Source organism: Ictidomys tridecemlineatus, chromosome 9, assembly GCF_052094955.1.
Source record: "Ictidomys tridecemlineatus isolate mIctTri1 chromosome 9, mIctTri1.hap1, whole genome shotgun sequence".
Classification (NCBI taxonomy): domain Eukaryota; kingdom Metazoa; phylum Chordata; class Mammalia; order Rodentia; family Sciuridae; genus Ictidomys; species Ictidomys tridecemlineatus.
In genome coordinates this window covers 115,504,812-115,576,900 of record NC_135485.1, presented here as the reverse complement: position 1 = coordinate 115,576,900, position 72,089 = coordinate 115,504,812, and the positions used below count along the sequence as shown (strand labels likewise).

Sequence of the window (72,089 nt, the reverse complement as noted above, 5' to 3'; positions counted from 1 at the left end):
TATGAAAAAAATGCTCCTAATTTCTAATCATCAGGAAAATATAAATGGAAACTTCAATGAGATGTCAACTCACACCTCTTAGAATTTCTAAATTCAAAAAGATCAATGGTAGAAATTATTGGCTAGAATGTAAAATTGAAAAAATACTTTTTACAATGTGGAAATGTAAGTTAGGGCAGAAACTTTGGAAAATAGTATGGAGCTGTCTCAAGAAACTAAAATACAATTATCATATGATTCAATCATCACACTTATGACTATGTATCCAACAAAATTGAAATCAGCATGTGAGATGTCTTTTGTCCCATGTTCATTGCAGCAATGGCCACAATAACCAAGATATGAAAAAAAAATACTAAATGTCCATCAACAGATGAATGGATAAGGAAACATGATATGAATGCAAAATGGAATACGATATTGCATTAAAAGCAAAGGAAATTTAACTTGGATGGAACTGAAGAATAATATGCTGAGTGAAATTGAGGTACTAACTTGCAAATACTGTGTGATTTCACTTATATGTGGAAACTAAAAAGTCAATCTCATAGTAACAGAGAAACTGGTGGTTACCAGAGGCTGAGGAAGAAATGAAAAGCATTCAGAAAACATAGATGCTAATCAAGAGTGGAAAGTTTCAGTTAGAATAAATGTTAAGGATCTATTCCACTGCATGATGACCACAGTTTATAATGATGTATATTTCAAAAATCAGTAAAATGGATTTTAAACATTCTATATATATACACACACAAAGATAAATTAGTTATGTTATGGCTATGTTAATTATCTTGATTGAATATTTCTGTTATATTTCATAATTATAAGCAATTATTATCAGTTAAATAAAAGGCATTATATTGAAAAATAACTGAATGTCAAATTTAGGCTAATTTTCTAAAAATATATTTTCAAAAATATTAGAAATACTGGAATGAAAAGTAAGATATATTTGAAATAAAGAGTTCAAAGAACATAAAATGAAGGTTCAACTTCTCATTGAACAGCAGACTTTAAATTCTTTAGAGTGAAAATAATTAGGGAAAATTAAATGTTCATTATTGTTCTGACCTTAGACTTTCCTTTATTTCTATTACTCTAAGATTTTGCATTAGTGTTACTACAATGATGGGAAGAAAGTGAACCCTTCAGACTTTGATGAATCTAATGTATCAAATCAGAGGAATTTGGGAGGATTCATGTTGTCCAAGTAATGAGTGATGTTGATGGAAACATTGTGGGAAATAATGATAAAACACCCCAATTTACATTTTTACAAAGTCACAACACTTAGATGGTAGGAAGTCCTCTGGGTCACAGTAAATTGTAGTAAGATCTAATAAGATTTACAACTCAGTATTGAAGTTAGTTCAAAGTATATATTGGCAAATGACAAAGAGAGAAAGCATAATAAAAAGAAAAACAGAGATAAGGGAGAGAAAAAGAGAAAAGTGTCTCAAGGAGAACTTATCTTACTGATGTGTGTTGATGTAAAGAAAAGGAAATTATGAGTTCTTGTAAATACTAAGTTGTTAGAAACATTTCTTCAGCATTACTGCTAGTAATGCACTAATTTGTATTAACAAGAATTGTAAAGGAATTGGAGTAAATTATTTCTTTAATTCAGATAATGCAAATATTTTAAACTTGAGGTTGGTTTTGAAATAAATTATTCTAATACAACTGTATTTAAATTAGAGCATTGATTGTTATGTATCAAAGTTAATGTGACCAGCTCTTTCATTTAGATAATGTTGATGCAATTTTATAAGTTCATTGATTTCAAATTCAGCAGAATCAAAGGCAGTGTGAGCTTTGTGTTTATACTTATTTGGAAAAACATAGAACTATATATTGGAGAAGTTTCAGTTTAAATAAAACTCTGTTTTCACACATGACAAAGACAAATAATGAATATTTCTGGTTTTGGCTATATTTGTGGGAGCAGATTTCAGAAAAGGCTTAGTAACCTCATTTATTATAATAATATATTCAAATAAAACAAAATCAGAAAATTTGAAAAAATTAATAAATGAAAAAGTGCAATTGTATTGTATTAATTAAATGGATTATTTTGAAACTCTGATTTGTTCAAAAATATCCTTGCAAAATCAATATATCTATTCAGTCAAATATTTATTGTTCAACAACTATGTTAGAAATTCTGTTAGATAATGTGACTATAAAGGTTCTTCTTAAATTCTCCTCTTGAGAAGCTTTTAGACTAAAGGAATAAAAATAAAGATAATTTTAAACTAAAGTCTTAATTTTATGAAGCATTATGAATAATGCTATATAGAAATGTAAGAAAGGTGGATCTCTCAATACTTAGACTTAGGGAATTCAGTTTTTCATATATGATAAAATTATAATAAGTGAAATAATAAAATTAACATAAGTATATAGTAATAAGCATGAATTATATATTTTAGAATCTATACATAGGGCATATGTAAATAATATCTAATGGCTGTGAAAGAGATAAATTTAGAATTCAGACAAGGTAATATTTTTTCTTTGGGGACACATGTCATTTATTTACTTATTTTGAGGTGCTAGGCCTTTTGAATCTTGGGCCTTACACATTCAAGGCAAATGTCTTCCACTGAGTTACATCCTTATCCCACTAGGATGATTTTTAATCCTAGTTATTTAAGCCTAGGAAAAAAATAATCACTAATAAGAGAGAATTGGTAAAATCAAAACTGCTTGAAATAGTCATCCCATCCCCACCCGCATCACTAGCTTTCCCACTCAAGGAAACCCACAGAGGGCTCTTAGAAAAGGCATTAATCAGACATATTCACAGCAACTGCTGCTGTAATATGTGATTTTGCAAGACCAGATACAGAGCTCTCAGAATATGGAAAATAAAATTCATAGTATTGAGACCCAAAATATCTATAATGTAATGATTAGAAAAAGAGAAGATCCATAGAAGTCATAGGTTAAGAATCAAATTGTGTTCAATATAAGGGTCAATAAGCAGACTTTAGAAAAACTCACTAGGATCAATTATCTTACAGAAAAAATGATTTTTCTTATATGTCCCTAAATCAAAGATAAATCATCTTTGATTTTTTGGGTGGGGGAAGGTAGAGAGTTTGACCCTAGTCTCAAGTGCTACTAAAAATATATCTATATATAATTGCTCTGTTTTGAAACTCTGATACCCTTAAATCCATCTATAAGATTTAAGTGATGAGGTAATATATTCACATAAGTTACACTTATTGGGTTAAATTTCAATGTCTTTAATAAAAATAAATATCCAAACCACAACACTGATCATAGAATACTAATTAAAACAAATAAAAGATTATACTTTTATATGCAATACAAATGTTTCCCAAACATTTGAATAACTAGTGACAAAATGTCTATTTATGAATAAAATGCTTATTTAAAAGAAATGAGTTTTGTGAGAAGGACAGTTTTTATTCAGGAACACAATACTTCAACATAGTTTATCAAATAATGATCCAAGGATGAGAGGTGTGTCTTCCAAATTTCTTATGGAAAGAGCATTTTATATATTCACTAAGAAAATTTATTTCATACAATATTTTTATTAACACTCTTCATAATCAAAGCTAATGTCTTCTATCTGCCTGCCCAACAGTCCAAATTCTAGTTAAAACTTGAAATTGTGTAAAATGTATGGTTTTAGAATTCCTGTTAAAATTCCTGTTAAAATTCAGAACAGACATTTATTTAGTGAGTGTTGTTCAGTGGATATTCAAGTAATTATATTCATATTTCCTTGCCATGTGGTATTTCAGAACACAGCATAACCCTACCACTATGATTTTATTTGCTAAAACAGATGAATATTAACTCATTTTTTGGTCCTAGGGAAACTGTTCATGTAGAACATGTTTCATAGCCTTCCGAACACACCTGAGCTTCTGAGCTTATTTATTCAAACAGGAACAAAACCAGAAGCCAGCCAACCAAGCAACCTGACTAGGATCTATGCTAATGGCATATGGAAAAGGGAGCTCAGTGCTTAATGTGGCTGTTTAAATATGAACCCCTGAAACCTAAATGTTTGAGAAAAGAACATATCATCCCAGCATTTAGGTCTCACCACTCTTTTCTGTAGCCTCACACATTTCCATATTTAAAGTTTAGCTCTGTAAATATCCACAGCAGAAGAAAGACACTTGCTTTATAAATGGCAAATATATATTGATTCTTATTCACTGCTCTTAAGTGCCTTTATTTCCACTATCCACTAATACAGAGAATATGAATACAACATTTCCTCATATTAAAGAAGAAATAAATCACTATTAAGTATAAGAAATTTGGAAAAATTGTTATGAGATTATTCCGCAGTATGAGATCAATGAAATTCAAAACAATAAATATATGCTTTATTTTCATTTTAAATATCAGCAAACTTTTTAAAAAAATTGTTTAGTTGTAGATGGACACAATACTTTTATTTATTTTTAATTTCTATGCTGAGGATCAAACTGAGTGCCTCACATGTGCTAGACAAATGCTCTACCACTGAGCTACAACCCCAATCCCTCAGCAAGCATTCTTTTGCTCATTCACAATCTCTTGAAAGACCATATTTGTCACAACATTTGAACTGTTTCTGATTTGTTTTAAATTTCCCAAATAATTATTTTTGCCGCATAGGTATTTTAACTTTAAAAGGGAGTAAACTATTAATAGGTGTTTGCAACTTTTCTGTTTTATTTTATAACAATGATTCCTTATTGAAGTTTCTTAAATACTCATCTATTTAATCACATATTTATATTCATCTCTTTAATTCATTTGGCATTTGTTCTGCTGTCTTTTGTAAGGTTAAAGTACAGCTTAGTATTTTTTCTCAACATTCAATTGGGAGGGAGAATTTTGAAGATATTTTAGTAGAAACTGTGTACTCAGAAGTGGGTATAATTTTTTTTTTTCTAATGAACTTCAAGCATTTTGAACAAGACACACAGATAACATAAATATATATGACAGTTAATGGAATATATGAATACAATATGAATACAATTACTGGAATATTCATCCAACTGCACTCACCCAATAGCACTCACCCAGTGTGACCATTGCTGCTGTCACTATTTTTAATATGTATTACTGCATGCCTTCTATGAGGGTCATAATGAGAAGACCCATTATCATATTTCATACATTAGTTTCAAGTGAGTTATGAACTCCCATTTTTTTACCCCAAGTACAGATTGCAGAGCTTTGTAATGTTTTGAACAACCAATAAAAAGAAGAAGAAAAAAAAGAAATAGAAAAAGCAATCATGAAATTCATCTGGAAAAATAAGATACCCAGAATAGCTAAAGCAATCCTTAGCAAGAAGAGTGAAGTTGGTGGCATCACTATACCAGACCTTAAACTATACTACAGAGCAAAAATAGCAAAAAACTCAGCATGATATTGGCACCAAAATAGAGCTGTAGACCAATGGGTACAAAACAGAGGACATGGAGACTAATTCACAAAACTACAGTTATATTAGACAAAGGTGCCAAAAACGTACATTGGAGAAAAGATAGCCTCTTCAAAAAATGGTGCTGGGAAAACTGAAAATCTACATGTAACAAAATGAAATTAACCTGCTATCTCTCACCATGCACAAACTCAACTCAAAGTGGATCAAAGACCTAAGAATTAAACCAGAGACCTTGCACCTAATGGAAGAAAAACTAGGCCCAAATATCCATCATGTTGGATTAGGCCCCAACTTCATTAATAAGACTCCCATAGTGCAAGAATTAAAACCAAAAATCAATAAATGGGATGGATTAAACTAGAAAGCTTCTTCTCAGCAAAAGAAACAATAAGTGAGGTGAATAGAGAGCCTACATTTTGGGAGCAAATTTTTACCCCTCACACATCAGATAGAGTACTAATCACTAGGGTATATAAAGAACTCAAAAAGCTAGGCACCAAAAACAAAAACAAAAACAAAAATAACCCAATCAACACATGGTCTAAGGAGCTTAACAGACACTTCTCAGAAGAGGATATACAATAAATCAACAAACATACAAAAAAATGTTCAACATCTCTAACAATTAGAAAAATGCGAATCAAAACTACTCTACGATTTCATCTCACTCCAGTCAGAATGGCAGCTATCAAGAATACAAACAACAATAAGTGTTTGCGAGGATGTGGGGAAAAAGGCAAACTCATACATTGCTGGTGGGACTGCAAATTGGTACAGACAACATGGAAAGCAGTATGGAGATTCCTTAGAAAACTTGGAATGAAACCACCATTTGACCCAGCTATCCCACCCCGTGGCTTACACCCAAAGGACTTTAAAACAGCATACTACAGGGACACAGCCATATCAGTGTTTATAGCAGCATAATTCACAATAGCTAAATTGTGGAACTAACGCAGATGCCCTTCAATAGAGAAATGGATAGGGAAACTTTGGTATATATACACAATGGAACATTACTCAGCATTAAAAGAGAATAAAATCATGACATATACAGGTAAATGGATAAAGTTGGAGAATATAATGCTAAGTGAAGTAAGCCAATTCCAAAACAACCAAAAGCCAAATGTTTTCTTTGATATGGGGATACTGACTCATAATGGTGATGGGCGGCAGGGAATCATGGGAGGAATGGAAGAACTTTATACAGGGCAAAGGGGAGGGAGGAATGGGAGGGGGCAAAGGGGAGGGAGGAGAGAGAGGGGACAAAGGGGTAGGAATGATGGTGGAATGAGTTAGACATCATTATCCTAAGTACATGTATGAAGATGCAAATGATGTAAAAATACTTTGTGTACAATCAGCTACTTGAAAAAACATGCTCTATATGTTTAAGGTGAAATGAATTGTGTTCTGTCATTGTGTACAACAAATTTGAGTAGATAAATAATTTAATAAAAAAATACCAAAAAAAAAGAGAAGACACATTATAACTTTTAAAAATCAGACACGAAGGCTAGAAAAAGCAAGTATGCAACTTTTACATTTCTTTCAGTTTTCTATATTGAGAAGTTGTGTATATAATTGCATAATTAGGGGATTCTACAGATTGGAGTTGTATTGAGAGAAAGAAATCATAAGTTCTATTTTGAACAGATTGTTCAATAAACTTCTAATAATTCTAATCGATGTCTCAGAGCTGGGTGACCTTTGTAATACTGTTAGTGGCATGACTTAGTTGGAAGCCAGATTAAAATGAATTGAGGTTGAAAATAAGGAATAGAGATAATAAGCAGATACAAAAGTTCATTAAAATTAAAATTAAATTCTAAAGAAAGTAAGAGCTTAAGCATGAACTTCAGAAGAACTCAGGGTCAAGGGAATTGTTTTCTCTTAATATGGGAAATAAGTTAGCATGCCATAATTTTGCAAGGAAGAGTGCAGTGTAAAAGGATAAAGGTTTATCCAGAGGACCTGGGGGAAAACATTTAATCAGATAGCTGAAAGGAAGAAGAAGGAAGATGTGATAAAGGCAGAGTTAAAGAAATTGGCTGTATATGAAATCAAAGTCATTTCCTCTGTTTAGACAGAGAAGACCCCTAGATAAATGTGTGTTTGTTAATTTAATGGTGCCTTCTTGAGGAACTTTTGACAAGATGGCTTATGTCTTCTCCCTACAGTGGACATTAAGAAAGTTTAAAATAATGTTTGAGTAGAATTAGAGAGTAAGTAGGGAAATTGCTAATCTAAATAGAGAATCCATGTGTCTGGAGACCAGAAATTCATACTTGTGCCATCCTGGTGGGCAATGTAAACACCCCTTGGACTGACTCAGCTGCAACAGAGGTCCACTTTACACTTTGAATATAACCCTTGCTGCTCTGGCACTGCGACTTATTTTTAAAATGGACATGTTTCTTTCTCTACCTCTCTCCCTGCTCCTCCCTAATTGCTCCTCCCCCCTCATCTCAGAGGAAAAAAGGTAAAGCTTTTTTTCCCCATCTAAAACAGATTTATCTGTCCTTGAGTACACACTCACCATAGGAGCAACTAATCCAGACTTTGAGGATGGCCCCAGAAGATCTCAGAAATGACCATCTCCCAAATTAACAAGTGAATTACAATTCCAACAGAGAACACATGAAATGCAGCCTTTGAACCATCTCTTTAAAAGCCCACTGTTCCTGACGATGGACAGAATCACAGGCTTTGGGACAGGAGTCTCCTGTGTTTCTCCTTTGCTAGCAAAGCAATAAACTTTCTTTTTCCTTTTTCTCAAAACCATGTCTTCATTATTGGATTAGGCTTTCAGCAACACAACTACCATAGATAAGGAGAGAATGACACATGGTTTCAAAGTTGGAATTTATATGGCTGGCGAATTTAAATGATTAGGTTTTATATTTTATTGAAAAATATTGATAAAGATGCAATGATTGTGGGTGATAGATAAGGGAGTTTAGCTTGATGTCCCAAAGGAATTTTAACATTCATTTCTTAAATACACAAATTATAATTTATGACAAAAATTATTAAAAAAGAGACTTGGCCATTGGAATAATTAAAAACCACAGGAGAAGGAGAAAGATAACCTTGTTAAGGTTATCTATGCATGAAGGAATTTAGCCAAAAAGTCCAGAAGCCCCTCAGGAAAAATTAGGAGAGAGTTTCTCCTCTTTAAGAAGGCCTGGGGATAGTTAATATTGGTGTGATAACTTCATCTTTTATAGTACACTCTAACCTTTCCTTTGAGGAAAATCTTCAAAGAAGAAGCTGTGAATATATTGCCTTAATTAAGCCAATCTCTTCTATGCATCTCTGGTCTTGTATATTATATGGAGAATCAGCTGTACTATGAGCATGTTTAGAACCTTATTCTTTGTCTTATTTTAATGGAGTGATAATTTATAATTACATCATAGCATAAAATTGATTCTACTGCTTATAAAATTTGTATCAAACTACTTAAAAGATAGTATAGGCATGGAAAAAGTAGCAGTGAAATAATTCACATGGTGCAGTATGTGTATGAGAGAGTGAATTTATGCAACTTCACAGAAATGCCACTTGTGGCTATCCCTAGTTTATCCTTAGCTCTAGTCCCAAACTAAACTAAATATATGGTTGTAGGTTAAATAGCTGGGGCACTTAAAATTTAAAGTTTGGGACACCAATGTAGCACAATTGATATATGAAAAAAGAAATAACCAAGTACCTTAAACTTTCAAGCCTTGGAAGAATGTTACATGCTGTGATTTTTTTGTGACCCTGGCATTGCAGGAAGAAATGTTACTGTTACTTTGTTAGATATAGTGTGAATAGCTACAAAGCAAGAGTATCAATCCTGGTTAGGTGTTTTCCAATTACTGTCACTAATACTGACCACTAGCCAGGAAGTTTGCCTAAATCATGCTCATTTTATCTATCTGTCTATCTCTTTATTTTTGATATCAGGAATTGAACCCAATGATGCTTAACCGTTGAGTCACACCTTTTATATTTTGAGACATGGTCTTCACAAGTTGCTTAGGGCCTCGATAAGTTGCTGATAAGTTGGTTTTGAACTTTTGCCCCTCCTGCCTCAGCCTCCTGAGCAACTGAGATTACAGGCATATGCCACTGTGCAGAGCATCATGCTAATTTTAGCAATAAAAACATTTCTTGTGTTATGAAAATTCAACCATTTTTTTCTATGAGTGATTTTGGATAGTAATGTTGAAAATCCTACTTAAAAGTAAGAAATTTTCTGGGATACTAAAAAATTCTATAACAAAATCTCAAATGTCTAGTCCTTACCCAATATAAATAAACACAGAACAAGCTGCAAAATATCAACAAAATCAGGTTTCAGTTGAATTAGGAAATTTTATTTTATAGTGCTTCAAAAATAAATAACTTCAGATAACACAATGGTTATGGTAGGACAATTTCTTATAAATAAAAGCAGCAAAAATGATTTAGCCTGATGCCTAAGGGGAAAATTCAACTTCCCTTGTCCTAATAAACAACAAAATAATTCAAGGTAAGGTAAAAAGTATGCCAGCGCAAGTCAAAACAAGAGTGTATTGTGAAATGAGAATTCTCAGGGCTTGATGTGATATAAAATGGGCTGGATAAAACAAATGAAACACCACAAGAGCCTGGTTCACTATCTAAAGGGGAAAAAAAAAAAACTGTCAACAATAAGGGAAAATGTCACCAAATGTCAGAACTAGAACTCCTACAAAATAAAGCAGAACATTTTCCTAGAGATAAAGAGTGCAGCACAAACCTATTGGAACTCTATAAATCAAATTCATGAAAAAGGGAGACCTCAATAGGCTAGAATGTCAACATTAATAAACAGAGTCAAATAGAACTACCACATTTAGAGTAGTAATGAAAAAAGGAAGAGAAGTGAAACTATTATTTCTGGTTGTCAGTTTTTGCAGCAATGTTTGTGTGGATTCTGGAAGATGATGGTGGTGGTGGAGGGGAAAGTATGGGATGAATAAAGGAGATCTTAGGAAAGTAATTTGATGTATTGAGAAGAATAGACAAAGAATAATTGATCCGAAGGGTTGCAATCATGTTTTAGCTTGACCAAATTGTTGATAATAGCTACCATAAATCGAGCCTGGTTATATGCTAGCAACTCTACTTGCCACTTACAAGATGATTTCATCTTATCCTCATGACAGTCATTTTATAAATGTGTTGCTATTAATTTTTAGAAATGAGAAGACTAGATCAAAGGTATAAATTAATTGACCAGAATCACATAGCGATTATGTATCAAGTGTGATTTAAGCCAACACACATCATTTTGATATATAATGGGTACATTCATCCTCCTACATTGTAAGCTCTTTTGCTCACCTAGCAAAATTGTGATTTCACACTCACAGAACAGGAAATCCTTGCCAATGACATAACAATGTAAAAAATAATGAGTATATTTTTATGTATCAAGTACATTTCCACATTAGATGCTGAGCAGATAAATCTATTTTACAACTGTAAAAAATATGAATGCACTACTGAGATTTTTATCAGGTAATAAACTTTAAAAGGTTAAGAGTTACAGATCGGCCAATTTGACCCCAGTACAAACTTATTTCGGTCCCTGCAGAATGACTGATGATTTAGTCATAAATGATTTGACCTCTGGGCAAGACTGTAACATTAGCCAGTGAAACCTTAGAAAATATTTGACAAACATTAGGTTTTTGTTTTAGCTCAGCTGCTGCTAAGCTATTATCCTGACAATAATTAGTCAAAAGTTCAATCGCTTAAGGCTATTTCATAATGAAACCATGTCATCTGCACAGAGAGGGATAATTATCTTCTAATTTATGGTGTTGGGAAAGACTGCATCCAAATTATCTTAATCAGTAGATAAGTTATCCAACTTATTTTCTACCAAACATTGATCATATTCACAATATGATCTTATGGGTGACATCACACATTATATAAAGTAATTCTAAATGGTGACAAGGTAGGAAGGCATATCACCCTGAGGTAATGTTTTTCAGATCAAGCTGTTCATCACAGTCACTGGCAGAAAAATAAAAGCTCAGTTACAGTTTTACTTCCCACAGTTTTGATTTTGCAAGCTATGAGGGGACTTGGCATGTATATGTTTTTAAAACTACTTGATTTGAGGTATAGATAATGAAACTTATTGTCCAAGGAGGATATAGAAGTTTCTACATAAAATTAGGAATTACTACTTAATTAAACAAAAGGTACAACAATGACAACAAAATTCCAAAGAGAATTCTTAAATGCTACCTGAATGGAGAATTTTAGAATGAAATTGCTCAAAATAATGGCTAAGTGCATTTAGAGACTCAGTATTCCATATCTGTACTAGTATGTGCGTATCATTCCTTCCTGCCCAAAACTATTTGAAATAGCAGAAAAACATACTGTATTTAATTCCATAAGAGTCTAAAAACACAAAGTAGATATCCTAATAAGCAACCTGGAAGTCCTCTGAGGGATTTTTTCCAAAGAGTGGTGAGCAGAGCAACAATATCTGAGCAGATTGGAGCAAAATACTGATTCAGAAAGATATTTTTGTGATGAAATATGAAGCATTTGCACCTGTTGTTCTTAGAGAGAGGCTCATTGGATATTATGCTTCTCTCTGTTTTATAATGTGGAAGTTCGTCACTATTTTGGTGAAGGGGAAATTTTTATAACAGTTAAAATCAATACAATTTTTTGAGTCTAGAAAGAATGACTGGAAGGTACCCAAATATCTTCCAGCTGATACAAAGAATGAGGAACTTGAATATCTAGAATGTGAGTATTTTTTCTATCTCTAGTTGCTCAGGTCAAAAATTTGGATATAAAATTTGATCGATCTTATGGCTTACTAAGAAATGAAGCACAGATTTTCCTATGTGTAATTTAGCAAGGAAGAAAATCACAGTAAAGAACAAGGATAGAGAATATTTTTTGCCAAGGATTATGTGGGTGGGGCAAATTACTAATTTGTAAGAAATTAGACAGGTTAAGAAGTTTGTTGGGAAAATGTATGGACTACAAGTCTTTATTTTCCCACACTCAATTTATCAGATATTGTACTGTCTCTAAATGGATAGAGACATTGCAATTACATACTTCTCTCCATTTCTAAGACTCCATTGCATTCAATATAGGCATCAATTGCACTTGCCTGGCTTCAGTACCTTTCTAGCTGGCCTCAGCATTTGCACTCTTGTTCAATGGAAATCTAATCTCTGCACAACTCCCATAATGACATTTTAAAAACATAAATCAGGTCACATTCTTAACTTGCTTAAATCCATGCCACAGTTATTTACACTTAGAAGAAAAACCAAATTCCTTGCAGTGGCATAAGAGACAATGCATATTTAGTTCTTCCCCTTTCTCTTAGCTCCTGACCTCCAACAGGAGAAATTTATGATATTTATGATACTTTTACAGAACATAATTATCACATAATAAACATGAATTGGTTTTAAAGTGCATAAATTTAAAAATAATATTGTATGTAAGTCTGTTGATAGCCAACAATTGAAAGAAACAATTTTTTTTTATCATGGTTAAAATATTTTAGTATCTTAGATTTCAGAAAGTCATGTGAACATAACTTCATTTTCCCCCTGTTTTTATAGTTTGTTTTTACTTAATATTGTCTCTTTTTTAGTCAATACTAGAAGTCAGAAGTTTTCATTTTCGACTTATTTTAAAATATCCATCACTGGAGTAAATGTTAGCAAAGCAAAACAAACAAACAAACAAACAAAAACAGAAATACAGTGGTAAAATGCAGTTACTCAGGAATTTCCATATTCTCTTTCACTAAATAATATTTTTCTAAGATTATAAATTGGTTTGAGCAAATATATTCTCATATTAAAATAAACATGTATTAGGAAATAGATATTCATATATTTTATCAAGTGAAATTTATTAAACCAATGCAAAATTCCCCAATTAAGAATTCAGATGATAAACCCTTTATGTGTTTGGATGTACCTCAGAAATTGTTATGTTCATAAGTATAACTATATAAATTCCAAAACATACTATAATTACCTCAAAAATTATTTTAAAGACTGGAGGGAATACAATATTACTTTATGGACTAAATAGATAAGAATGTGACACATTAAAAAGTAAAATATATTGTGTAAATTTATTTGTAGAGTTTATTCTAGTTGAAATCTGAATAAAGAATAAAACACTAAACAAAAGAGAACTACTAACTTTTGAAATTAAATCTGAGAAAAGTCAAGTGGACAATACAATTTTATTTTTAACTCGAATTATTATATTGAAAGAAGAAAGCAAATATATTTGGTGTTATTTAAAAATCAGCTAGTGTCATATATGCTTGTGAAGCTTAGGGACTTTATTTTTCCATAGGTCACTAAATTGCTAACACACCTGAAATTTGAAAGGTCTGACTAATCTGGCTTAAATTGTAGAATAGAAAAAACATTTTTCTTTGGTCATAGTTATTGTAGAATACTTAGTTGAATACATCAGCTAAGAAGAAAGGCTTACCAAGAAATAAAGCAAAAATTAATGTCTATATCTTATTCATTAGTATGTATAATTTGGCAAGGAAAAAAATCATAGTAAAGAACAAGGATAGCAAATATTTTTAGCCAAAGATTAAATGATCTAGGAAGCTTACATGGGTGGGGCAAACTACAAGTTTGTAAGAAATTAGACAGGTTAAGAAGTTTGTTGGGAAAAATTAGGGACTACAGGTCCTGATAGAATAGGCTGTATCAAAGTCAACACTTCCTGAAAATATCTGTCAAAACTGAACAAAACACATCAACTATCTATTTACAGACTGTAGGCAGGGGAAGACCATTCAGCCAGCATTTGAAAAAATAAATTTTCTGAAAGGTGGAAGTAGGAAAAGAGTTACATATTAATCCATTTTTATTTTCTGTATGGATATTTGTCAATTCACAGAAGAGTATGGAAAGCATCCTAAGGCTCTGAAAGGAAAATTCTGGGTTAAAGATATAGCAGTTGGTCCTGAGAACTGCTGAAGCCACCGAGAGTTGATGATCAAAATCTCAGAGGTGGAGAAAATGCATGAAATTGAATCCAGCATATTAACCTTGAAACTCTGTAAGAGTAAAGAAAATCATGAACTCAAGAATCCACTTTCTTGAGAGTAATTTTGAGGCTGTGTGTGGAGGAGGAAGGTCAGCACTTGACACAGACACGGATAAGATATATCCATAATTATGGATAGAGCCTGTTTCATATACAAGCCAGCAACATCTGGCATTGAAGGACAAAGCACCTTTGGCATGAATATGGAGTTCTTAACTTTGGTCACCTTCCTCATGTCAGAAGTAAGCCTACTTCCAGCAGCTTCAAAGAGGAGCCATTGCAACATGGAACCTGGGTAGGGGTTGAGAAGGAGCTGGACAAACTCACATGCTGACCCATCTCCAGGCCTATGCACCTACAATTCTGATGATCCACAGTAATAGTTGTGGATTTATTGGAAAAATATTACTTTGTATGATGTGTTTATATACAGGTATGTACAAACAGCAAGGCTAGAATTTATTCTAGTTTTCTTCTTATTAATAATTAATAAAAGTTCATTACTCTGGTCACATGACAAAACAGACATTCTATTTAGATTACAAATATGCAAAGTTAGAAATTTCAGACTTCAGAAGTAACAAGAAAGTCATAAATAAATAGTAAAACACATGCAGGCATATCTTTTACTATTATTCTCATGTAAATCTCCACTAATTTTAGAAAAGCTAATGTAGTTAGTAAAATCAATAAAAATTGTCTATACCAAGGTAGTACATAGGATAACAAGGGGAAAGGGCCTAGTTTGATTCCTCTTGAGCAATTGCAACATAAATGGGTCTGGAAATAATGACGATAAAATCACTTTTAATCATTGCATTGTAGAGAAAAGGGAATTCAGATCTCCAAAATTATAGAAAGAAGTGAGCTTGCATATATTTCCTGGTGAAAATGTCCTTACTTTCATCACCAAATTTTTGATTGATCTCTCCTATTAAAAGACTAAGAATCATTGAAGAATTTGAAATAGCCTTGAACTGGAATTCAGGAAACAGACATTCTGGTCAGAGCAAATCAATTAACCTTTCTGGGCCTTAGTTCTCAGATAAAAATAAGGAAGCTGAACTAAATGGTCACTGTGGACTATTTCCATCCTGGACAATCTGTGATTTTCTTTTTTTCTTTTTAACAACAATCAGTTTCTTGGCAATATCTTCACTCACAATTGAAACATGACTAAATCCTTGTTCAGTAGCATATGTTTCTCTGTAGCTTCACTGATTTCTCAAAGGAATGAGAATGGATTAATAGCTAACCTTGTGGAATAGAGATTTGGCATGACTTCTGGTAGGTAGTTATTATTTAACAATCATCTTTTTCCCCTGGGGCTGTGAACTTCCAGGTAATACTTTGAACATTTTGGAAATATACTAGCTTGTTCAAAGTGTTGGGTACCACTGTACTCTTCTAGGGGACTATTAAACAGAGTAACCCCTCATTTAATTGGCATTGTTGAGAAATAGCTTGATCCACATAGGTGAAATTAGTTCTGACTGCATAATCTTTTGGCTTTAGGATATGAGTTTATGACTACAGTTCTGTCTCACTCTCTGGTCTGAGACTGCCTTTTGGATAATTATGTTTGTTTTCAAATATGCTAAACTAGCTGGTATGATTTGTTGGGAAGTTTTGCTTGCCTTAAACAAGCGTAGCAAAATTTCAAAAGTGGTTTCAATTGAAGGGAATAGACATAATTTTTCTTTATTAATTCAGCAAAGGGTTTCCTGATTGCAAGAAATATTTTTTGCTTCTCAGAGGCCTAAATATGCATCACTGTTATTTCAGGAGAAATCCTATCTACAAGAGTCTAGCTATGATGAATTCTTTTTCCCTTTGAAAAAAAATGTATAAAATGGATGGAACTTGACAGCATTATATTAAGTGCAACAAGTCAAATTCAGAAAGTGAATGATCTTATGTTTTTTTCCCTCATGTGGAAACTAGAGAGAAAAAGATGAAGAGAAGGTAGCAGAAGGGCGAGAGGATCTCATGAAAATAGAAGGAACACCAGGGAAGAACAAAGGGGCCAGTGAGAGGATGGGGAAAAGGAGAGGTACTGGACAATGAAATAGATGAAATTACATTATGTTACATGCATGTATAAATATGTCAATTATAATTCTCCAATTTAAAAAAAATTAAAAATATATATAAGAACTGTTTGGTTTAGATCCAGAAATTACTGGGAAAATTAACTTTTTATAGCTGGTAGTAGGTAGCATTGCTTTATAATCTAGTAGCTCTAGCTTTCATACATATTTGCAGCAGGAGGAGTTGAAACACAGGCTTAAGAAATAATTAAGTCACTATGGAGAGGATCAGAAGTCCAGCAAGAAGTCATAGCTACATTGCTGTTATCTGCAAAGCATTAAATAATGGCTTTGAAATCCACAGAGAACCTTAAAATGCATTTTATAAAGTTTTATGTATCTGGATGTGAAGGCATGTCATAAAATAGAGCTTTCAGTGTTATCACTGAAGAAACTTTTTTCTGTAATATGTATTTCAACTAAAACACATTTTAATCTATGAAACTACAGTCTATCTAGGATATGTACCGAAGATTGATTTTAAAATTGAACGACTAATTGTGTTAGGAAATGTGCTAGAAAAGTATTCAAATAATAAAAAGTAGCTTTATAAAAAATGAATTATATCTGTAAAAAATGTACTAAAGATCTATATATATATATATACACACACACACATATATGTACAAATATTAATTTTTATGTTATAAAAATATGAAAACCTCTCAAAAATATTACATATTTAAATTTTACTTCAAATCTTATAAAAACCTGTATATGCAAATTTGAATGTGGAAGAAACCTTGAATTTTCAGACATAACTCTGATTGATGTATGACTCCTTTAAAAAAATTTTAAACATTACTCATAAATGATGAGATTTTTATGACTTATTTTAAAATCCCCATGTCTCCTCCTATAATAATGATGTAAGTATTTTTAGTAGACAAAATTTATAAGATGTTTTAGGCAGCTTTTTTACTGCTGTGACAAAAAGACCTGACAAGAATAATTTTAGAGGAATAATAATTTGGTGATCACAATTTCAGAGGTCTCAGTCTATAGATAGTAGTTGGTGTCATCCCTCTGGGCCTAAAGTGAGATATAACATCATAGCAGAAGAAATCAGGTCAGGAGACCACATTAGGAAACAGAAAGAAAGCTGTGTTCCACCAGTACAAAATGTAAACACCAAAGGCACACCCTCAATAACCCATTCCTTCCTACAACACCCTACCTGCCCACAGTTAATGCTTATCAGTGGATTAATGCAATAATCAGGCGAGGGCTCTCATATTCCAATCACTTTACCTCTAAACTTTCTTGCATTATCTCACACCTGAGATTTTGGGGGACATATAATATCTAAACCATAACAGAAGAAAAATAAATCATAAGTAGTAATTGAAAGTGGAGTTAGATTGTCATGAATTGACATAGAGAGTTTGGTGGAGAAAAGAGGGAGTGAACACTGCATCCTGAGAAGCTGAAATAGGATGCTGTGTGGGTGGGTGGGAATTGACATGACATGTGTAGAAAGAATGGGAACTTAGACCAGGCAAAGCATGGATTTGAGTAAAAAAGCAAAGTGGTAAAAGGTAAATAAATTCCATCAGTTTATATTAAAGAGGTAAAGTTATTTAGACAATGCAAAAGAAAACAGGTAGTTAACGTGTCTCATCACTACTTTTTAATGCTGAATAGATGTTATGTTTTAGAAAGATTAATCTTGGATTGATGTTTTGACTAACTCTGTGAAGAGAAAAACAACCACAAGATAATACTAAACAAACAAACAAAAAACAACAAAAAACCCCATTTAAATAATTCTAATGCAAGAACCTAGAGTGGCTGTCCTACCCAGAGATAAAATAGAGACAGGAGTGGCAAATACTAGTGTTCAGGAGTGGTCCAAGGTAATGCAGAGGCACATCATTTGTGTAAAATTAAAAAAAAAAAAAAGAATGAATTCACATTTCTTTGATTCTTACAATGCCACTGATAGACACTGTGTTCTTGAAAATAACTTATTTTCTGTTTAAGAACTAAATAATTTTCCTCATTACTGATGAGTTTAATGAATATACATGAAATCTTTCAATGATAATATTTAATTATTTTCCATAAATATAAATTGAGTCTACAGTGATGCTATTTTAAAGAATTTCTAGCTATAAAATCACCTCCTCCTAAATGTAGCTTGAGCCTCACAGATTCTAGTAAGCTCATGAGCTCTCAAGATCCTTTCAGATTGCTTCAGGTAGAATTTGTGATTGAAATTCTGATGCATTTGAATATTTCGGCTAAAAAGCAGAAAGAAAATAGTGATTTTTAAAGTCGGTGAAATAGCATTTGAGCTATTCACGCAAACTTTTCTTAAGTTTTGTTAATAGTATGAATGTTTTTAAATAAATAATTATATATATGAAATTCCATAAGACAAAATTTTCCATTTCCTTTCTGGTCATTTTATTTTAAACTGGGTACTGAAAATAATTTTCTTGTGTAGAGAAGTTTTTATTAAATATAATCTATTTTTTATCACCAACTATACTAGCTGTGGTACTAAAATAAGTAGTATAGGCTTTGGTAGACCCACAAAATAACATCAACAATTTTATGGTTTTTGATTAGGGTTTGGTGATAATAAAAACTAATATGGAACTTGGGACAAAATTTGAATTACATAGGAGGGGAAGACTACACAGAAAGGACAATGAGTTTAATTTTTTCATATCTCCCCATATTTTGGTGATACTCTAATCTGAGATATCATTTAATAAATCCTAAATGTGACCATATACAGTTATAAATCTATAAATAACTTATATTAAAGCACTTACTGTTGATGAAATATTTGTTTCTTTGAAACTACTGTGAATCCGTGAACTTGCTCAGTGCTTGGTCTATGTGTAGCTGGCATACCAAAGAACTCAAAGATTAAGTATATGTACACATGTTGATCAGTTTCAGACCCCAGAACAAACTCAGAAGTGTATTTCAAAATTAGATTGCTCCTCTATCAGCATTTATCAAGATTGCCTTCATGCTGTTTGTCCAAATTTCATAGACTGCTGGTTTAGTCAGCTTTCTCACTGCTGAGATGAAAAGACCTGACAAGAAAAATTAGAGGAGAAAAGTTTATATTGGGGTGCACTGTTCTGTTTCAGAGGTCTTAGTCCCTAGTGAGCTGACTCCATTCTTTGGGACCTGAGATGAAGCAGAATATTATGGTGGAAGTGTGTGGTGGAGGAAAGCAGCTAGGAACATGGCACCAGAAAGCAAAGAAAGAGGCCATCTGAGCTGCAACCAGAAAAGCCACCGGGGTAGAGCTACACAAGCCTTTTAGAGACAAAGATAACATCAGGATGCCATGTGCCCCAGGTGCTAGACATGAAGCTACAGGACTTGTTTGTCAATCTGGATTTTGATCTTGCTTGGGTTTCATCACTTCTTTTGATGCCCCTATTTCTCCCTTGTGGAATGGAAATGTTTACTATGTGCCTATATTAGAGCCTTAACCCATTCAGTACATTAATTGTCTGATGGGATTAACTGAGTGGTGACTGAAGGGAGGTAGGTTATGGCTGGGGGAGGTGAGTACCTGGGGGTGTGCCTTTGGGTAATATTTTGTTCCTGACAAGTGGAGTTTCTCTCTACCTCTTGAATATCAGCTGCTTTCTTCCATTGCAGACTTCTGTCATGAAAGTCCTGCCTTATTTCAGGCCCTGAGGAGTGGAACCATCCATATATGGACTGAGACCTCTGAAATTGTAAGCCCCTAAATAAACTTTTCCTCCTCTAATTGTTCTTTTCAGTTCTTTTGCTTACAGTGATGAAAAAGATGACTGAAACAACTGGTTTCATCTTACCTGTCTGGTCCTGACTTTAGTCCCTTAAAACATTTTACTTTAGAAAATTTATAATTAAAATTATTTCTCTGCTCCTTTCAGATGTAAATATTTTAATCAGATTCTTTTGAGTTTTATAAGTCATGACTGTCTTCTCATAACTTGAAAAGCACTCATTTGAAACCTAATTATTAAGGGAGACAGCACCCCATTTCCTAATCTGTATGTGTGGTAGGAACCTGCCTTTGGTGGCTGCCTTTCTGGAAGCTATAAAAATACCTTCTGTAATGAAAATATAATGCAGTTTACATTATGTTTTGATAAGGCCAATTTGTAACATCATTGCCTGGGATTCTATCAACCTCCCCAATTAAAACCTTTCACTACAGTTAAATAAGATAAATAAGTTCTGGTATTTTTAACACAATTTGGTAATTATAGGCAATAATAATGTAGTATATATTTCAGAATAGCTAGAGAACAAAATTTTAAATGTTTCCACCACAAAAAATAATTAATGTTTAAAGTGAGAAATGTGACTCTGTTAGGGTTTAGATATGAGGTGTGCCCCAAAAGTTCATGTGTTAGACACAATGCAAAAAGGGTTTAGAAGTAAAAATATTGGGTTATGAGAACCTAAACCTAATCAGTGCATTAATCTACTTATAGGTATTAACTGGATAGTAATTTTAGCGGTAAGGTGTGGCTGGAGGAAGTGCAACATTGGGCGCACACCTTTGGGTTCTATATTTTGTCATTGGTGAGTCAAGTTCAGTCTCTCTCTGCTTCCTGTGCCATGTGCTGAGCTCATGCTTTCCATCTCTACCCCCATTTCCTATAATGTTCTCCCTCACTCCAGGTCAGAGCAGCAAAGTAGGCCACGCAGGGACTGAAGCCTCTGAAATCATGAGCACCAAATAATCTTTTCTTCCTTTAATATTGTCCTTTGCAGGTCTTTTGATCACAATATTGAAAAAATGATTAAAACAGCAATTTAACATCATTTGATCATTTTTTTTAATATATGTGTATATCAAAACACCAAATTGGAGTGGAGGTTGGCAAGATGGCAGAGAAGAGAAAGGAGGCACTTCCTACTTGCTCTGCCATTTGAAATTTAAATGAGAGGAATACAGCTTCATGATGAAGGTAGTGTCTGAAGAAAACCATTATATATCATTATTTGTTTGTCAGAGATTAGGACAATCCCAGATATACTGGCATAGTGAATGGTAGATATAAGGTACTACACATGACCCCAGCAGGGTAAGTGGTGCTGTGTCTCTGCAAATGAGGGCAAGACTAGGGAAAGAAAACCATGGTGGACAAATTTAGCACACAAAATGTGCTCTGTGTTTCTCAAAATTTAAATGCAGAACAGAAGTGGAGGTTCAACTTAAGGAGTTTATGTCGAATCTTATTCCTTCAGGAACTTGAGCATCCTCAACAAAAAATTCCACTTTGTCCCAGAAAATGTTTATTGTGTGACCTAATGTACACCTGGAAAATCATGATCTCAAAACAGTTATAGAGAATAGTGGACTCAAGGGGATTCAGGAAAGAGGTACAGGAGAGAGTGAAATCTGCTTTTCCCTTGAGGTTTTCAGTGTACAACTGAACATCAAAAAAGAACTAGGGAGATTTTCCAGGTAGGTGTAAATGCATTAGGGATGGCAGAGGGCAATTAAATTTCCTTTGAACCCTGTGGTACAATCAGCTGAGAGGGATTGGGTGAGATTGATCATGTAGTTATGAGTACATTTCAGGATGGAAACTTGGAAATTCATATGGGTGGTTGTCAGGCAATAGGAAAACTGCCATGCACATTAAACTCAACTTGTGTGTCACCCCAGATGCCCAACCAATATTGACATCTACTCAGCCCTAGGGGTGTAAGGATTTAAGTGCTCAGGAGTACATACCTGAAATAATGGTCCATAGTTCATTCTAGAACTCATCTCCAGCAGCAGAAACTTCCTAAATTGATCTCTACACTGCTTCCAATGAGGAATACCAGTGATCTAAAATATCTGGACAAAATACCAATAGGTGTTCCTAATTCCATCCCTCTGCACTGGCAGAGAAACTGAGAGTCACTTCAACCTGCTACACTTCCAATCTACTCCAGAGTTGTTAAAATTACAAAAGGAGCTTGGGTTTTATGTCACTCATTCATGGTTTACTCTAAGAGGTTCACAGCCCAAGAAGTAAGGGACAGAGGGCACTAATATAGTATGTAAATACGAAACTATCACTACCTCAGTAAAAAAAACTTAAGCATTTTTCCAATTAATAATTTTTCCTATTATTAATGTTGTTTTAGTTGTTTTTCTGGTCAAATTTGCAGATTGATTCATATATATATATACATAAACATAAACATATTTTCATCGGTTTCTAGTTTTCTTTTTCCCTATTTTATCATTTCCTTTTATTAAAGTTTTACTATTTCATTTTGTTTTTCTAAGAGTTAGTGAGTGTTTTCGTTTGTTTCTGAGATATCTTTTCTTTATATTTTACTTTTTGTTGCTTTTTATTGGGGGATTAGTGTTATTCTACTGCATTTGCTTGTTTATTAAACTTAACTCTCCTCACCTTTCCCTCTAATAGCAAAATTTCTTATTCTGTTTGTTCTACTTTGTTACTTCTTTTCTTTCTTTGGCATTATGCACTACTTTGCTTCCATCTTATCTACTTTCACCCTTGAATATGCCAAAATTCTCTCTGCCATCATGTCAAGCATTATTTATTCTTAATTAACTATATTTTCAAACTCCTTTTAATCTATCTATTCTATCCCTTTGTGGAATGGATTAATATTGTTCATAGGCAGCTACACTATCATAACAGCTCCACAAAAATGAATCAACATAGCATTCAGCACTGGAAAAGTGACTCTACAAACTGGGAAGACTGAAAAACTCTTTTACTTGAAATGAGATTTAAACTCTAGATTATGAGCCTGTCATACAATAAGACATGGAGGGACTGAGATTAACATAAATTAGAACAAACCTGGTAAGCCTTGAGTCATGTCTTCCATGTCTAGAAAGGGCTGGAGCACAGACTGATACCTTATATGCTCCCATATTCAGAACATAATCTGAGTTTCCAAGAAACACAGGGACAACAGAGCTGTCTAATTAGGATGGACAAAAACCTGGCAGTTGAACTCTGCATACAAACTTCCCTAAAAATTCCAACCATTTTGGGTCAGAGACACGTATAAACAAACTGTACAATAACTGAAATTCAAGGAAGAAAACACCCTACTTCAAAAACCTAACTCAAACCAATATATTAGTGGACAACTAGAGAACATCTATAATAAGTCTGTTCACATAAATGTTTTAGCATAGGGCATTCATTTTTCTGAAGTGACTGGCATTATTGGAGACTAGCATTTACTCCCAATGTGGTGTTTGAGAATGGTCATTGGAGTAAGTTCAAATCGAGTGAGAATACATGACATGGCACTCACAAAGCCAGAACATTCAGTAAAGTAAAAGCAGCTCACCAAAAATTACCTTAAATAAAAATAGAAGGAAGCATAATCTCAGAAGATGGGTAGAATTCTAATAATATAAAAAAATCAAGGTAACAAACCACCACAAATAACTCACAGCATAACTGACTCCATGGACACCACAGTAGAGGAAATATCAGAAAAATATTTATAATGTTGATGATTAAAATGTTCAGTGAACTAAAAAATGATCTAAGGAATAAACTAGGAGAAAATATACAAGAAGTGAAAGAAGATTTTAATACAGAAAAAGATTTTCTGCAAAAGAACCAAACAGAAATCCTGGAAATTGAAAACTCAAAGAAGCAAATTAAAATTTCAGTTGAAAGAATCATGAATAGATTATATCACTTGGAAGATAGATTCTCAGGCTTTGAAGACCAAATATATTACATTGAAAACAAAGGAAAGATGTTAAGGGACCATGATCAGAATATTCAATAAAAATACATGTAAGAATTATTGGCATACGTGAAGGAACTGAAGGAATGAATAAGTTTTTCAATGAAATGATACTCAACAATTTCAAAACTTTAGGAATGAGATGGGAATCCAAATATCAGAGGGATTTAGAACACTATATAGACAAGTTCAAAAAGTATCCTCTTCAATACACATTTTAATTAAAATGCCTAAAGTACAGAATATGAATAGAATTCTAAAAGGTGCCAGAAAAAAATGACAAATTACACTTAAAGGTAAGCCAATTAAAAATTTTACTGATTTCTCAGCCCAGGCTCCAAGCCAGGAGGGCTTGAAATATTATGCATGAAGCCCTAAAATATAATAAATTTCAACCAAGATTTCTTTATCCAGCAAAATTATACTTAGAATTGAGAATAAAATAAAATCTACATTATTAGATAAAATTAAAATAATGCATAATCATTAATCTAGCACCACAAAACATATTCATTGAAATATTTTATGCAGAACAAATGAAAAGTAAATATCACAGCCAGTGTATAAATAAATCTCAGTAGAAAAATAGTCAATTAAAAAATTTAGTCTGGATGAAAAAATCAGAAATAAGTCAAAATTTCATGGAAAAATATTCTATAATAATTTTGAATGCAAATGGTCTAAACTCCAAAGAAAAGACAATGCTTTCAAAGCAAAAACAAGGCCCAACTCTATGTTGTTCAAAAAAGACTCACCTTCCAGGCAAAGACATCTATAGATTGAAGGTAAAAGCAAGGAAAATGATGTACTATGTTAATGTAGACTAAGAACATGTAGGATTACTTAATCTCATATCTGATAAAGTAGATTTCAAGCCAATATTAATTAGAAAAGACAAAGAAGGTCATTTCATTGTCTGTAACTGGTCAAGGTTGATAACTAATCAAGTTTAACATCCAGTAACAAGATGTAAGAATTTTAAATTTGTATGACCCTAATGTTTGTGCTCTTATGTATTTAAAACAAATCCCACTGAGTATAAGAATCAAACAGACCCAAATATAATAATATGGGATAATTTTAACATACCTTTCTCACCAGCAGATAGGTCATCAAGACATAAACTAAGTAAAGATACTTCAGCACTAAATATATATATTATAAAATGAATTTGACAGATATCTATATAACACCCATCAATAAGATTTACTTTATTTTTAATTGCATATGAAATTTTTCATAAGAAATTCTATGTTTTAGGATGTATAGCAAGTCTTAGCAAATAAAAATTTGAGCTAAGTCCTTAGTTATGATAGAATCAAATTTAAATCAATAACATTATAAAAAATAATTTTAGCACCTGGAGATTAAATAATGCACTTTAAAATGAGCAATGAATCCAGGGAAGAAATAAATAAATCCTAGAAAGAAATGAGAAGAGAGATATATCAAAATCTCTCAGAAAGTATGAAAGCAGTTATAATTATCAAGATTAAAAACAGAATGATTCCAGTTAAAAAATATGATGCTACTGTAGCAGGTTCTATATAAAGCAAGAACAAGTTAATTTCAAAATCAGTAGATGACAGGAAATAATTAATATGAGAGTTTAATTAATGAAATCAAGAACATAAAAAATTCAATGCAATTGAAGTTGATTCTTTAAACATATAATTTGACAACTCTGTCAAAATACCAGAGAGAGAGAGAGAGAGAGAAAGAGAGAGAAGACTAACATCAACAAAATTAGTGATGAAAAATGTGATATCACTACAGAAACTTCTGAAATCCAGACAATCATTAGAAGTTATTTTTAAAAATTTATACTCCAATAAACAGTAAAACCTAGAAGATACTGACAAATTTTTAGAAACATGTGACCTACCATAATGAACCATTAGATATAGAGAACCTAAACAGATCGATATCAAGCATAATAGTGTATAATTAAAACCATAAACTTTCCAACAAAGACATGCCCAGCACTCAATTGATTCTCAAACACATTCTACCAAAATTTGAAGCAAGAACTAATGCCCATCATCTTCAAATTATTCCATGAAATAGGAGAGAATGGGAATAGCTGAATTCATTCTGTGAAGTCAGTATCAATACCAGTATCAATCTGATAAAAAAATCAGACAAAGCCACATGAAAGAAAACTAAAAACCAATATCCCTGATAAATGTAGAAACAAAACTCTTTAAAAAATATTAGCAAATGGCTTTAAAAACACACCACGGAGATAGTAAAACATAATCCAATGGTTTCATCTCAGGGAACCAAACTTGTTTTGACATATACAAATAATAAAGTAATTCACCACATAAATAGAATTAAGAATAAGAATCACACAATCATCTCAATAGATGCAGAAAAAGCCTTTGACAAAACCAAGCACACATTTATCTTAAAAACACTGGAGAAAGTAGGGCTAGAAGGATCTTAACTCAACATTATAAAAGCTATACGTGTCAAACTCAAGCCAATATCATATTGAATGGGGAAAAATACTAAAAGCATTTCCTCTAAAATCAGGAACAAACAAAGATGTCCACTCTCACCACTTTTATTCAATGTTGTTCTTAAACAATTGAGCAAGAGGAAAAAAATAAGCAGATAAGAAAAGATGTAAATCATCTCTACTTGTAGAAGACATGATTATATTTAGAAAATCCTTCCCCCAAGTTCCAGAAGACTTCTCAGTTGATAAAAAATCCAACAAAGTAGTAGGATACACAATCAACATGCATAACCCAATAGCTTTCTTGTATTCAAATCACTCTGAATGCATGGTTGACTGAGCACGATGAAACATGTTTCTACCCATCCCCCATAAGCATGGTTGCTCCCAAGGTCTCTTCTCAAAGGAATTTTTAATTTCACACCTTTGATCCTGAGATGTGTGTGGTCTTGTCAAATTTTGAGATGCCACCAAATCATTTTTCCAATGTCTGTCCTCAAAGTGTTTAATATTTTTTAGTGGTTGTATTGTCTTTAACACCCACAACTTTTGGCAAATCTTTGTGCTCTGTTTTCTGCTCCTGATTATCACTATAAATGTGCCTGAAATCCACCAATACCTGTGTCACCCCCTGAAAGCTGTACTATCTTGAAAATTTCTCTGCGAGATTAATTACTCCAACACCTTTAAATTGAGCCTCACAAAAAAAAAAAAAAAAAAAAAACAAAAAAACAACTCAGGATTTTGGAAAAATTCACACAACTTCTTAGAACATAACATCAATGGCCTATAGTACAATTTCCAATTGGGTCCTCCTCTTCTTCTGAAACCTCATGAACCAAGTCTTCACAGTCTGATAGCATTCTGAGCTTCCAATAGAATAATTTGTTAAACTTCACTTACCACAATCTAATTTTTCCAGCTTGCATCTCTAAACTTTTAAAAATTCCTGGCATAAATTACAAAAGCTCCAAAAGCTTCTAAATTATATCATCAGGTTAGACTGAAATAACCCTACTTCTCAATACCAATTTCTGTTTTATTTAGGTTTTTGCTTCTGTGACCCAAAAGACCTGACAATAACAATTATAGGAGAAAAAGTTTATTTGGAGACTCATGGTTTTAGAGGTCTCAAGCCATAGATAGCTGGCTTTATAGCTTTGGGCCTGAGGTGATGCAGAAAAACATCATGGCAGAAGAGTGTGCTAAGGAAAGTGGCTCAGGACATGACACCAGGAAGCAGACAGAAAGAGAGAAAGAGGGCAGGGGAGACTCCTCTCATCAATAACTAAATATATATCCCAAAGCCAAACCCCATATGCTTCCTGTCTCCAGTTACCACCCAATTAATCCATATCAGCAAATCAATATCATTACTAGGTTAAGAGTCTCATGACCTCATCAGTTCACCTTTGCATCCTATTTCATTGTCTCACACATAAGCTTTTGGAGGATGCCTCACATCTAAACCATTCCACCCATCTTTTACTCTGAACAAAAGTCAACTCAAACTGGTTCAAACACCTGGTAATTATTTCAGAAACCCTGCAACTTCTAGAAGAAACTTATATTCCAGTAAAATAGAAGACATTGAAGCACATCAATAAATTTCTTAAGTCATACGATTTGCCCAGATTGGATCAGTAAGATATACATAATTTAAACAGACCAATATTAAGTGATGAAATAGAAGATGCCATCAGCAGGTTACCAATCAAGAAACGCTCAGGACTGGATGCACACACAGCTGAGTTCTACAAGACATTTAAAGAAGAACTAATACCAATACTCTCCAATTTATTTCAGGAAATAGAAAAAGAGGCAGCACTTCCAAACTCATCCTATGAGGCAAATATTACCCTGATCACAAAACCAGGTAAAGACACATCAAAGAAATAAAACTTCAGACCAGTATCTTTAATGAATACAGATGCAAAAATTCTCAATAAAATTCTAGCAAATCGAATACAAAAGATTGTGCACCATGATCAAATAGGATTCATCCCAGGGATGCAAGGTTGGTTCAACATACAGAAATCAATAAATGTAATTCATCATATCAGTAGAATCAAAGATAAGAATCATATGATCATCTCAATAGATGCAGAAAAAGCATTTGACAAAATACAGCACCACTTCATGTTCAAAACACTAGAAAAACTAGGGATAACAAGAACATATCTCAACATCTTAAAGGCTATCTATGCTGACCTTCAGGCCAACATGATTCTAAATGGAGAAAAATTAAGGCATTCCCTTTAAAAACTAGAAAAATATAAGGATGCCCTCTTTCTACACTTCCATTCAACATAGTTCTTGAAATACTGGCCAGAGCAATTAGACAGACAAAAGAAATTAAAGGGATACATATAAGAAAATAAGAAATTAAATTATCACTATTTGCTGATGATATGATTCTATACCTAGAAGACCAAAAAGCTCCACCAGAAAACTTCTAGAACTAGTAAATGAATTTATCAAAGTAGCAGCAGGATATATAATCAACACACATAAATCAAAAGTATTTCTGTATATCAGTGACAAATTCTCTGAGAAGAAAATGAGGAAAATTATCCCATTTACAATAACCTCAAAAAAAAGATACTTGGACATCAACTTAATGAAAGAGGTGAAAGATCTATACAATGAAAACTATAGAACCCTAAAGAAAGAAATCAAAGAAGACCTTAGAAGATGGAAAGATCTACCTTGTTCTTGGATAGACAGAATTAATATTATCAAAATAACCATACTACCAAAAACAGTATACAGATTTAATGCAATTCTGATCAAAATCCCAATGGCATTCCTCATAGAAATAGAAAAAGCAAGCAATCATGAAATTATCTGGAAAAATAAGAGACCCAGAATAGCTAAAGCAATCCTTAGCAGGAAGAACGAAGCAGGTGGCATTACTATATCAGACCTTAAACTATACTACAAAGCAATAGTAACAAAAACAGTTGGTATTGGCTCCAAAACATACTGGTAGACCAATGGTACAGAATAGAGTACACAGAGACTAACCCACAAAATTACAATTTTCTTATATTAGACAAAGGTGCCAAAAACATGCACTGGAGAAAAGATAGCATCTTTAACAAATGGTGCTGGGAAAACTGAAAATCCATGTGCAACAGAATAAAATTAAACCCCTATCTCCCACCATGCGCAAAAATCAACTCAAAGTGGATCAAGGACCCAGGAATTAAACCAGAGACTCTTTGTCTAATAGAAGAAAATGTAGGCCCTAATCTTTGTCATGTGGGATTCCACCCCAAGTTACTTAATAAGACTCCTATAGTGCAAGAATTAAAACCAAAAAATCAATAAATGGGATGGAATCAAACAAAAAAGTTTCTTCTCAGTAAAAGAAATAATCTGTGAAGTGAATAGAAAACTTACATCCTGAGAGCAAATTTTGACCCCTCACATATCAGAAGGAGCATTAATCTCTAGGATATATAAAAACTCAAAAATCTAATCACCAAAAAACCAAATAACCCAATCAACAAATGGGCCAAGGACCTGAACAGACACTTCTCAGAAGAGGATATTCAATCAACCAACAAATATATAAAAATATGTTCATCATCTCTTGCAATTAGAGAAATGCAAATCAAAACTATTCTAAGATATCACTCCAGTCAGAATGGCAGCTATTATGAAGACAAACAACAATAAGTGTTGGTGAGGATGTGGGGAAAATGGTACACTTATATATTGCTGGTAGGACTGCAAATAGATGCAGCCAACATGGAAAGAAGTATGGAGATTCCTTGGAAAATTGGGAATGGAACCACCATGTGATCCAGCTATCCCTCTCCTCAGTCTATTCCCAAAAGTCTTAAAAACAGCATACTACAGAGACACAGCCACATCAATGTTTATAGCAACACAATTCACAATAGCTAAACTGTAGAACCAACCTAGATGCCCTTCAGTGGATGAAAGTATAAAAAAATGTGGTCTATATACACAATGGAATTTTACTCAGCAATCAAAGAGAATAAAATCATGGCATTTGCAGATAAATGGATGGCATTGGAGAAGGTAATGCTAATTGAGGTTAGCCAATCCCAAAAGAACAAATGCTGAATGCTTACACTGATATAAGGAGGCTGACACATAGTGGGACAGGGAGGAGGAGCATGGGAGGAACAGATGAATCTAGATAAGGAAGAGGGGTGATAGGAAAAAGGAGGGGGCAGGGGATTAGTAAGGATGGTGGAATATGATAGACATCATTATCCAAGTGCATGTATGAAGATTACAAATTAGTGTCAACAGAGATATGAAAAATTGTGCTGTATATGTGTAATAAGAATTGCATTCCAATGTCGTTTATTTTTTTAATCAATAAAAAATGAAAATGAAATGTAGTTTCTCAAAAATTTCAAGAAATAAAGTAAAAATCAATAAATGAGATAGCATCAACCTAAAAAGCTGTACAGTAAAAAAAGGAACAAGATTTAAAGAGAGAGAGACTGCAGAATGAGAGAAAATCCTTGTCAATTACTCCTTCTACAAGGGATTATTATGCAGAATAAATAAAGAACTCAAAAACTTAACAACAAAAACAAAGAATGAAATCCTCAATTAATAAATTGGCAAAAGAACTAAACAGACATTTCTCAAAACAAGAAATATGAATGGCCAACAAATATGTGAAAAAATATCCCAAATCCTTAGCAATCAGGAAAATGTAATTGAAAACTACATTGAGATTTCATCTCACATTAGAATGGCAATCATCAAGAATAAAATAATAAAAATGCTGGTTAGGATGTAAGGGGAGGACATGCACACTCATACACTGTTGGTGTAACTAAAAATTAGTACAAACACTTTGGAAAGCAGTATGGAGATTTCTGAAGGGACTAGGAGTGGAATCACCATATAACCTTGTTATCTCACTCTTTGGTATTTATTCAGAAGGACTAAAATCAACATATTATAGAAATACAGGCACATCAATGTTTATCACAGCTCAATTCACAAGAGCCAATTAATGGAACCAGACCAGATGCCAAAAACAGATGAATGAATAAGACAATGTAATATATATACACAGTGAAGTATTTGCTCAACTACAAAGGTGAGTGAAGTTATGGCACTTGTTGGTAAAGTGACAGAAGACATTATCATGCTAAGTGAAATAAGCCAGATTCAGAAAGTTAAGTATTACATGTTTTCGCTTGCACATGGAAGGTAGAGAGAAATTGGAGAGTAGAGGTGGATATGTGAAGGAGACTATTTTTAAGGAAATACAATCTAAGATACAACTGAGCTTTGATATTGAGATAGAAGAAATAAAATATAGGTAGAAAGGTGGTATAAAGGAAGGAATATACGTATAGTTTTAATTTAAAATCCCACATACATTTCCAGGCTTGTGACTTCCAAATTTACCAGGAAATCTGAAAATCTTAAGAGATAACCATCATCCTTGTTAATTAGCCCACCAAACATAGATTTAAAAATGAGAAATTTTTAGAAAGCTATAATTTAGACCAGATAATGGAGATCACGTAAGCCCAAGGATCTGATCCCAGACACAACCAGACTGATGTCATCCTCACATACCCTCCCATACCTGCCCCTTACCAAGTTTCCTCAAAAAGTTGTGCCAGAAACTCCCAAGATGTATCTCTCACTTTCAAAATGCCAGTGTCATTCCTTGAATATATACTCCTTGTATTCTTGAATAAATTTTGTGTGCTTCTACTAACAGATGTCGAAATTCTTTTCTATCAATTATATCAAGGACCTCCTTTGTCCTTATTCCAGTTATGCCCTTCTCTGGGAATTTTGAGACCCAGTTCCACTGATACCTCTTCTCTGGTGACAGGGTGAGTCCAGTCGTGGAGAAAATGTGGAGTATGCAGTCAAAGAAGAAGTAAGAATATATGTGAAGGCCCTTTCAAGGCACAGATGACACTGGACAATGTGAAATAGGTAAAGGAAGCTTTACTTAAATCAATTGCAATAAGAGAGAAAGATCAGAATGGGACTTGAATTAAATTCCTTTGAAACAAATGGCTAGAGTGATGATTTTTTTAAATTAATTACAGATAATAATTATATATATTTACAGGTAGGGATGTGATTTTGGGGGGAATTTTAATGTTTACATTAGTGCATTATAGATACACATAGTAGTGGGGTTAATTTTGAAATAATCGCATATGCATGGAATATAATTTGTTCCATTTTAGTCCCCATTATCTCCTCCCTCCTTACTCTTCTTCACCCCACACCGCTCTACTCCTTTGGCCTTCCCCTCATTTATTTATTGGTTTTATAAATTGGCACTATATAGGTGTACATAACAGTGGAGTTCACCATGGTACGTTCACACAAACACATAGCATAGTCTGGTTCACCTCATTCAGCTATTTCAACCCTTTCCCCATCATACTTCCTTCCCTCTCAATCCCCTTCTCCATTCCATTTTCATGATGTCTCCTTCAACTACCTCAGGAAAGAAGGCCTTCTCAATCAAGCACCTGTATTATCACCTGTTTTTTCTCTATATTTATTTCCTATATATTAGTAACATTAATTTAAAGTTTGCATTTTATTATATATATATATATATACATATATATATATATATATATATTCCTATTAGAATATCAAATACTGGGTTTTCTCTGTCCCATAAACTTTTGTGTTAAAAATACTTTTAAAGTGTCTAGCTCATATTTTGTAAGAGGAATAGGTAAGCAAATAAATTTTTCTATAAATATTTAAAGATATGATTTTAAGTACCTCGTTACTCAAAAAGTTTTCTACTAATGTGAGTTTTAAAACATAAAACATTGTAAAAGCTTTTAAAATAATTATTCTTTCAGAACTGAAAGTGCTACCATATATTTGACTATCCAAATCCTTCACTTACTTTGTGCAAGCTTCAGGTGACCCAATATAGGACTTCACAATTGATTCATTAATGACTGAATTAATTATTACAAGCAGGGTATACAATATAACCAAGTTTTTAATAATTGTACAATTGCATGGTGAAAGAGATAGGTATTTACAAGATAATAATCAGGCTTCCTTTCTTTTTTTCACACGAAGAATAGAACAAATGAGGACAAAGATTAGAAAGGACAAGTTTCTAGGAGAATTGCATAGTGTCAGTGAGTTACACAGTTAAATTCTGTGTGTGTGTGTGTGTGTGTGTGTGTGTGTTTCTCACTGATACTATACAGGAACAAATAGAACTTCTATGAGTTTTGATGTTTTGTTACTCAGTTTCTCTGTTACTTCAGTAAATACAAATAATCTAATTAAATTGATTCAAAGAATTGACTTTGGAAAAAATTGTTACAAGATAAAATCTATGAGAAGCAAACTCATAGCAACTCCTCAGGAATAAAATATGTCTTTCCTAGATATATAATATACACAGATTATGTGTTAGGCAGCTTTCTGTACCTATGATTAAATACCTGAGAACAACTCAAAGCTTTAAATGTTTGTTTTTGCTCATGGTTTCAGAGGTTTTAGTTCATGACACTCAGTTACTTCAGTAGATCATTTGAGGCCTTTGACAAGGCAGATCATCAGGGCAGGAAGTGACTGCTGTAGCAGAGCTGCTCACCTCATGGCAACCAGAAAGTTGTGGGGGAAGGTTCTGGAGTCAAGGCATATCCTTCCAGGGCATGCCCCGTGATCTACTTCATCCAACTAGACCCCACCTCCTATAATTTCCATCACCTCACATTAATAACATCAAAGTATGAATCATTAATAAATTAATTCACTAGTAAGGTTAGAATCCAAGATCCAATTACCTTCCTTAAGGCCCCTCTTCTGAACAGTGCTGTACTGGGGACCAAGCCTTCAACACACAAGGTTTTAGGGGATATCCAGATCTGAATCATAGCATGGTGAATGCCCAACTACAGAGCATGTCTATCTCTACTTAAATAGATATCTCCATCAAGGTGATCAAATTGAGCTACACAAGCATTATTCCATTTTACTGGTAGCTAGAATCAGGATGAAGTGCCTAAGTCCCTCAAAGGATCATCATGCAAATATGTCTTTTATTACCAGGTAAGTAGGCAGTATGTAATTTCTTACCCTCCATTCAACCTGCTGCTTTCTCTTTTGCTTTTCTATTTTGGTTGCAGCTGAAGTAAAAAACAAAACATGTCCCCTTATTCAATTTTCCTTTCAGTCAATTCTGTCAAACTGAGAAGAGAAGAAAAAAATCAAGAAAAAAATGCAGCATGTTTTGATAAGTCTCTTTAGAATGGACATGACACCTGTCTAATTATAAGACATTGGGATGCAACAAAGTTCTTAAACAGACAGACATCTTATCTGCCCTTGACAACCTTCTCCAGTCCTTTCCATCATACTGAGAATAAAGTAAAACTTTATGAATATTACCTCACTGATTAGGAATTTGTAAGATGAAGGCATCAGAAGCAAGCAGTACTAACAATTGCATGACAAACTATAGAAGGGTCTTACTTGGAGATAAATAAATTGGTATTAAATGAATGAACAATGAAAGATTAAAAATAACATTTCAAACATTTTTAATAACTCCTTTTCATCCATAAATAAGATGACATATGATATATTTTAAAATAACTTGTACAAAAGAGTACAGACAATTCTAACACATAGAAATGATTAATTTTTGAGGAGATGAAAGGCTTATTACACCATTTTGAACATTACACATCACAGACATGTATTGAATTTTCATACTGCCAACAAATATTATGATTTTCTTACTGATCTATAAATATTATGTTCCATAACAAAAGAAGGAAAACATAAAAATAAGAATATTGCTATTTTATATTAAAAAGTGGTATATTTAAGTATCAATAGATACCTTTTTGAAATTTAAGGTTAATATTAAATATTAAATATCTATTTAATCTTATTTGGTTGTCTTTACATTTTTAATTATACTTCGAAGTAAAACAGTTTAAAGGAGTATACCTTTACTTATAATATATGATTATATAAATTATAGATCCACTTATATTTTATCCTTTTAACTTTGTGTGACTATTCATTGCTAATAATTTTTTCCATAGTAATTCAAACTTGATATGTTCCTTAAAATATATACAAAATGCAAGTAAGCTGAATCAAACATTTTAAACAAATGTTTAAAATTAAGTGAGTTTTAAAGTGCACTCAATTTTTCCTCCTATCTTTAAATATTGAGAACAACATATTTTGATTGCTAATGTTTGTCAAATTTCTCCAATAACAACTCCATTTAATGCTAAAGAAATCCACATTCATCACATTTTTTGGGAGGTCAACACTAATTTCTCTCTCTCTCTCTCTCTCTCTCTCTCTCTCTCTCTCTCTCTCTCTCATATAGACTTAAGAACATGATGATAGTGTACAAATTACAAACGATGGAGAGGAAAATGATGTTTTTCATGAATGCACAGTGAAATTGAGGGTACTCAAAAGCCCTTACTTTAATATTTATTTGACTAATCCCATTAATATACATACCTGTATTTCTGTTTCATCTAAAGAGAGTATTACATTCTATTCTGCCTATGGAAATTTAGTTATTTCATTCAGTTTAATGAGGTAGTATGGGTGTGTATCTTCATTTTAGTATAAGCTGCTTTCTAATCTCATCCCAAGGTGCCCAAGGGTCCACCCTGTCCAGAGTTATATCTTGCACCACTTGCCATCATAGTTTTGCCACCATCAATTACTCTTATCAGAAACTTGGGTCACATAGGTCTTTAATGTCCCCATTAATTTCTTCTACTTTTTAATATTTTCAAGCCTCATATTATTCTTACATAACTCAATCTTCTACAGGGACTGCTGCAAATCTTCTCTATATTCTCTATAACTACTCTTGTATATTTTACTTCCTCCACTAAAATATGCTTTTAACTTCTCTTTTTTTAACTTCCCTTTCTATTTTAATTGACAAATAATTGTGTGTGTGTGTGTGTGTGTGTGTGTGTGTGTGTATATATACATATATATTGTTTAATGATATAATTAGGCTAATTAACATATATAACACTTCACATATTTACTTTTTCTTTGAGTTAAGAATATTTAAAATTCACCTTTTCAGCAATTTTAAGTTATATGATATATTATTATTAATTATCATCATCATGCTGTGCAGTAGTAACATAATTTGCTCTGATCTATAAAAAAAACCTTGCACACTCAGAGCGGTATCTCACCTGTGTGCATTATGTCCCTTCCTTAGCCACTAGTTACCAACATTCTACTTTCTACTTCTATTAATCTGATTATTTTAAAGTCCACATGTGAGGACACATAGTATGTGATTTTCTGTTTTATTAGTTTAATATCCTTTAGATTTGTCATGTTAATTCAAATGACTGAATTGTTTTTCTTTTGTAAGAATAGTACATCATTATTTTTATCTGTTCATTTTTTTATGGACATTTTTGGGTTTTTTTTCAAATCTTGGCTTGTATGAATAGAGATGGAATGATTCAAGGCATAATTAAAGACACTTGAAACTGTAAAACTAATAGAAGAAAAGTTAGAGACAAATCTCCATAACATCGGTATGAACAATAATATTTGGAGATTACCTCCAAAATATAGGTTAAAAAAGTAAAAATTGACAAATGAAAGATACCTTTTTTATATAAAAGTTTCAATTCCTGTGCATATATAGCCTGAATTGGGATTGTTAGATCATATGTTATTTCTATGTTTAGAATTATGAGAAACATCCATACAGTGCTTCAAAATGGTTGAATTAATTTATATTCCTACCAACAGTGTTAGGGGTTTCCCTTTTCTCCACATCCACTTCAAGACTTTTGTTTTCCTTAAGCTTTTTTGATAATAGTCATTCTAAGAGGAGTGAGGTGATAACTTGTTGTGGTCTTAATTTATTTTTTCTTGATGATTAGTGATGTTAAGCAATTTCTCATATACTTTTTGCTTATTTTTATGTCTTAATTGATAAAAGTCTTTTTAGAACCTTTGCTTCTTTTAGAAAGGCATGTTTTCTTGGTTTTGAGGGTTTGAGTTCCTTATACATTTTTGAGATTAACCTCTTCTTTAGTGTATGGTGTGTAAATATTTTCTCTCATTCTGCAGATTATCTCTTGAATCTTTTGTTTCATTTGCTGTATGGAACTTTTCCGTTTGAGACAGTTCCATTTGACAATTTTTGCTTTTATAACCTATGTTTTGGAGGTAATTTTCAAATATTATTGTTCATACCAATGTTATAAATATTTTCCCCTAACTTTTCTTCTACTAGTTTTATAGTTTCTGGTGTTAAAACAATTATGTGTTTAATCCATTTTGAGTTGCAGTGAGATAAGTTTCCAATTTAACTCTTCTGCATGTAGTTGGACAATTTTCCCAGGGTCATTTACTGAAGAGACTGTCTTTTATCCATTGTGTGTTCTTAGCATCTATGTTGAAAAATCAAATGAATGCAGAAGCATGGGTTCATTTCTCAGCCATCTAATTCATTGATTAATTCATTGTTCTTATATTAGTATCATGGTGCATTGATTAATATAGTTTGGTAATATATTTTTAAAATAAAAACCTGGTTAAACTTCTTAAAATATGTCTACATCATATTACATATGTAAATATTCTTACATATGTGACAAATTTGAATTTTCTCACCATGGATTGCATTCAAATCTCATCACAGAAGCTCCCTGTTTTTGGCTTAAAGGTTAAGGCCCTCATAGTCTCCAAAAAGGGCATATAACTTCAGTCTCTTCCTTCCTTCTTTCCCTCCTTCTATTTCCCTCTCTCGTTTATTTTTATTTCTTCTTTCTTTTTCTATTCTCTTCACACAGAGGTGTGTTTTCTAGTAAAGGTAGAAAATAATTGGATCTCAATAATTGCATCTCACAACTCTTTATAAACTCATTGACCTCATGACTTCAACACAAAACAGACACATTTTTCTTAAAATTGGAAAAAATGGGCATTCTTTTGAATTATTTTAAAACACTTTAGCTTTGCTCTTTACTAAAAAGTATCTCACAACCAGGCTTTAATCTTTTTTATTTATTTAAAAACCCTATTATACTTTGTATTTGTGAAAGTTTTTTTTACAAAAGAAATTTGAGAAAAGGAAAGTGATAACACCTTGAGCCTTGAGCCACTATTTTTTTTTATTATAACAAAGTCTCTTCATTGACTTTGTAGTGTGAAACAACATTTTTTTCCACACTAAAAAATAACAGATACAAGACTTATGGGAAATCAAATCCAGTTAAAATTTTTTTCTCTTTATTTTTTTAAATGAAGTTCTTGATAGTATGAATTTTATAACTGGTTGCTGAGCATAAAGGCAAGATTATAGTTACAAATTCTGAAGCCAAGATTATAGTTGCAAATTTAGGCTAGTTCAGATAAATTTGTCTAGGTATACAGACTAGGCCTTTGAGTACAAGAGCAGATACCTGTTCTAGAAAAAGGAATGATACTATAATAAGATCATGTCTTCAGTTTTCTATGATGTAGTGTAAAATAATATGACTATTCCTTTGAAGTTGTGTGACAATCTTAAATAAAATTATCTTTTGCCTGCTTAAAACATTGATATATTTTTCCATAATCTTCATATATTTTTCAATATTCCTATAGGTTTATATGGTTATATAGCAATGTATTTAATAAATTGAGTAAATAATAACCTAGCAATTTCACTTCTGGGTAAATACTCAACATAATTAAAAGCAGGGATTCAAACCAGAAAAAAGATTATATTATTTCCCATCTATAAGGAAATTAAGATAGTCAAATTCATAAAAAAGTATCATAGTGGTCACCATAGGCTGAGGTAAGCATAATGAATTAGAAATACTGATTAATAGAAATAGTTGTAGTTTGGTTTGATAAACATATTTTTGAAATAGGTAATTATGACAGTTTCATAATGTTAACACACTTAATGCCCCTTAAAATTTATGTTTTGTGTACTTTACCATAATAAATAGAAAATTATATAAATGCAATTTTAACACAGAAGACATTCTTTTTTTTCCTAGAAACTTCCATGCCTTTTTCGATTTTGTCCTTAACAGAATATCTACACACTCATCACATATGATCCCAACAGAGAGCCCTAGCTTTTGTCATATGTGCCAATCATCAAATTGTCCATGACACACTTTCATGATTCCAGGTATTCCAAAATATATGTGGTTAGTTAGTATTTGGTGGTTAATATTTCCTTAAACATTTCAAAGCCATGCTAATTTAAAGATATGTATGGTACAATTTTATTCATTTCAGGATATGCATAGTATCAGCCATAGTACATATTTGAGACTCAATATTCTTTCCAGTAATTTTTTAATATATAAGGTGATTATAAAATCGGGTTTTATTCCTCAGTTTTAATGAATAGTAGTACTCATTTAACCTGTTATACCAGTTTAACATCAGGATTTTCTTATAGATCTTTCTGACACTAAAACAACTCCCTTTCATAGAATCCTGAGGCCCACCCCAAGCTGAGTGAAGAAAAGAATGGACCCTGAGTGTTTTGGAAGAAATTCCCAAGTTCATATGTTCTTTCATTAAAAGAAGATAGGGCAGGGAGAGCCAGTTCTAGCATCAAACAAAGAAGGATTAACAGGCAATAACATGTTACTCCATCCTTCTTGAAAACTAACTATATCCTTTATCCACCTTTCAACAGAGAAGTGGCTCACCAGGTTTCTTGTGGCAGAGGACCCTAAGCCTCCTCCTAGAATCTCTCTTCTCCCACCACAAATAGTGACCAGGGCACAGTTGGCCTCTGCTATTGTGTACCTGTCATGCTTTGTCTGGATCATAGGACTGTAGTTGTGAAAGCCTGCAGCAGTTTATGTGACAGGCTCTCTGGCGTTAGTGTCCACTCATGATTAGTCTTTTGGCATTCAGTGATAATTTATTTCATGGCCAGGAAGTGGCTACATCGGTCAGCTGGAGGTCCAGGGACCTGGTAGAAATGACCACACTTGTATTGAATAGGTACCATTCCAATCAGAGCTCAGTTTTACAGTGCTTGGTGGAAGATGATGTAGGGCTTGCTTTGAATGGTTGCTTGTTCCTCTGGAATAGCAGCATGTTATTTCTCAAACCACTTCCTTTTAACACCTTTCAATCTGCATCCTGAGGAATCTGGTAGTAATTTGTTTCCTCCTTTCCTCATCATGTCAACAAATATACGGATCTTTGGATTTGCAAACATTGAACTTGCTTTTGTTTCTTTTGTAGCTTTGATGAGTTCAGTTGTCTTATGACCCTTGTCACATTTGTCCTCCTAGGTGAGCTCAACTTCAGGCTTGAGGTAACATTCTTTGTCAACTTGGGAATTCCTGGATTTGGAACCATAGCTGTCCCGCCTAACCTGTCTTAGTACTGGAAGTGCTAGACAGCATGCTGTACACCTAGCAACAGACCCAATCAGCCTCTCAGTCTCTTTTAAAATCCTTATGGGAAAGAAAGGTGTAAAAAAAGAGGGTTTTAGCAGTCTGGCCTGTATTTTTCCACAAGACAGTGGCACAATTTAAGCAGTTGTGATTATTAAGACTTAAATTAAACTGGCACAAAGCCAGGTCTATGATATTCTACTGGGGGAAAAATGTCACAAAGGAAAGCCAGAATAAATAATGAGATAATTTCTATATTGTAATGGTAGGAGCTTAAAATTGCATTTCAAGAGGTCATGGATACAGAGATGGAAGACTCTGTGGATGTATTTGTTTTTTGTCACACTATAAAGAGAGGTATGAAAATTAAGTTCATGTGAAGGTGAATAAGACATGGTCTTTGCATTCGACAAACTCTTTAATATGATTAGAAAACGGTGCATGTGGAGGAACCTAGGCTGACAAAATGTGATAAGAATGTAGATAAAAAAGTAAATTTTGTCATGCACTGTAGAAGATACTCTGCATATAGATATAATTTTGCATTATGCCTTGACTTATGAGGATGGCTGTCAGAATTTCATCAGGATCAAAATAATTTTTACCATTTTCTCAGTTATAAAACTAACTTAGTGACATTACTGCTGAAGTTGTAGCCTATAATCAATTTAATGACAATAATCTAAAATGTAATTATGCTTTTTAAAGAAAAAATCAGATATTTGAATATTAGACCTGAACATTTATTTCACTTTAATATATATTATAGAGAAAGAAGAGGAAGCAGTTCAGTGAATTAAAGGAAGATGGATAAAGTTTCAGTATATATCATTCCAATTGACATTGAAGATGTGTAGGCAAAAGCTTATGCCCCATAACTAGACTTTAACAGAATACGTGAGTAATGGACCTGGAGCTTATTTGGTAGGATATCTTGAGTAGTCCCCTAAGTTATAGCTTCAAAATAAACAGTGGAATAATGATGTATAAACAGTGCTATTCTTATAACAGTTTTAGGAATTTTTCTTGGACAAAATGTGAAAAGGGTCATTTGACTTTGAAATATTAAGTACGTTTCCTCAGCATCAAGAATGCTATAGCGGTTATTACTGAGACATTCTTTATTTCAGTCAAAGCTGCATATTAAATGGTCTGTTACTGGTTGATAGTATGTTATTCCACAACTTAGTTTTTGATTTCTTAATTTATTTGTAAGACATATAATAAAATGTATCTTGCCTGAAAAATGAATTTTAGATGCTAAAGAGCTAAGCTCTTGAGTTGTTGTTTCAATTGTTGGGAGGTGATAAGGTATAATTGAAGGATTCATACTATTCTTTAGTTCATGTTATGTACTCAAGTAGTCTTCAAAATCAGATATATTTTCTCAGAGTCTGTAAATTTTTCCTAGAAAATGACAGCAAATAGCTTAAAATAGGCAGAATTTGAGAGAAATATATATATATATTTAAAAAATGCCTGAGAATTTTCCTGGGTTCAAAATATCCACTCTACGGCTGTATCAAAATAGAAATGTTAGTCATTTATTTGCTTGGTTTTGCTGTATCAAAACAAGTCTCTCAAATTCCATTTTCTTTAAAATAAAAATTTATTTGGTACTTTCACTGGACATTGGCTCCTGATTAGCCATAGCCCTGAACCAGGATAGAGGTCTGCTTTAAACCTTCTTAATACGTCTTCTTAGCTCAAAGATGCAGGCTAAAGAGTAGCAAACTGTTTGAGACAGGGCAGAGAGGCAAGTTAAGCAAGCTAATGGGAGTACATGATCCATTCCTCAAAGTTTCTGTGTATTATGTAACATCCACTCACATTTCACTACCTGGAGAAAATTTATCTACAAGTTTGAGAATAAAAAACATAGGCAGAATTTATCTATGTAAAGAACCATGATTCACATGAAAACTGTAAGAGAGAAGAGAAAATATGATCCAACACAGACATGTTTCTTACTTATACAAAATTATACTATAGTTTAATGCCCCAGAACACAAGAATATCCCAAGAACCTAATAAATGGGTATTTTAAGAAGTATATTTGCACCAGAAAATATCCTTAATTAGTTAATTAGGCAATATTATCTTGTAGTATTTTCAGTTTTCCCTCTTTAATTTATAATCATATTCATATTCTTACCCATATTTATTGGTTGATATTGAGATGTTATAATTTATATTTGGAGTTTCCACAGAATCTCATGTGTGAAATAATGCAAGAAAGTTTAGAAGTGAAATGTTTGGGTTATGAGTCTTAACTTAATCAGTGTGTTAATCCCATCCCAAAGATTAACTGGATGATAACTATAGTCAGCTAGGCTGAGTTGGAGGAAATGGCTCATGGGGGAGCATGTCTTTGGGGTATATAATTTGTCCCTGGTGAATGGAACAATCTCACTTCTTCTTGATGCCATGTCCTGAGCTGTTTTTCTCTGTCATGCTCCTGAGCCTTGATGTTCTTTCTGCTTCAACTTGGGTTCAGAACAAAGGAGTCAGCTATGTATTACCTAAGACCTCTAAAACCATGAGCGCTGAATAAACTTTTCCTCCTCTAAAAGTGTTCTTCTCGCTTTTTTTTTTTTTTTTTTTTTTTGGTCACAGAGCTGGAAAAGCTGACTAAGACAAGACTTTTTAATTCAAAAGAAAAACACAGGGGCTGGAGGTGGCACAATATTAGGGCACTTCTCTGACTTGCATGAGGCCCTGTGCCCATGCTTTGCACTTCCTTACCCCCCAAAATTTACAATTTAAGTATTCACTTGATTTTTGAACATTGATTAGAATATTTTCCAGATAAAGTAATTTTTATGTTTATATTTTATACATCAAAACATTTTAAATCCATCGTGAGATACAGGAATTTATTTTTATAAATTATTTGGGGGCATTTCTATTCAGGTTATAGTTGAATCCTCATCTTATTTCACCCCATAAAATGTTGAGTGTTTTTAAGTCTTAATGACACAAAACTAAATATACTTAGTTTATCATGAGGAAAATTTGAAATGGCAGCTTAATAATGTGTAAAATAATGCTTCAAAATTAAGTAGTAGTGTCATTAATTAAGGTTTCATCTTTCTATTTTTCTTTTAAACTCATTTCTTTTTCATTTTTTTCTACTTTTTCAAATTTGTTTTAATTAGTTACACATGACAGTACAATGATCTTGACATATCATACATTTAAATCAGATGGGGTATAATTTCTCATTTTTCTAAGTGTACAGGTTGCAGAATCACACTGGTCATGCAGTCATGTATACAAATACAGCAATAATAATGTCTATTTTATTCTGCTGCCCTTCCTTTCCCCCCTTCCCTTTCCCTCCCCTCCCATCACTTCTCTCTACCCAATCTAATGTGACACACTTCTTTTTTTTTTTTCTTTTTCCTCACATCGTCATACATGTATTCTGGGTAACGATGAGGGTCTCCTTCTATCTTCCATGCAGTTCCCCTTCTCCTTCCCTTTCCCTCCCACCTCTCTTCCCTATTTTGAGATAATCTTCTTCTCATGCTCTTCCTCCTTACCCCATTTTGAGTCACCCCCCCTTATATCAGAGAAGACATTTGGCATTTGATTTCATCTTTCATTTGTATTCCCTTTTATACCTCTTCTCTGATGCAGACATTCAGTACCAAGAATGCACTTCTTGATTTCCTGACTTCTTGTTTTCAGCCAAAAAGAAACACAAGAAAGTGCAAAAGCATGAGGATATAAAAGATACTTTCTTGTCCTGGTTTTGTGACAACTTGTCAATTGCCTTTTCCTCTGTCAGCAGTCATTGGCTTTAGTATCCAGATCCTTAATATATTGATCTAGCTATACTTACCATGGAGTTAGCTCAACCACCTGGAATTGCCTCTGATACTTTACTTGTTTAATTGAATTAAACTTGTATTTATGACTGAAATGCCATAAGGAAGTCAAACACTTGGGCAGAAAGGACTGTTGGAGTTGAAACACTGGAGTTCATTTATCATGTGTGACCTCCATACCATCCTCCATTACATCCTTAATAGGGCCTATAAGGCACTCCATTCACTAAGACATTGATAAATACATTAGTGAAGGGAACACCAGAGTATTTGAAAATCTCTGTGGTAGTCGTATTCTATGGGCTGGGTCTGACTATGGGGAAATGCTGACATTAAGATGGCTTTTGTAATTTAGCAGAGATGATATTATCTTAGAGCAGTGAGGTTCAAGTGGTACAACTTAATCATTATAGACAAGAAATCACGTTTTCATAATGAACAGCAGGCACACAATACTGTCAGAATGTTTTGATCTATGAGGACTCTTACTAGCGGTTTGTTTCATTTAGTATCCCTAAAATAAAACAGATAGTCAGTCTACTGAAAGATTCATTGATCTTCATAATGGAAACAACTTCAGCTCAGTGGCTGGAAACTCAACTGGAGTTGTCAAAAGGAGAGTGACAATCTCTCACATGTTCCCAAACCTAATCACTTTACTGCTTGGAGCATTTTTATTGATGAGGCAATTGAATCTCCTAAAAGGCTAAGTTCTATCACATGACATAGTATTTTCTCTGAGTCAATGATGAATATGTGGTGCTGTTCCTTCATGATCAAATACAGGAGCCTAGGAAATATGCAATGGAAGGTGAATTGGCAACTTTCATTATTACTCCACATGAGTCCCTCAAAACTTTTATGTTGCCAGTCTTCCATGAAATTGAATTTTTATTCTAATACCTGGCTTCTTTTGAATGTCAAACCATTGTTCCTACAGACAAATATGAGTATGATTTTATCAGTTTTGATGATTACCAAAGGGAATTGGTTTTCTGCTGTACAGTGGTGACAGGGAGAACGTTTTTGGACTCAGGTGATTCAATGGAGTGTGTCTTAGTTTCTTCATGCCCAATAATAATTGTTAAAGACAGCAACAACTGCCAAAAAATAAAATAAAATAAAGGCAAGACTGACTTTTCTAGAGTGAAATTTTACATCACTCAAACTGGTAAACATCCCATCACTGAAGCTATAGCTGGCATTAAAAGGGGCACAGAAAGGATAAAAGATGTGTGGGTAGGAAATAATAAAAACTACACATTCAGAGAAAGTCATAAAATTATAGCATTTACACATTTTATCTTCCTTGTTAAATGTGTGTGTATGAGAAATTGCTTTTCTCCTTATTTCCCCCTTGTTGTTTTCCATAAAGATAATTGTTGAGATTAACTTACCATTGAGTCATTAGGTTAAGGAATACTAAAATTTAACTATAATTCAATCTGAGGAGTAATTAACATCAACCTAAATTTGGTTAACACAAATATTGAAATTTTGTATACCCCTCTTTGGTGAGAGTTGTATTAGTCGGTTTTCTATTGCTAAAACATAATACCTGAAGCTGGGTAGTCTAAAAAGAAGAGGATTTTTTAGCTCATAGTTTTGGAAGCTGAAAGTCCAAGATCAGACAGTTCTATCTGTTCAATAATTATGTGATCTCCTAACTATATTATAACATGATGAAGTCAAAAGGTAGACCAGCATTAATTCTTTCCAAGGGTGGATCTAATTACCTTGCATGAGGCCCCACCCCTAACATGTTCCACCACCTCAACAGATGTACAAAAGGACCAACCCTACAGCACCTGATCCTTTGGAGGATATAGACAAATCATATCCAAACCATAACAAGGGAAAAAACATTTTTAATTGTATGAAATGTTTCTGGTGCTGAATGGAAATTCTTGTATGAATAAAGTTTATATATGAATGATAGGAGTATATTCTGAGGCTAGGGTTTATATCTACATATTTTCTTTGCCTTCAGAATTTGTTAGTTTCTATCACAAGGGGATACAAGCTGAACACTGGAAACCAAGAAGAAGAGGAAGAGACACAATTCTTCTTGTTGTTGTAAGTTTCTGCCATAGTAAGGCACCAACTGCTTTTCACATCAGTAGAAGCATTAAGTAACAGTTTACACTTCCTCCTTATGTTTTCAGATCAGTCTCATGTCATCTTTCTTGGAGTTACTAGCAGCAACCAGGTAGCACATTTTCCTTAGAGTTATGTCTCAGCTCCTTACGGCAGCCAATTTTAAATTGATTACAAAGAACTTATAGTGAACATTAGTCTGTAGATCACACATTGAGTAACACTGACCTAAAGTAATTATGAATATGACCAGCTTTAATACAATTGATTTCTTATACTTAGATATTGCAGAGATGAGTAGTTCATTTCTTCCTCTCTCCTTAATTCTTTTCTTGGATCAAATTTATATTCCAGGGGCTGGGATTGTGGCTCAGAGGTAGAGCACTTGTCTAGCACGTGGGAGGCACTGGGTTCAATCCTCAGCACTACATAAAAAATAAACTTAAGATAAAAAAATTGGATTCCAGCAGATCTCCTCTTCCCCCACACCAGGTGAAATAGATTTAATAACCACATAGGATAGCCAGCCTCTAAAACAGTCCCTAATAATATTATCCAAGGAACGAGGGATGATTCACATCATTGTGTCATTTTCTCCCACATCTTATCAGAATAGGCCTATTCAAATAGTAGAATGTTCTGAAAATTCATCATGGTTTCTTCCTTGTTCTCTTTAGATCACTCACTCTGGGAGAGGCCATTTATCACACTATGAAGGCACTTTGGAGAAGTTCACTTGGCAAGGTCCTGAGGGTTTTAGACAATGATGAGCAAAGAACTGAGATATTCTGCCAAAGGTCTATGCATGAACTATCTTGAAAAAGTGCCCTGCAGTCTAGTCAGCTTTCAGATAACTTCTGCTTCAGTCAATGATGAAGAGATCTTCAGATAATATTAGCCTCCTAAGCTGTTCTTGTATTCCTGTCCTCCAGGAACTTTAGGGGTGCAGCAAATGTTTACCTTTTTAAAAATAGTGCAAACTGTCAAAATAATTGTTTCATAGCAACAAATAAGATAGCATGCATGCTTTCTACCTTTTAAAACTGACTTTTAGGTATCAGAGTATGTTTAGTAAGTTAAATAGTATGACGACAATGAGAATGCAAAGTGATACTCTTTACTCAGATTAATTGCTCTCTACAGTAACTTTTAGGAGGAACTTTTAGAGTGGTAGATCCAAAAAAAAGGAATTTTCTCAAATTCTTAATTCCTCTGATCAGGTTATTACTAAAAGCTGTAATCATGCATTATGTCCAATTCTTTGAAATTCATTACCTTATTTCTGTTTAGTCAAACCATGAAAAGGAGGCTGAATTTTTTGAAAATGAACATATTCGGGAGCAATAATGCCATCAAGGAGCATATGTTTCTCTAGGGCTTGATATTTTCTTTCTATTGGATTTTCATGTTTTTTGGCTGCTTAAGTCAGTAACTTTTCTACATACTTTATTCTTAGCTAGGTACAATGGCATACCACTCTACTCATCTACTGGGGGAGGCTGAGGCAGGAGGATCCTTGAGCTCAGGAGTATGGGAACAACATATCAAGACATCATCTCAAGAAGAAAAACTGAACTAACAAAAAATCTGGTCCTTCATGTTAATATTTTATTATTTATTTAAACTCCAAATGATTCTCTCTCTCCCTCTTCCTCAATTTTAAAATTTTCTTTCAGTTTATGTAAGTCCATATCTAAGAACTGCCTTAATTTCTCTTGCTCTTTTTAAAAAATACAAATTTCTATGTTGTGGACAATCATACTGAATTCCAAACTGAAGTGGTTTGGTTTATAATTCAGAGGTTTCTGCTTTACATGTTTGATTTCTTAGTCTTTTTGAAATATGTTACCATTTTTGGTCATTGAGTGTTTTGGTAAGCTTTTCTGTTGTGGTTACCAAAAGAACTGACAAGAACAATTTTGGAGGAGGAAAAGTTTATTTGGCACTCAGGGTTACAAAGTTCTTAGTCCATAGATAGCCAGCTCTTTTTCTCTGGCCCTAGGTGAAGCAGAACATCAGAAATACTGTAATGGAGAAAAGTATCTCAAGACATGGCACCAGGAAAGAGACAGGGAGAGAGAGCACTCTTCTCTCCATGGACATAATATAAACTCAAAAGCATATCCTCAGTGACCTACCTCTCCAGCCACACCATACCTGTCTACCATTCATCTAATTCATATCAGTGGACTAATCCACTGACTAGGTTAAATCTCTTATAATTCAATCATTTCCCCTCTAAACATTCTTGTATTGTTTCATACACAAGCTTTTGGGGTACACCTCATATCTAAACCATAACACTGGTTACAGCACTTAACTAAATTATACAACAAACAAGAAAGAAAAATGACTCTGTAACCAGAATAATCAGAAAATTTTGATCTTGAATAGAATTACCAAGCATAGATTTTTACTTCTTTGATCTTATTAAAAACACTAAGATTTTCTGTTCCCACTTCCTCTCAAGATCTGTATGTGGAAGTGATAGAACTAATTTCTGGTGCACGAATACGTAGAAGGAGCCAAGACTCATTTATATGAATATCATTTTCTCCTTTTGCCGTGGATGCCATATTTGGAGAAAAATTTTTGTTCAATACAACAAATTAAAATCTTTACACATTTTTTCAACACATATCTAATGCAGTAAATCCTAACATTTCCTACAACATGAACAACATTTGCTTTACATAACAAAAAGCATGCATTAAAGGAATTTTTTTTCAATAGAAGGAGTAAATTATATTCCAAATAACTAGTGGCATTACTGAATTTTAGCATTTTATTTAATACATTTGGATAAATTATGGCAATAAGATCATTAAAAGTGTCCACTAAAATCATGAATTGTTAAAAACAAACATGGAAAAAGTCAACATTTTGCTAAAGGAGTAATTTTTGTGGGATATAGTCAATATTCTAGCTTTCAATAATAAGTCAGTATGAACAAAAAATAATAATCATCTTTTATCTTTCTTTTTCTACTTCCCATACTTTGCCTTTCTTTTTTTCTCCCCAATTTTTTTCTCCTCTTTTTCTCTGTATTTGAGGCTTTTCTCTTAGCCCAAACATTCTAAAATACTAATGTTGAAAAACTGTCTTTCTTATACCTAATGTGCATAGCATATTTATGCATTTTCTTAAAAAATGAGAAAAATCTGAGATTGATATGGAAAAAGTTGTTGACAGAAAGGGCAGGCACTACCTTTAAGTGTAGTCTTGAAAATTATGTTATAGAAAAATAAACAACCATGATAGAAAAGAATGAAATACTGTATTGTAGCTAGACTTACATCTCAAATCCTCAAATGCAAGGAACCCCAGTATACATGAACATATTTTCCACTTAGAGATTGAGGTATGAGAGTCCCATCTTCTCAGTGCTTTAACAAAACTGAATATGAAGACGGCCAGGGAGAGAATTAATAAGCCCATCTTCATTAATTTAGGAAGAAACACTGTTCAAATCAGCAGTCAGTCACATAAAATGAAGTAAAAAATTGAGTTCTACATCCACTTTTTTGTTGTTGATACTGGAAATTGAACCCAGGGACATTAACCTCTTGAGTTACATCACCAGCCTTTATAATTTATTTTGAGACAAGGTCTCACTCAGTTGCCCTGGCTGGAGTTAAACTTTTAATCCTATTGCCTCAGCCTCCTGGGTTTCTGGGATTACTGGTATGCACCACCATGTCTAACTCTACATACATGTTGATAGTCCCCTAATATGCATTGAATGACCAAAAATAGTGATTTAGCTGTTCCTTGTTATTGCTGAATTTGACTTCATAGTCATTTGTTTTTGCATTCCTTATTGAATGATTAACACTGAAGTATGTTGACCAAGTTTTCTAGGTTTCAAACCATAGGTTAGAATCTTCAAAATGATACTCTCCTAGTGCCTTTCAGTTGTTGATTTCTGGATGTCCTAATTATTTTTCTGAAGAGAACTTAGTTACACAATAATCAATAAACTGACACTTTCAATGGGCTTTAGTATTTACACTTGAATTATCTTTCTTTCCAGAGGCTCTTTCATTGAAAAGCAGCTCTTAATAAGTTTGCTTTTCAGAATTCACATATGGGACAACTGAGGGTAAGTTATAGCAGAAATACATTTTGGGGATCATGAGCCATCATTAAGTACTTTGGAGAAATTATTTTGGGAAGGTCAGTCAATATAAACATTTCCCTTGAGAGTTAAATGAACCTGGGCTGAAATTCTAGCTCCAACATTTAATACTTTGTGAAGTGGATCAAATTACTTAATCATTTTCAACTTTAATGTCATCATGTGAAAATTGAGATTAATATCTATTTCTCAGAATTGTTTTGTGGAGTGGTAATAGTAAATGTCAAGTACTGGACATAATAAGTAACATGTAGAAGAAAAGAAGGTGCCTTCATCTAAGTATACTAACTTAAAACAAATTATAAGATAATGTACACATATTTCTTTTTGTAAAATAAAAAGATGATAAAAATAAATATTTTAAAAATGATCAAATAAATAGGTTGACTTAAGGCTCTTTGTTTTGTTTAAGTATCATTGCTCCCTCTAGGGATACTGCTTGGTTATCAATAGACATTTTCAGTTGAAGCAGGAGAATGGCATGTTCAATACCAGCCTGTCTAAGCAATTGAGGACACCCTGTGTCAAAATAAAATTTAAAAAATGATCTTGGAAGATAGCTCAATAATCAAGTGCTATTCTAGTATGTTCTGGGCCCTGGGTTCAATACTGCCCCAAACCAAAACCAAATCATTTACTTGCTTTTAAAAAGTTTTTTTTGATTAATTTTACATGGCTTAATAAACTGATAGAAATTTAAGAAATGTATAAAAGAAATAGTAATTTATATTAAAAATTGAATATTTTGGAAACATTTGATAAATTTAAGTATAAAATGTGAAATTAGGAATAAGTTGTGTTTTTTGTTTTTGTAAATAAAATTGGCATTGATTTTATAGACATAAATATCACCATCTCCCATATAGTAAGGGCATAATTTACAAAAGAAAGAGATCTGGAGTGTGTAGTGACCAGTGCCTTTTGCAAGGGAGAAAGAATTTCTTTATTCATGCATTGCTGAGGCCATGGCTAATACTCCTGTAGCAAGAGAGGATCAACAAAAGAAAGCATGAATATTTTTAGAAGTTTTGTATGACCAGGGATCCTTCTGAAATGAAGATCTGAAGCAAGAGGGAACTGTGCTTTTGTTTAGGTTTGGTGAAGAGTGGGCAGTCACTGAGGAGCATGATTAGGTAAGTGAGTTGTGACCTACTAGTCACAAAATGGGGGAAATCTGGACTTTTTTTTGAATTTTTCTCTTTGTCCCTTTGTTTTCAGAAATAAGGACTATTCTTTAGGTTGGATATCTTTGCAATGAGGGTCTTATGACCCACTGCTGGGGAAGTTTAGCTAAGCTTACGGCCTGCTTCAGCATAGAAGAGAAGGGAAAGGGAAAGAAATTTTCCTGCTTCTATTGCTTGCTTGAAGTCCAGGGTGCCATATTGTGGATTGGTGCATCCTGGACCTATCAATATTTAAGGAGAAATCTTTGATTGCCTCAACTATTTGGAGATAAATTCATATTTATGTTTTAAATTAAGATGAAAATATTTTAAACATTTTTAGAATGTAAAATTATTATATAAAACTTAATTTTTGTTTTATGATTCTTTCCTTTACCTGACCTTTGTTTAAGAAAATATGTTTTGGGGGCTGGGGATGTGGCTCAAGCGGTAATGAGCTCGCCTGGCATGCGTGCGGCCCGGGATTCGATCCTCAGTGCCACATACCAACAAAGATGTTGTGTCCGCCGAGAACTAAAAAATAAATATTAAAAATTCTCTCTCTCTCTCTCTCTCTCTCTCTCTCTCTCTCTCTCTCTCTCTCTCCTCTCTCACTCTCTCTTAAAAAAAAAAAAAAAGAAAATATGTTTTGTTTTTTTTTCTCCAGAGGCATGGGAGGCTGAGGCAGGAGGATTGCATGTTCAAAGCCAGCCTCAGCAAAAGTGGGAGGTGATAAGCAACTCAGTGAGACCCTGTCTCTAAATAAAATACAAAATAGGGCTGGGGATGTTGGTCAGTGGTTGAGTGTCCCTGTGTTCAATCCCCGGAAAACAAACGAACAAAAAAGAAAATATGTTTTTATCAGGCAAGCTTTCCTTAATTCCCCATCTTAAATAAATACAACAAAATAATAAAATGAATCAATAAAAACACATAAGAACTTTTAAATACCTTTTAAAACATGAAATGTATCAACTAAGGCACTTCTGTGGAAAAAAAGAAAGTTTTAAATACTTGTCCATGGGATAACAGAGGAGATGGAAACTATGTTTACAATGATGTGACATCCAGGGCTGAGTTCCCAAGCTGAGAATTCCTTCAAAAGAATGGTCAGATTGCCAGAGGTAAAGCACTCTTTGACATATGCCAAAGATTTAGTATTATGTGCTGGAGAGAGGAGAATAAAAGAGGCAATTGCTCAAATCAAATTTCAACTGCTCCCCTACTTGGCTTGTACATATTTGAAACAGATATCAAATGAATTCTTTCTCTCCTTCACAGCAAGAGTAAGGTTGATACTTTCTGCTCAAATTCAAAATTGGCCCTGTAAAAAGATGTAAAAAATTGTTCAGGCCAGGTACTGTGACTCATGCCTGTAATCCCAGTGGCTCAGGAAGCTGAGTTAGTGAATTCAAAGCCTCAGCAAAAGTGAGGTGGTAATAACTCAGTGAGATCCTGTCTCTAATTAAAAAATACAAAATAAGGCTGGGGTGTGGCTCAGTGGTTGGTTGAGTACTCCTGAGTTCAATTCCTGGTACCTCCCTCAATCCCCCAAAATTGCTCTGGTGGTGTAATTTAGTGAATTTCAAATATTTTCCCTTGATTAAATGCATCTCTTAAAATGTATGTATGTATACCAAAATTCCCCATACTGGAATCCTTTAGATCAAAGTGGAATATTTGCCTACCTATATTTGTCTATGGCTATATAGATTTAACTATCTACATTTATGTGAATCTACTAGCCTCTATTATCTATGATTCTGCTGACTTACTGACTTATGCTTCTCACCTTATGTTGTCTTATATCTTATTTCTACCAACTTGAATTCTAATGTTGTCTTATATCTTATTTCTACCAACTTGAATTCTAAGTCTTACAGTTAAATGATTACTCTGCAATTACCTATGTTCTCTGCTTACTTGTAACTTATTACTAGGGAATTTTAATATCATTTCATCTCATAGTACTTATTTTATCTTACTTATTCTACTTATTAATATCTTATACCTATAATCTATAATTATTGATTAGACTTAGACCATAACAATATTCATGTAACTTTGAGGAAGGCCATTTAGCAAAAATTTCCAACATTTAAAAGGAAAGGATTATTTTCTATAAGTTTGCTTCAAGGATTATACTTAGAAACACTGTGGAATGAAATATGTACCACAAAAACTGTAATTAGATGAAATATTTATCAGTTGAAAGAAGGTTAACAACATAAATTAGTGCAAAGGTGTATAATGCAGGAATTTTCAAAATAAGCATCTCAATATGCTTATTGAATAAAGATTCCCAAGAAAAATTATTGAGATAAAATATACAAAGAAGAGAGTATACATGTGAATTTGTACATAAATATGCTTTTATATATGCATTCCGTAACCATGATTTAGAGCTTAATATCTCATTGGAAGAGTCTACATGCGAATAGAAATTCCTAGATATACAAGAAACCATTCTTAGTGGTTGGACAGAGTAATTAGAATAATTATCTTCATATTTTATTTAGACCATTCTTTATAATATATAGAAATCACATGGATGTAATAGTGGATATGCACCTCCCCTCTCTCCTTAAACTTTCACTACAAGTTAATTCCTTGTGCACCCAGGACTAATCTTTTTATGCTCATTATTCTTGTTTACATCCATAAACATAAGAAACTCAGGACTCCCAGGTTGCCCCTCATTCCTTAGATTCCCTTCCCCAAACAGTTCTAAATCTGTCTCAACTTTTCTAAAGTCTAAAATATTCCAATTGCATCTGTAATTCACAGTCCCTCATGAGCAAAATCTATTTTTTTCTAATTATGCTTTCACTTGTTTCCCAACCTGAAACCTATTTGTCCTGTGAAGACTGCTTTCCCTGTAACTGTCACACAATGGTCCACATCTTCTTTGTTTCTCATTTCAATTTCCAGGCAATTCTCCTTACTGCATGTCTAACACACTTAAATATAGCTCTTGTCACCAAACTACACTATACTACTTTTTTGGGCCATCTTCTTTGGATCACCTATTCTTGTTCTCTTAAGTTTTAGTACCTATGTCACTGCCATTCTTCAGCACTACTTCTTACATATCCATATTCATTGGTAATTTTAATTTCCATGTAAAAAAATCATGAGACTTATAATTTTTTTCACTTCTCGTCCTCCTAAGATCTGTCATCAATCCCACCTTTGTCACTTCAGTCTCTTGCTGTTGAAAATTACAGAAAGCCCAGCATTATTCTTTCACAATTACCTCTTAACTTTTCAGCTCACTCCCAGAATTCTGACAATTTTTAACTCCATTGCTATATATAATTCACTGTTCTTATATCACTTGACTACTTCCACCCACCTCAAATTGTCATGTCTGTAATTACTTGCACTACATTCCTGGATCTTTTATTATAGCCACTGCCTTGCCATCTTTAAACTTCTTTGCTCTTTTTTTACTTACTGTACTCATTTGCTGAAATCTATACCTAAAAAAATCAACTCTCAGACTAATTTGTGTGTATGTACCTAAATATAATTACTAGCTAAATAGTATAATCAACAACATCTACCTATGGTGATATTAACTTCGCAACAACCTACCCTTATCTCTGCTTAACACTCTTCTCTGATCCTCTGGTCCATTCATTAAATCACTTGCTTTGAACATCTCTTTCATAAAACTTTCCAGTATCACTCTATTAATATCTATTTTTTTTGTACTTGGGATTGAACCCAGGGGTGCTTAACCACTGCCTTTTTATTTTTTATTTTGAAGCATGGTTTCACTAAATTGTTCAGGGCCTTGCTTTGTTGCTCAGGCTAGCTTCAAACTTGCAATATTCCTGCCTGGGCCTTCCAGCTCTCTGGGATCACAAGTGTGTGGCACCATGAATGGCTCTAATGATATTTTATTTTCAAGAAAATAAAAGCAATGAAAGAAATTGGTATGCTGCTACCATACATCTCTTAGTACACTATTGTATGTAACTGTTGAAAATGTTTACACCAGTAAAGATAAATAAATGATTCAAATGTATCACAAAGATACAATATTTAGTTTGCCTGGGGTAGTTCCACTTAAATAGGTGGAGGAGAGTGTAAAACTTTCATTCTGTCTGTTTTCAACTGCTTGATAATGAAAATAACAAAATTAGTAACTGTTAGCATTTAGTAAGTTTTCACTTCCTTGGTTCTCCTTCTTTCTTAAATTCATAACTCGGTTTTGTTCCTACAACTCTACCCAAGTATTGATTTCTAGATTGATATATTTGATGATCAAATTTTAGGTTATGTCTTATTGAACTAACTAACACTATTTGAGAAGATTGGTCACTTTTCCTTAAAATTTCTTCTTTACTCTTCACCGGAACACCATTATTATTCTGTTGGTCTTCTATCTTATAGGCCTGTAGTTTTCAATTTTCTTTGATAGATCCAACAGATCCGACAGTTTTCAATATATATATCAGTGTTCACTAAATTAGACTGAGTTTGCATCCCTGTTTAAATGGTGTGGTAGGTTAGAGTACAAAAGTCTCTCCATTTATTCCCCAACCTCAGGCAATGAATCTCAAGTGTGAGACTTAGGTTTTCTATTTTTAAAAGGTGAAGATTATTTTTATTCCCTTTAGTCTGGATTGTCTTTAATCAAATGAGACAGAAGTAATATTTTTGCCACTTCTGAGTCTAGGCCTCAATGTATCATGCACAGCTCCAATTTTTCTTTGAAAATGCTGACTATGATGCGTGCAAGGCTGATTTATCTTGCTGGAGGGAAAGATATAGTCCCATTAAATCTGTTGCCCCAGATGATGGTTAAGTCATTGTCATATATGTAAAAGGGTACCAATTAAAATACCTAGTGCTCAGCCCAACACAGTTGTTGACCACAGGATTATGAACAGACAGAACCAATATCAACTGAGCCTCATCTAGAGTAGCATAACTGCCCCAGTGACTTGTAGATACAAGAGTAATAATGCAGATATAATTTTTAAACCACTGAGTTAGATACTATTTATTATAACTGCTCATATGAGAAGGAAAGGAGAAACATGTCCAAATCCTTGAAAAATACTCTGAGGAGATAGGGGTGGAGAGTAACTGCATGCAATCATTGTTTGTTATTTGTTTGTTTTGTTTTATTTATTAGATAACTAGGTCTTTGTTCTGCTATGTTGTAGTTACTTTTTAAACCAAGAATGTTAAGCAAGGAGTAGAGAGGGGCTTGGGGCCATTGGAAATTCAGACTTAATAATAAGATTTAAAGACTTTGTGAAGTGAACTGAAAATCTCAACCTTTTTTAATAGAGTATTTGTATTCTATGGAGCTCAAAGAATTTTTAATAACAGGGTAATTTAAAAGTTAATTTATAAAGTAGAGGTAACAGAATGTATTAGAATATTGGTTTTATTAAAAATTGATATAAGAAATAGAAAACAATAATAACTCATTTTCATAAGAAATAAAATTTTTATCTCACTCTTCTTAAATTTCCCCTTTTAAAAAATTCTACAGGAGGCCCACTGATTCCTGCGGCCTGCCCTGCAGCTACACAAGGCGTGGCGCCCCAGGGAAGCGATTTTTTCAGCAAGCAGGGAGAGGCTCGGCTGCGATCAGGTGGAATACCACCAGCCAAGCCCACACTGACCCCCGGGCTGAGTACAGGAGTTTAGACGGGGAAGGAAGCGGTACAGTCCCATCCCCCACAGCGGACACTCCGTCAAGGGAATCAGCAGTCAGCATCTTGAACAGCTGAAATACCCACCGCCATTCTCCCACAGATCTCAACAACAAAACAGGTGTGTGGCACTCAGCCCATCCCCCATACATCGGGAACTCGCATAAAATCTCTCCTAGGCTTGCCTGGGGAGGGAGAATCAGAGTGAGCCTGCATAAAGACTAGGGGGGAACTAGAGGCACTTGACCTGCAACCCCCCCTACCCATCTGCAGCCAAAAGGAAACCTGTCTAGCTAGAGCTTGGGGAGGGGCAAGCAGGAAAAATCCAAAGGACAGAGTGCCTGGGATCCCAATTGCCAACTGTGGGACCCCGGAGATCCAGGCCCACTGATTCGTGCGGCCTGCCCTGAGGCTACAGAAGGCTAGCAGGAGAAACCAGGAGGCTAGAGGCAAGGCTCTCGAGACTGGACAGCTGGAAATTGCAGGCCCGCCGGCGACAGTTCACCCACTGCCTGCATAGCTTGGCGGTAGGAGAACACCCGGCCGAAGGTGACCGATCACCCGCCCGCGGCCTGTGATACTGGGCGGCTGGATACCGCCTGCCTGCCGCGACTGGGAGCTGAAATCAAACAGAGACAGTCCAGTCACACCACCTCATCAGGACACCCCGGCAAGGAACTGGGGCCGGTCATAGCAAAGTAGTGTCGTCACTGGAGCTCGGACGTCGGATCTTCCTTCACAGTGGAATCCACGTCAGCAGGCATAGTTTAACAACACTAAGGAGAGGCATCAGAGTAATACAGAACCAAAACAAATCTATAGAAGAGAGCAGAAACACGACAATCAAATAGAGCTGGAAAGCAACGGGGACAACATGAGAAAACAAGGGAAAAAAGGAGTACAAACAATGCAAGACAACTTAATTCTACAAGAGGACATAGAAACATCAGAAGCAGGGATAGGGAAAGAACTCAAGGCATACCTAACTCAAATGGAAAGGAATATTAGAGAAGACATGAGACAGCAAGTCCAAGCAATAAAAATATATTTTGAAAATGAATTAAACAAACAAATTCAAATGGCAAAGAACGAGCTCTACCAGGAGATAGAGATCTTAAAAAAGAATCAAACTATAATCCTAGAATTGCAGGAAACTATAAACCAAATTAAAAACTCAAACGAGAATATTACAAATAGACTTGATCAAGTAGAAGTCAGAACATCAGATAATGAAGACAAGGTTTATCAACTTGAAAAGAGTATAGTCAACACAGAAAAGATGCTTAAATCCCATGAGTAATCTATTCAAGAGATATGGGATATCATTAAAAACCAAATTTGAGAGTCATCAGGATAGAAGAAGGCACAGAGATTCAAACCAAAGGAATGGACAGCATATTAAATGAAATAATTGTAGAAAACTTCCCAGAGATGAAAGATGGAATGGATTGCCAAATCCTGGAAGCCTACAGGACCCCAAACATTCAAAACTATAATAGACCAACTCCAAGACACATAATTATGAAGATAGCCAACATACAGGACAAGGAGAGAATATTAAAAGCTACCAGAGAAAAGAGACAGATTACATTCAGGGGTAAACCAATTAGGTTAACGACTGATTTCTCAGCACAGACTTTGAAAGCGAGAAGATCCTGGAACAATGTATTTCAAACGCTGAAAAATAATGGATTTCAACCAAGAATACTGTATCCAGCAAAATTGAGCTTCAGATTTGACAACGAAATTAAAATCTTTCACGATAAACAAAAGCTAAAAGAATTTGCAGCAAGAAAACCAGCACTGCAAAGCATTCTGAGCAATATACTACAAGAAGAGGAACTGAAAAATAGTGCCCAAAACTAACAACAAGAGGTATCTCAGTAAAGGAGGAGGAAAATAACCAAAAAAGTAAAACTAGCCAAACTAAAATAAATAAATAAAGAAGCATGACTGGAAGTACAAATCATATCTCAATTGTAACTTTAAATGTTAATGGCCTAAACTCACCAATCAAGAGACATAGGCTAGCAACCTGGATCAAAAAAACAAATCCAACAATATGCTGCCTTCAGGAGACTCATTTGACAGGAAAAGACATACACAGGCTGAAGGTAAAAGGTTGGGAAAAATCATACCACTCACATGGCCCTCGGAAGCAAGCAGGAGTGGCCATACTCATATCAAATAAAATCAACTTCAAACCTAAGTTAATTAAGAAGGATAAAGAAGGACACTATATACTGTTAAAAGGGACCATCCACCAACAAGACATAACAATTATCAATTTGTATGCACCAAACAATGGAGCTGCAATCTACATAAAACAAACGCTCCTCAAGTTCAAGAGTCAAATAGACCATAACACAATAATTACAGGTGACTTCAACACACCGCTCTCGCCATTAGACAGATCCTCTAGACAAAAACTGAATAAAGAAATTATAGAACTCAACAGCACAATCAATAACCTAGACCTAACTGACATATATAGAATATACCAACCATCATCAAGTGGATACACGTTCTTCTCAGCAGCACATGGATCCTACTCAAAAATAGACCATATATTATGCCATAGGGCAAATCTTAGTAAATATAAAAGTGTGGAGATAATACCATGCACCATATCTGACCATAATGGAATGAAATTGGAAATCAATGATAAAAAAAGGAAGGAAAAATCTTACACCACATGGAAAATGAACAATATGTTATTGAATGATCAATGGGTTACAGAGGACATAAAGGAAGAGATAAAAAACTTCTTAGAGTCAAATGATAATACAGACACAACATACCGGAATCTATGGGACACAATGAAAGCAGTTTTAAGAGGGAAATTCATATCCTGGAGTTCTTTCATCAAAAAAAGAAAAAACCAACAAATAAATGAACTCACACTACACCTCAAAAACCTAGAAAAGGAAGAACAAAACAACAGCAATTGTAGTAGAAGACAAGAAATAATTAAAATTAGAGCAGAAATAAACGAAATTGAAACAAAAAAAACCATTGAAAAAATTGATAAAACTAAAAGTTGGTTCTTTGAAAAAATAAATAAGATAGACAAGCCCTTAGCTATGCTAACAAAAAGAAGAAGAGAGAGAACTCAAATTACTAATATACGGGATGAAAAAGGCAATATCACAACAGACACTACAGAAATACAGAAGATAATTAGAAAGTATTTTGAAACCCTATATTCTAATAAAATAGAAGATAGCGAAGATATCGATAAATTTCTGAAGGCATATGATTTGCCCAGATTGAGACAGGAAGACACACACAATTTAAACAGACCAATAACAAAGGAAGAAATAGAAGAAGCCATCAAAAGACTACCAACCAAGAAAAGCCCTGTACCTGATGGGTTTACAGCGGAGTTCTACAAAACCTTCAAAGAAGAACTAACACCAATACTTTTCAAACTATTTCAAGAAATAGAAAAAGAAGGAGCTCTTCCAAATTCATTCTATGAGGCCAACATCACCCTGATCCCAAAACCAGACAAAGACACTTCAAAGAAAGAAAACTACAGACCAATATCTCTAATGAACTTGGATGCAAAAATTCTCAATAAAATTCTGGCGAATCGAATACAAAAACATATCAGAAAACTTGTGCACCATGATCAAGTAGGATTCATCCCTGGGATGCAAGGCTGGTTCAATATACGGAAATCAATACATGCTATTCACCACATCAATAGGCTTAAAGACAAGAACCATATGATCATCTCGATAGATGCAGAAAAAGCATTTGACAAAATACAACATCCCTTTATGTTCAAAACATTAGAAAAACTAGGGATATCAGGAACTTACCTCAACATTGTAAAAGCTATATATGCTAAACCTCAGGCTAGCATCATCCTAAACGGAGAAAAACTGAAGTCATTCCGTCTAAAATCTGGAACAAGACAGGGATGTCCTCTATCACCACTTCTATTCAATTTAGTTCTCGAAGCACTAGCCAGAGCAATTAGACAGACAAAAGAAATTAAAGGCATAAAAATAGGAAAAGAAGAAATTAAATTATCGCTATTTGCAGATGACATGATAATTTACTTAACAGACCCAAAAGGATCTACAAAGAAGCTGCTAGAGTTAATAAATGAATTCAGCAAAGTGGCAGGATATAAAATCAACACGCACAAATCAAAGGCATTCCTGTATATCAGCAACAAAACCTCTGAAATGGAAATAAGGAAAACCACTCCATTCACAATATCCTCAAAGAAAATAAGATACTTGGGAATCAACCTAACAAAAGAGGTGAAAGATTTATACAATGAAAACTACAGAACCCTAAAGAGAGAGATAGAAGAAGATCTCAGAAGATGGAAAAATGTACCCTGTTCATGGATAGGCAGAACTAACATCATCAAAATGGCGATATTACCCAAAGTTCTCTACAGGTTTAATGCGATGCCAATCAGAATCCCAAAGACATTTCTTGTAGAAATAGATAAAGCAATCATGAAATTCATATGGAAAAACAAAAGACCCAGAAAAGCAAAAGCAATTCTAAGCAGGAAGTGTATATCTGGAGGTATAGCGATACCAGAGCTCAAACTGTACTACAAAGCAATAGTAACAAAAACAGCATGGTACTGGTACCAAAACAGGCAGGTGGACCAATGGTACAGAATAGAGGACACAGAGACCAATCCACAAAGTTACAACTATCTTATATTTGATAAAGGGGCTAAAAACATGCAATGGAGGAAGGATAGCATCTTCAACAAATGGTGTTGGGAAAATTGGAAATCAATATGCAACAAAATGAAATTGAATCCCTTTCTCTCGCCAACCACAAAAGTTAACTCAAAATGGATCAAGGAGCTAGATATAAAAACAGAGACACTGCGTCTGATAGAAGGAAAAGTTGGCTACAATCTACATATTGTGGGGTCGGGCTCCAAATTCCTTAATAGAATGCCCGTAGCCCAAGAGTTAATAACAAGAATAAACAAATGGGACCTACTTAAACTAAAAAGTTTTTTCTCAGCAAGAGAAACAGTAAAAGAGGTAAATAGAGAGCCTACATCCTGGGAACAAATTTTTACCCCTCACACCTCAGATAGAGCCCTAATATCCAGAATGTACAAAGAACTCAAAAAATTAAACAATAAGATAACAAATAATCCAATCAATAAATGGGCCAAGGACCTGAAAAGACACTTCTCAGAGGAGGACATACAATCAATCCACAAGCACATGAGAAAATGCTCACCATCTCTAGCAATCAGAGAAATGCAAATCAAAACCACCCTAAGATACCATTTCACTCCTGTAAGATTGGCAGCCATTATGAAGTCAAACAACAATAAGTGTTGGCGAGGATGTGGGGGAAAGGGCACACTTGTTCACTGCTGGTGGGACTGCAAAATGGTGAGGCCAACTTGGAAAGCAGTATGGAGATTCCTGGGAAAGCTGGGAATGGATCCACCATTTGACCCAGCTATTGCCCTTCTTGGACTATTCCCTGAGGACCTTAGAAGAGCACACTATACGGATATGGCCACATCAATGATTATAGCAGCACAATTCACAATAGCTAGACTGTGGAACCAACCTAGATGCCCTTCAATAGATGAGTGGATAAAAAAATTGTGGCAGCTATACACAATGGAGTATTATGCAGCACTAAGAAACGACAAAATCATAGAATTTGCAGGGAAATGGATGGCATTAGAGCAGATTATGCTAAGTGAAGCTAGCCAAGCCCTAAGAAACAAATGTCAAATGTCTTCTTTGATATAAAGAGAGCCACTAATAATAGAACAGGAAGGAAGAGCATGAGGAAAAGACTAACAGTAAACTAAGACGAATGGGGGGAGAGAAAGGAAGAGAGAAGGGAAAACATATGGAAATGGTAGGAGACCTTCAGTGATACACAAAATAATAAGAGGTTATGAGGGGCAAGGGGGTGGGGGGAAAAAGGGGAGAGAATTGAACAACAGCAGAGGAGGTAGAGAGGGAAGATGGGAGGGGAGGGGAGGGGAGGTGGGATAGTAGGGGATAGGAAAGGTAGCAGAATACAACAGTCACTAATATACCATTATGTAAAAATGTGAGTATGTAACAGAAGTGAGTCTGTATTATGTATTTGGGGAGTTCAAAACCCAATTGAGTCGAATGAATGAAAGATGATATGTCTTGAGCTCTGTAATGTTTTGAACAATCAATAAAAAAAAAAAGAAATAAAAAAAATAAAAATAAAAAATTCTACAGGACTATATTTGAATTTCTTTAATTCATTTGGATGATATGAAGAGAAAATGTTTTATCTCAATTTTTGGATGAGTTGTTGGCTAGATATATTTGCTTAATTCCTTTTAAATCATTATGTCTAGTTTTGTGTAGAATATAAACATCAGTGTATTAAAATATATGTCATGCTATGACTATGTATTATATAATTATTGAGTTAACATAAGAAAATGTACAAAATCCTTCTTTACATATAAGATTTTTTCTTATTAAGAACAAGACAAAAGAATCAGTCATCTTAAGGGATTTCTTTATATTCAACACTAGCATAACATTTATATCAATGAATACTTGCATATATGGCAGTAGTTGACATCTTGGACACACATGTTTCTAAATGATAAAGACTTGAAATTTTGAAGAATAGGTAATAAAGGAAAATTTAGAGGTTACATAATTGAAGACCAGGAATTATGCTACAATTAGGGTACACATTGCAAAACTGTATACCTGACTGATTGACAACGGAAGTGGGGGAGACAGAGAGAACACAGAGTTATAGAGTTCATGTAGACCAATGATTAAATTTTATATTAACAGCAGTGAAATTAATGTTGAATAGGACTGGGACAGGAAATCTTCAAGATGAGCTTGTAGCTTTGATATAAGTGAGTGCACTCACACTTCAATGCATGTATGTTAAAGGTACACAGAGGTGAGCTGAGAGAGCTCTAAATGACCAAAGGTGGGATAGTTTGAACGAAAATAAAATAAAATAAAGTAATATTGGCATATAATCCAAAGTATAAATTAATAGCCATTAGTTTATACTGATACACATAAATGATAAGTAAATAGAATAGAAAAATATCCCATATAGAATAGTAGGTAATGTATACATATACTGCCTTCCTTAAGAATGGTTATAATGACTTTTTCTCCCAGAGTACAATCTGAAAATTGGGAAAAATAACCATAATAAACATAACCAACACAAACATCCAAGTGATCAAGGCAAACGTCAACATTGATATCATGTTGATAGTTCCTACCTTTTATATGATATGAATGTGGCATTTTGCCTCTGTGACATTACCCCCATCTAGAGTAAAACAACTATATACAACTTCACACTTCACAAAACACATCAGACTAACCTTTATTGGAGGACTTCAACAAAATTCCTAATCAATACTTCTCAAAACTGTCAAGGTCATCAGATATCAGAAAGTCTGAGAAACTTTGACAACCAAGAACTTCAGAAGATCTGCCCACTAAATGTAATGTGGAATTCTAGATGGGATACTAGAATAGAGAAAAAAATTAGGTAAAAAATGAAGGAAACATGAAAAATATATGGACCCTAGTTATAAGGAAATCTCAATTCTAATTCATCAACTCTGACATCTGTGCCACACCAATGTTAACATAGGCAAAACTCCTATGTAGTGTGCATGAGAACTCTTTGTACTAGCTTTACAATTTTTAGTGAATTTAAAACTATTCAAGACCTTTTATAACAGTTTATTTAAAAAAAATTAAATGTGGAGCTCAGGTTTGTACAAAAAAGTTAACTTTGTTGTATATAAAGTTAAAACATGTCTGGATGCGTTGGTGCATGCCTGTAATCCCAGAAGCTAGGAGGCTGAGTCAGGAGGATAGTGAGTTGAAAGCCAGCCTCAGAAACAGTGAGGCAGTAAACAACTCAGTGAGACCCTGTCTCTAAATAAAATACAAAATAGGGCTGGGGATGTGGCTCACTGTTCTACTGCCCTTGAATTCAATCCTTGGTACCTAAAAGAAAAAAAAAAAGTGAAAACATGGAGCTTTCTATCAGCCTGTTTAGCTTTTTTCATACACCATGAATTTCTCTCAGTGGTCTGAAGATTCATCCAGTGACACCATAGCTTTACAAGACATAATTAAGAAGCCACTAATTTAAACAGATAAGATTACTCTTGAGATTCATGAAATGAGTGTGAAAATGTGTAAATTCTAGTATAAGAAAAATCATAGATTTCAGTACTTGTTCTTGTTTCCTTTGCAATATACATAATAAGGTCATACCCTGACTGTGCCAGCAGAGAGAAGCAGTTTAGTAATTGGAAATCAGCATTGTTAATACTAGTCTGAAATAAAACCACTGCATTGGGTAACTGAGCACAGAAAAAGACAGTGATAAGTGGACCAATAAAGCTGAGGTATCATTTCATAGAACTCCAACACTCATGAGTGCTTAATATTTTCATATTTGTTTTAAGAAACTATACAGATAAGATTTGTGTTTTACTCATTCCCCAAAATAATAAAGCCATATACATTGCTCCTATCATTTAGGTGAACATAAGTCAAATATAGCACAGGAAGTATCTATATTTGAACATTCTATCTTGTAAAATGTTACAAATAGTTCTCCTATCTCTATTTTAGTTGGAAAGATTACTCCTTGCTTTGTAATATATACTGTACCATTAAAGATTCATATTTTTCTTTAAGGGAGGATGCCGATTTGCTGTTTTGATAGGAAGAAAAACATCTGAAGTGGTTTGAAGTATTTTCTACATCTCATGTGAGCTGCCTTCATAATAGTACATCAGTGAATTCGATCTATTAACAAAATTTGGTCTGCTGATGATATAGAAATGTGATATAATATTAACCAAGGCATTTGTGGGTCATTCTTGTTTGGGGAAATTTTTTGAGTTGATAGAGTACTGCTGAAAGTTGTGGTCTGTACTTTGATATAATATTTTGCCATTCTATGTAGGAATAAGCTCAATCTTTTTTGATGGCATTAGCACAGATATATTCAATTTAAATTTAAAATGTCCTCAAATCAAAGAAGCATCTAAACAGCAGTAAAATTCAAGCATAAGAAAATGAACTTCCTGAGTAAAAGAAATGAAACAACCATGACATGCAAAAGGAACACATGTCCTTAGATCTTTGATGACTTTCACTTCAAAATGCTAGTTTTTTCACTGTCATGATAAATCTGCCCATAATAAAGTATCACCTGTGTGGTGTATCCTTAGTCTCGTTCTCTATATTACATTGGTTTTCTTCATTTTTCTTTTAATAAAATGTTTCATCAAAGGACTAACTCAAGGAGAAAGAAAAAGAAAGGCACTTAAATCCAATATTTTCATGGGTTTTAAAAACAGGCTTAGGCTTTGATCATTTTTCATTTGATCAAAGAGTATTTGGTACCCTTTGAAGGGAATGGTATTATTGTAGCATCTGTCAAGTTTGATTCACAAATTTGTTATCACGAAAATGAAAAAATCTACTTTTACTGTAATGCTTTCATAAGCATATATATTTAAAATATTTAATAACATACATGCATATGTATAAACACATATATTTAAAATATCTAATTATACATACCTATGTATATATACAAACACAGACATATTTCAAATATCTAATTATTGGTCTGGTATAAACAGCTATCTTAGAATAAAACTGGAAAAATATAAAAAGAAAAATATAATTTCATCTCTAAAATATGGCAGTATTCATTCTTTTATGAGTATTTCCAATAAATTTTACTCATTAATGATCTTTTATCATAAGTGATAAACAGTAGAAAAATCCTGGCAAGAATATTTTTTAAAATAACCATAGAAGCACTAACTATAATTAATGTGCTGAACCTAACAACTAACTTTATTTAAACTTAAAGCTCATGCAGAATCCAATCCTTAAATCACATCATTAAATATAAATCTCCTCAGGTTCTAAGGCACTTCCTAGAATAATGTTAGGTGTGCTGAAGAGAAAAACAAGTTTAATATCCAAGGATGCCTAAAAATAAAAAAAATAATTTAGTTATACTTCAAAAACTCTTTTATATGTGTAAATTCTTTGACATTTTAACTGGCTTATGAGTACATGGGGGCCTATATTATTTTAATTTAGTGTTTAATTATTTCTCATAGTGTGATAAATACATGCAGAATACATACATGGGTACAGGTTGAATTCTTAATGCTTATAAGGCGGGATGCTTTTGTTTCCCTACTGTTTCTGGAATGCATATGCAATGTGAAATATAAAGGTGAAACAAGAAATCTGGATCTTTTATTGATACAGTTTCATATACCTATTTTATTAGAAACACATGAACATATATACCCTCATGGAAATGTTCTTAGTTATTGGTTGAGAAGAGTTTAGATATTAGAGACAGTCAATTAGCCATTGGAATGCTAGTGATGGTATATTCTTGAGATTTTGCTTCAGTTCAAATATGCATTAATAAATGTGCCCAATGGGACTATTTTGTTCCAGTGCGCTATAATTTTGTCTTATTGTTTTTGTACAGATCATCCTAATGTAGTACAGCCATTCACTACATGATAATGTTTTGGTTAGTGACAGAACACACATATGATACTGATTTCAATAGATTATAGTGTTGTCATATAGTGATGTCATAGCCTAAGTGTGTATGTGTGTGTGTGTGTGTGTGTTTGTGTGTGTGTGTGTGTAGAGAGAGAGAGAGAGAGTATGTGGAGTATCTTTAAATTTTTATAAATATTTATATACATAATTGCATGTTGCCAAGTGCTGTTGTTCTCCCTGCTCCTCTTTGTTTATTTAAACATTTATAATTCATAACACGTTTAACACTAATTTGAAAGTGGAAATGATGTTATCTTTTGTGAAAGGGAAAATGAGATGTTTCTTATGGTTGTGACTATTAAGTAAATTTTTATTATTTCTTTTAAATTTTTTTGAATGATTCAAAGAATATTCTGAATCCCTTGGGTCTCAGTTCACTTTCTATTGCTATAACGGAGTAGAACAGGCTGAGTAATAAAATGAGGGGAGTTGGCTTGCAATTCTGGAATCTATGAAATCCAAGAGCATGGCCACAGCATCTAGCAAGGGCTTTGGTGTTGCATTATTTCACAGAGCAAGTGAGTATGTGTGGAAGATACAGCCCAGGAGGCCAACTTGCTTTTATACCAACCTTCTTTCATTAATTAACTCATTCCCATGGTAACAACATTAATTTGTTGACAAAGGTTCTACCCTCATGACCCAAGCATCTCTCATAACCATCCTATCAACACTGAGAATTAAGGCCTCTACCCAAGAACCTTTGGAAGACACACCCAAATTACAGCACCTTGCTTTTAATTCATTTTTAATTATTTTTATTTTTATTTTTTTTCAATTGATTCAGGTTTTATTTGGTGTACTATAGTTATATATAAATGTGCAATTCATTGGAATATGTTCATTCATGCACATAATCTAGCTTACTTCATTTCATTCTGCTGTTCCTCCCCTTTCCCATTGCTCCTCCCTCTCCCTTAGTCCCCTTCCTCTACTCTGATGTTCTCCTTTCTAGTTTCATTAGTTTCTCCCCTTATCTTTTTTTTCATTGGTTGTTCAAAACATTACAAAGCTCTTGTTTCATATATTAGATTCAAGTTGGTTTTGAACTCCCATTTTTACCCCAAATACAGATTGCAGAATCACATCTGTTACACATCCACATTTTTACATAATGCCCTATTAGTAACTGTTGTATTCTGCTACCTTTCCTATCCTCTACTATCCTCCCTCCCCTCCCATCTTCTCTCTCTACCCCATCTACTGTATTTCATTTCTCTCCTTGTTTATTTTCCCGTTCCCCTCACAACCTCTTATGTGTGATTTTGTGTAACAATGAGGGTCTCCCTCCATTACCATGCAATTTCCCTTTTCTCTCCCTTTCCCTCCCACCTAGTGTATCTGTTTAATGTTGATCTTTTCTTCCTGCTCTTCCTCCCTGCTCTGTTCTTAGTTGTTCTCATTATATCAAAGAAGACATTTGGTATTTGTTTTTAGGGATTGGCTAGCTTCACTAAGCATAATCTGCTCTAGTGCCATCCATTTCCCTGCAAAATCCCTGATTTTGTCATTTTTTAGTGCTGCATAATATTCCATGGTGTATAAATGCCACATTTTTTTTTATCCATTCATCTACTGAAGGGTATCTGGGTTGGTTCCACAGTCTAGCAATTGTGAATTGTGCTGCTATGAACATCGATGTGGCAGTATCCCTGTAGTAAGCTCTTTTACGGTCTTCAGGGAATAGTCCGAGAAGGGCAATAGCTGGGTCAAATGGTGGTTCCATTCCCAGCTTTCCCAGGAATCTCCATACTGCTTTCCAAATTGGCCACACCAGTTTGCAGTCCCACCAGCAATGTACAAGAATACCCTTTTTCCCACATCCTTGCCAACACCTGTTGTTGTTTGACTTCATAATGGCTGCCAATCTTACTGGAGAGAGATGGTATCTTAGGGTGGTTTTGATTTGCATTTCTCTGACTGCTAGAGATGGTGAGCATTTTTTCATGTACTTGTTGATTGGTTGTATGTCCTCCTCTGAGAAATGTCTGTTCAGGTCTTTGGCCCATTTGTTGATTGGGTTATTTGTTTTCTTATTGTTTAATTTTTTGAGTTCTTTGTATACTCTGGATATTAGGGAAATTCATATGGAAAAATAAAAGACCCAGAATAGCAAAAGCAATTCTAAGCAGGAAGCGTGAATCAGGCGGTATAGCGATACCAGATTTCAAACTATATTACAGAGCAATAGTAACAAAGACACCATGGTACTGGTACCAAAACAGGCAGGTGGACCAATGGTACAGAATAGAGGACACAGAGACTAATCCACAAAGCTACAACTATCTTATATTTGATAAAGGAGCTAAAAGCATGCAATGGAGGAAGGATGGCATCTTCAACAAATGGTGCTGGGAAAACTGGAAATCCATTTGCAACAAAATGAATCTGAATCCTCTCCTCTTGCCACGCACAAAAGTTAACTCAAAGTGGATCAAGGAACTAGATATCAAATCAGAGACTCTGCGTCTGATAGAAGAAAAAGTTGGCTCCGATCTGCATATTGTGGGGTTGGGTTCCAAATTCCTTAATAGGACACCCATAGCACAAGAGTTAATAACAAGAATCAATAAATGGGACTTACTTAAACTGAAAAGTTTTTTCTCAGCAAGAGAAACAATAAGAGAGGTAAATAGGGAGCCTACATCATGGGAACAAATTTTTACTCCTCATATTTTTTATTAACATATAAGTACCATCTGTGTTGTGGATGGAGTTCAGTGTCTTCTTAATATTATCTATTAGTTTTGCAACTTACCAACCAAGACCAAGAATAATGGACTGTATGTGGCCTCCTTAAATATATTAATATGATTATATTCACTTTTTAAAATTTTCTACTACCATGAGATAAATAAAAACATAGAAGAACAAATAAAATGTGTTTTATAATACAGTCAAAAGTTTTAAAAACAATTGGAAATAACTAAAAACCAACATTATAATCCAAAGCACAAACAATAAAAGTTATAATCCAAAGCTCAACAAAAAAACTGGGGGAAATTGGGTCCTAATATATTGTGCCCTTAGGAATGTAAGACAATACAACAACTTTGAAAATAGCTTAGTAAATGGGAATTCATAACCCACTTGAATCAAATGTATGAAATATGATGTGTCAAGAGCTATGTAATGTTTTGAACAACTAATTTTAAAAAAGAAAACAGCTTAGTAATTATTCAAAATATAAAACAGATTATCATTTGACTTAACAATTTGACTCTTAATAATCAAGGTTAAATGAATACCTATCTCCCCATAAAGAATCATACATGAATTTAATGGCATTATTAGTCACAATTTCCCAAAATGGGTGCGGGGGGAGTAACAAATGT

The 72,089-nt window shown here is 33.7% G+C and overlaps 1 pseudogene; it reads right to left on the bottom strand.

Annotated features, from left to right (window-relative positions):
- Window positions 1-40,495: 40,495 nt before the first annotated feature.
- Window positions 40,496-58,219, bottom strand: LOC110597304 (small ribosomal subunit protein uS7m pseudogene; annotated as a pseudogene).
- Between the last annotated feature and the right edge of the window lie 13,870 nt (window positions 58,220-72,089).